The sequence below is a fragment of the Mus musculus genome, chromosome 7 (assembly GCF_000001635.26).
Source record: "Mus musculus strain C57BL/6J chromosome 7, GRCm38.p6 C57BL/6J".
NCBI lineage: Eukaryota > Metazoa > Chordata > Mammalia > Rodentia > Muridae > Mus > Mus musculus.
The window spans coordinates 89,052,012-89,124,100 of NC_000073.6; positions in this window are offsets into that span (position 1 = coordinate 89,052,012).

Sequence of the window (72,089 nt, forward strand, 5' to 3'; positions counted from 1 at the left end):
ATCTGTACCTGTCTCACTCTTTATCTAAAATGACTTGTGTCTCTTTCTGCTGAAGCATCTAATAAGTCTTTTTAATCTCAAACTGAATTAACACTAAAACATTTAATAAGATTAGCATTGGATAAAAGCACAGTTCTGTAGCTTTGTTCCCTACCTTATCACCTATGGGTTCTATTGTGTGACATTTCCTGGGAAGACGGGAACAAACCTGTATTCATCCCAGGCAGGTCATCAGTGACAGAGCAAAGAAATACTTCCACCCAACTCGAGATAAGTGAGCAAGTAAGTTTACCAAAACTACTTACAAGACTTAAATGAGGAGTCTCTTACAGAAGTATGGGTGAGTCAAAGGTTATCTACCCCAGTGTGGATAACAGCTAACAAAGGCTGCATCCCTGGAGTGTGATGCCCGTTTCCCAGGCAGCTCCAACAGAGTATCTGTCCCCTCAGAAGCAAATGTCTGTTTTATATAGCCTTGTGAGATTTTTAATTGTCTAATCTTCCTAGAGTCTTATGAGCATCCCTCCTCCCTTAAGTAGGGGAATGTTTTATCTTAGAGCAAATATATACACAACAGTCTTGTGTGTGTGAACTTTAGTGGGTATATAAAATTCTTGTTACCCTCAGTCTTTTAAATCGATATACTAATAGTACCCAATCTTATATGTTGCTGCTGGAATACCAAGTTGTATGTAAAATATTTAGTATATGTACCACAGAATCAGCACTCAAATAAATATTAGTAATTTTAAGTGGGTTTTAGAAAATGTACTAGGCAGTGAATAAGATATTAACCTTACTAATTAACTTTAATAAGTGGTCTTCGTTCTTCTTGAGTTTCATGCGTTTAGCAAATTGGATCTTACATCTTGGGTATTCTAAATTTCTGGGCTAATATCCACTTATCAGTGAGTACACATTGTGTGCGTTCTTTTGTGATTGGGTTACCTCACTCAGGATGATGCCCTCCAGGTCCATCCATTTGCCTAGTAATTTCATAAATTCATTCTTTTAAATGCCCCTTCTTAGAATTGGGAACAAAACACCCATGGAAGGAGTTAAAGAAACAAAGTTTGGAGCTGAGCTGAAAGGATGGACCATCTAGAGACTGCCATATACAGGAATCCATCCCATAATCAACCTCCAAATGCTGACACCATTGCATACACTAGCAAGATTTTCCTGAAAGGACCCAGATATAGCTGTCTCTTGTGAGGCTATTCTTGGGCCTAGCAAACACAAAAGTGGATGCTCGCAGTCAGCTATTGGATGGATCACAGGGCCCCCAATGGAGGAGCTAGAGAAAGTACCCAAGGAGCTGAAGGGATCTGCAACCCTATAGATGGAACAACAATATGAACTAACAAATACTACCCCCGCCCCCCGGAGCTTGTGTCTCTAGCTGCATATAAATCAGAAGATGGCCTAGTCGGCCATCCGTGGAAAGAGAGGCCGATTGGTCATGCAAACTTTATATGCCTCAGTACAGGGGAACGCCAGGGCCAAGAAGTGGGAGTGGGTGGGTAGGGGAGTGGGTGGGGGAGCGTGTGGGGGACTTTTGGGATAGCATTGGAAATGTAAATGAAATAAATACCCAATAAAAAAATTTTTTAAAAACTTTAATAGGTGAATTGGCCTTAACCCTTAGTGTTTATAGTGCAGTGGAAGATGCAGATAAGAAAATTCTAACTGTAAAATCACAAGATAAATGTAGGTCACATTGTGATGTATTCTTTCTGTATTAAAGAATAATATGAATTATCATCAGGAGACAATCTCACTATAAAAGAGACATGATTTAGATGTTGCCTAAAAGATAGAGGAAAGGTAAGGCCACCATAACCCATTTCCCACTTAGCAATAAAGGACATCTCTGACTCTGTTGAATAAAACAAGACCATAGTTCACTGCTTTGGTTGAATATTTGTTAAGCTCAAATGTACAAGACTCTTTTGTGATAACAGTGTTTTTACAGCCTAGACAGATCTAAACAACATCTAACAAAAGAACTACAAGTGTGCTGACCTTCAGACAGTGAAAATGTTAACGTACAAAAGTAAACTTCCTCAAGGATGTAAAACAAAGGAGAATATAGCTCAGAAAAGGAAGTGAGGAGCCTCAAACCATAATCCTCAAAACAGAGAGGCCTGCATGAAATATTGTAATCTTCTATTACCTTTAAAATCATGATGCGGAAATTGATTTAGAATTCTATAAAATGCAGGCTGGAGTTCAAATTATAATCCATTCTTATAAATAAAAGAAAACTTTACCAGTAAAAGTAGCAGGTGAAATATAGTGATTAGACATTTTGTTTTTAATCTTTAGTGTTCATAACTAAAATATTAATTTACTGAGCATGAAACAATTACAGTTGGGTGTAATTTGAATCATTCATAAGAATACAAAGTGTACATGCAAACACATACACCCACCATACTTTGGCTCCTTCCCTCCTTTCCCTAGAGGCTCTTCTGTTTTTGACAATGAGCACCCTCAGTATGAATTATCACATTACATCACTGAATATTCACTGTATACACTGAATGAAGAAACTTAATAAAGAAGCCAGTTTGCTTTTCCTCCTGTCCTGAGCGACACACTGAAATTTAATTCCAGTCATGTCCTTCTCAGTTTCTTTTACTGTCTCTTAAGAATTGTAGTCTGTGGCAGTCGCATCCTCCCTCAGAACCTGGGAGATTAATGGACCCATCACAGGATGGGTCAGAAGCAGTCTAGTGAGGCAGCATTCATGGTTCCTGAGTTACTTAGAAAGGATGTAAAGAACCTAATATTAAGATAATGAATAAATTCTAATAGAGAAAATGGAAGCTGGATACTTATAGGTGCCCTCACCCTTAATTCTGTAAGGATAGGATGACAACATTCCCAGAAGAATACTGTCATGTAGGAATGTCAAAGCCACAAGCAGATCCTTAAACCACACATCAGTGGAAATAATCAGTTAGCAGAGGTTTAGAATCAGATGTTACTAAAACTAACTTGAAGCCCAGATTTGCCCATGCATCCTGACATGGGCCATTTAGTATCTCTGAGCCTGGATTTTCTTCATCTAAAAAAACAAAAACAAACAAACAAACAAAAATGGAACAGTACTTTATAGGATAGTGTTACAGATCTCAAAGCCCTACCCCTCTTTATGCAGATTCAACTTAGCTCTTTCCTACTAACCCTTTAAGTGTTCTCCTCTAGCCTTCTCCATTCCTTTGTGTCAGCAGCAAATCCAAGGAAACACTTTCTACCAGGGACAACCAGTGGCCAACTGGGCTGGGATACCAGCAAACAATTTTCACTATTCCTCCTGTCCCCAGTTTGAAAATAAGGAACAGACAAAGGCAGAGAGTATCAAAAGATGAAACAAATGGCTGAAAAAGATACTTAAAGAAATGCTTAGCCACCAGGGAAATGCAAATTAGAACTACTTTGAGATTTCATCTTGCACCAGTCAGAATAGCCAAGATCAATAAAACAAATGACAGCTCATGCAGGCAAGGATGTGAGGAAAGGAAAACCTAGTAGGAGTACAAGCCTCTTCAGCCACTGCAGTAATCAGTGTGGCAATTTCTCAGGAAGCTAGGAATTGATCTACTTCAAAATCTGGCTATACTACTCTTGGGCATATATCCAAAGAGGTCTACATCCTACTACAGAGATACTGGCTCAACCATGGTCTTTGCTGCTCTGTTTATAAAAGCCAGAAATTAGAAATATTGTAGATGTCCATCAACTGATGAATAGCTGTAAAAAATATAGTATATTTATATAATTGAATATTCATCTCTTGCAAATTTTTCTGGTAAACTGATGGAGCTAGAAAAAATAAAAGTATCTTAAGTGACCCAAATTCCAAATAACAAATATTGTGTGTTTTCTTTTATTTGTGGATGTTAGCTTTTAATCCTTTAATATGTGCACTACAATCTGAACAACCACAGAGATTGGGACCAGGTAAGAGAAGAGTATGTCAGAAGGAAGAAGAAATAGAATATATTGATATGGAGACAAAAGAAGGAAACTATAATAGGAGAATTAAATGGATCAAAGAATGGGAAAGAGAGGTAAAGAAACGTGGGGAGGGACAAATAACACTAAAGGCTACTTGAAAAAAACATATGGAAACCTACTACTATAGAAAGTTCATATGATATATCATATATATGAAACAATCTAAATGTAGTCACCATATAATGGGACAGGCAATGCCCCCAACCAGACATCTTATGCCACAAAGTAAAACATCCAGTACCAGGAATGGACTGCATCTTGTTGAGTCTCTGGCCAAAGAGATTCTTTAGACACCCCCTCCCAAAAGAAAACCCACAGGCTATTATAAAGAATATTGCTTATTCCACAATCTAATGGTAGGACTCTTTTGATGAAGATAGTACTTCTTTATGTCATTGAACACAAAGATTTTGAGCCAGTGCCCAACTGACTAGGGTTCATGGTCCTGGGAGGTCCTTTCTACTATACTGGGGGAGAAAATAATAAGTAATATCATCAAATGTTGTGACCTACAACAGACACCTGCTAGCAAGATGTATTGGATCAATCCAGGAAGAAATATTACAAAGGTAAACAATCTCTTTTTGATTGGATTTAAAAACCCACTCCATAAAATGAAACCCATTCCTGACATGGCTAAAGTGGCCAAGAACGTGAAAATAGATAGTTAATGTATCTGGAGGAAAACCTACTACTATTGGTCGACTAGAAGAACAGGCAATGAGTGATTCCTAATGATATACTGCTTTATCAGTAAATCAGTGACTCACTTAACCCACATCAGAAAAGCTCCTGGAAAACTAACACAGAGACAGACAACTTGCCAATGTGAAGAGGGAGAGACGTTGGAGCACTTAGTCCTATTAGATTCATCAAACCCTTCCCTTCAAATTGCAGAGATCTATGTAGAAGAGAAAGTGGAAACAGTGGAAGAGCCTGTTGATGACTCCAAGGAAGCTGTGTCTTCCACACACAAAAGGACTGATGCATATATGAACTCACAGAAACTGTGGCAGCATAGAGGAGACTGAAGAGATTCAAGACAGATGACATCCCAGCACTCAGAGGGGGAAAAGTAGACACCGGGGCCCCATCCTTATCCAAGAATTTATCTCTAATTGTTACTGGTTATCAAAGAAAAACTGGTTTTCTATAATGGAATCTCACTGAGTATATCAACTCTATGTCAGGGCAGACCCCATACTGAGGAGTAGTTGACAAATATAAAGTGAATTTAGTGGAAACTTTGCGGACTTTTTCTTTCTTTTAGCTTTGTTTAACCATTTCTCTTTTTTTTTCTTTTTGTTTCTTTTGTTTTTTTATTTTATTGGTCTCTTGCTTGTTTTGATTTTTGTTTGTATTTTTTATGGTATTTTTTGTTTCTTTCTTTTGTTTCTGTGTTTGTTTTTTGCCTCTTGGTTTTGTTTGTTTGTCCGTTTTGAAAGAATAAACAAAGCTGTGAGGATAGTGAAATGTGAAGGATCTGAGAGGAACTGGAGGAGAAAAACAGTGATCAAAATATATGGGACACAAACTTTCAAAAATAAAATGACCAAATACGTAAGACATTCATTCAATTCAATGAACACTCAATTTTTACAATGTATCAATACCCTAAAGAAGGAGATCAAGAGAAGCATCAGGAACTCAGATGTGGTGCTGTGTTGGCCCACTTCCAGGGTACAAAAGGAAGAGAAGAACGGCTGTGAGCCAGAAAATCATCTCCCAATCTAGATGTAGACCTTCTACAACCAAGCCTCCACACACAAGGCTCCCAAGTAGAACTCTGCTTGGTTCACTGAGGCACTACACTCACTCTAGCAAGAGTCACTGTGGTCAAAAGTTAGGGATTCTTGAATGAGCTCATCACAGCTCAGACATACCCTGAGATGAGGGCTAGGTTTCCTGCATTCCAACTAGCACAATTCATGAGTCCCCTAACTCTTTATCTTTTTTTTTTAAAGTCATCTGTAAGAACTGTATTTACACCATTTATACCCTTCCCTCCTCCCCTTGCAACTCCTTTCATGCCTCCCCACTTCCTCTCAAACTTGTGAGTCTTCTTTAGTTATTATTACATATATAAGCATATCTCTATGTATAAACAAAACCATCTGAGTCTTCTTAGTGTTGTTTATATGTTTATGTGTTTAGGGATGGACACTTAATGTTGGATAACGTATCTGGGGAATCATCCCTGGAGAAGACTGATTCCCCCTTTCTCAACAGTCATTATTTACCAGTAGTTCTTCATCTAGGAGTTGGATCGAATGTGAGTCCCTCATCCATATTGGCATGTCAACTAGAATTGTCATTGTTCAGGTGACCATTTTGTTGAAATTTCCTGGGTGTAGCTTCCCTGTTGTATACAGAAGACACAATCTCACAACAGACATCCTGATGCTCTGGCTCTTAAAATCTATCTATCCTCTTTCCACAATGTTCCCTGAGCCTTAGGCATAGATATGGTAGTGCAGATATATCAAAGTGGTTGGACATCTCACAGCCAGTTGTTCTTAGCATTTATAACCAGCTGTGGCTTTCTGTAATGGTTCCTTTTTGCTTCAAAAAGGTGCTTCTTTAATGAGGGTGAGAGCTACACTTGTCTGTGACTATGAGAAATAAGGACAAGTATTTAGAATGAAGTTAGAAATTATATTGATTTAGGAAAATGGTATTAGTTGGTTCTGCTCTAGGGTCTATGGCATCACCAGCCACAGGTAGTTGTCATGGTTTATATATCAGGTGTGATTTCTTCTTATTGAGTAAGCCTTAAGTACAATTAGATAGCTGTTGGTGAGTTCCCAATATATAAGTGTCACCATTGTACATTTGAGAATATCTTACCATGCTGGCTATTGTTGCAGTTCATAGGTTTTACATCTGGACAGGACTATTAATTGCTTTTCCTTCTGTGCATGTTGTGGGGCAACTTTATTTACCATGAAAGACAGTCCTCAAGGGGGAGACTTCCAAGCCAGTCCCAGCTCAATTCCTCCAAGCCATGTTCAAAGTATGTGCTGTCTTCAAAAATAGAATCTTCCTTCCAAGTTCTTGGAGGCAATCAAGAACAACAACTACAGCCTATTTTAGAAGTCTCTTGGACTTCTCTGACCTACCCTTGAAGGGAAGTGTCACATGCCTGGCACTGGGGGATTTGTTAGATAGTCTATGGCTCTTAGAGAGAGCACTATCTCATTACCATCCTAAGTGGTATAACTTCATTCAAACTACCAAGATTTATTGGTCCAAGCAAGGCCTCTCCTTCAACTCCTCTCCTATAACTGGTACACACAGAATGGCAAATTAACTCATCAGATCTTTGACCACATGGGAAAGGGTGTTTTAAAGGAGAGGGGCTAGTGCCAGCATTCCGAGGGAAGGAAAATAGAGATAAGCATTGGAAAGTCCTGGCAGTCTTTGCTTCTCATCCCTAACGTGATTCATTAATGCTACCTTTTTGTTTTTATCAATTATAGAAGCCAGTAAATTGAGCTGAAAGAAATAAAAAAGAAATACAAACTGATATATAGAGAGTGACAGACAGACAAGCAATGCTTATGTGTATCCCTATTTCCTGACTGATTCCTCATTATCATGAGAGTGAGATGTAAGTTTGTGAGCCTGAAAGTGTTAGACTTTGACATTGTGCCTTCCTTCTGGCTTCTGGCTTGTTTCACCGTACTCCCTTACTACATTCAAAATTCAACACAGCATACACATTGAAGTGTATGTGCCTGTCATTCCTAAGGCCTCTCTAGGTGTTGTTACTGCTGCAATGACTTCACCATGCTCTGCTTAGTGCGGTAAGGTTGCTATGCACTGCACAGGCCTCTAACCCTCTTCTCTGTGCATATTTAGCCTCTAAATACAGTTCAAGAGGAGCAAATAAACATGCTGCTTTGTAATTCACTTTGACTTTCTGCCTTCCACCACACAGTGAGGGCGAGGAAGAGCCACTCCAGTCTTCTGGCTGTAATAAGCACGGGAACTCAGAACACTCAGCAGGAAGCTACAAACATTTGTTAAATGAACAAGAATATTTCAATACATATTTCAAGACATGGCAGTTTGTAGATCTTGGAAATTAGACTCTATGACCTTGTTTGAAAATATTCCCAATGCATACTGAACGGGACAATGTGTACAGTCTTCCTTTAGCATGGGAGACTGTAATATAAAGACACTCAATATACAGATTAAATTTTCTTATGATTGAGCTGATCCACTCCAAGAGTTTAATATTAGATTTTAATTGCATTCCCATTCAACTAGTGCTTTAATAAATTCAAGGGAATAAACCCTCTTTGCATATAAACAAAGGTGAATATTTTTATTTAATTAAGCATTGTGTGCTCTAATAGTCAAGTCGCTGGAGATGACATTTTCATGAGCTTGCAAACTAAAGTAAAGCAGTTTACATGAAGAACTTTTCAGAGCTTCCTGCCCCAAGTGAAGACAGTTTCCTGATACCTTCCTAACAGTCTCCACAGTGCACATCAATCTTCTCCAAGGCAGTGGCCCAGAGGTGCACATTTTTATCATATTTGTCCCATCCCCTCACCTCTCATGTAGAAAGAGAAGGTCTCCTCCTTTCCGAGCTCATAGCAGAAGCCTTGGCTTCCGTCAAGCCCACTCAGAATCAGGAAATATTCATCTGAATTTACCAAATTATGTTCATAGTCATACCCCAAGGCATGAGAGTTATGTTAAGTCAGTCCACCTCCTGACCTTAGCAAATGAGTGGACATCCTAATTGACTTTGCTGAAAGTGAAAGGCCTTGGTCTTAGACTCAGGGAAACCGGTGAGGAACCATTAGACTTGCTGAATAGCATGAAAATGCCATAGTTTTCTGGGTTTTATCTTCCGTGTTTGTAGAATAGAGAATGGCTAGACTCTGGTCAAATCACTGTTTGGTGATACTTTGAACTAGAACATCACCACACAGTCATACTAAAAGGTTATCTTATAGACACACTTGGTCTTTGGGACATGTGTGGTCAACAGCTAGAATATTTACACAAACCAGAGGAAAAAGGATTTTAAAATTCAGATTCTGGGTGCTGCCAAATTAGGTTCTCCCAAGTCAGATTTGGACTATATTAGCAGCTTACCCATTAATGTCAATAAGCAACCAGTATTGAGAACCTACAAACAGTGAAAGTGAAGGCAGACACACACAAACACACACACACACACACACACACACACACACACACACACACACACACACACCAGCTAATCAGATGGCCAGACATGGAGAATTTTATGGATACAAACTCCAAGGACACATACATTAGGAGACAATTAGGAGAGCAGATAGTGGGAAAGGGTGCACTGGCCAAATTGCAAGCAGCTGGCAATGCAATTCTGTCAGAAGTAACCCAGAAAAGTTGCCTTTCTGTCATTCTAGTTGTACACAAGAGTCCTACCTCAAAAGTGATGAAAACGGTTAATGTATTTAAGGGATGCAGCCAATGACTTGTATATTAGCAACTTTTTTTTATCTCTGTGATAAAATATCATGAAAAAGGAAACTTATAAAATAAGTTTAATTGGGTTTGTGGTTTCAACAGGCTAGAGTCCATAATGCTAACACAAAGGCAGGGTAGAAGTAATGACTGGGACTTCACATCTCAATCTATAAGTAGGAGGCAGACAGCACACTGGAAGTGGTGGGTATGGTTAAAAGCCTCAAAACCTGCGTCTGTGGCACACCTCCTTCAGCAAGGCCACACTTTCTAATAGTTCCCAACTAGTTCTATCAACTAGGGACCAAGTATTAAAACATATGGACTTGTGGGCATGATTCTCAAACATCCACAACTAGTCTACAAGAACCCATAGCAACCAAAAACAAAAGGGAAAAAAAAAGCTATGGAGGAGAAGATCAGACTATGTTGGTCTTGCTTTTCTTCACCTGCAGTACTGTGAGGTAATGGTTACTATATCCACTTTGCAGAGAAAGAACTGATGCATACAAGTTTCAGTGAATTTGCTAATATTCGTTAAAGTTGAATGTGAGCAGAGGGCTGCCTGACTCTAAGCTCTGTCCTCAAAGCATGTGGAATACATGATATTTTATACTTCCAGCTTCCATTTCCTCATTTAGAACAAAAGAAAAGTCACTATTGGAGATTGAAAAGAGCATAACCATGAATATATGGTAGTTGGTATTGTGCTTTAATATTGCCAGAAGATCTCTCTGAAATTGTAATAGAATGAGTAGGCATTCTCAGACATTTGAAAGCCAATTGTAAACCTTAACATGATGGCCTGCTTAAGAGAGAATGGCACCAGGGATTGGTTATCTTTTTGACAATACACTTTGATTTTTCCCTCTCCCTCTCTTCATTTTTACCCTTTTTAATAATAATTCTAGAAATATGTTTTCTAGGTCTAAAAAAATCAGAGATATCTAATCTATGCAATGTTGTAAATATAAGAGGTATAATGTACATGCAGAGAAAGTGACATCTCTCAACGAAAAGCAAACCCTGAGCATTTGCTTCCAGAGTCAGCTGACCACTCTCCCTGTAGAGTCTTCTTCTCTGTGGAGACACAATTTAGAAAGCATCTAGTGAGGGAGAGGCATACCCCAAATGGCCATCAGCTGGCAAAGCTGTTAGTTCAATCAGGTCCATTCGAATCAAATAAGAAAACTCACCTCTGCTTGAAAGCAATCACCTTAGCTAGGATATGATCAAAACCACAAATCATTGTGGTACCCAGGCTAGTTGTGGTCAAATGTCTGAGCAGTGGTGTGCTGCACTATTAATGCTCTCCTGTTTACCCTCTGCCTTCACCATGAAGACTTCCATGTGGTTATCAGCAACTCTGCATAATGCAGAGAACACATTCCACATTGGCTCATCCCTCAAGAAAGCAAACTGCCGTACCGAGGCAGAAGGATCACAAGTTTAAGAGCAGCCCGGGCTTCATAACGAGGCCCTGTCTTGATTTATTTTCCTTTGAAGCAAACAGCAATTTGGAAAAGAGACTGCCTGATTTCTGTGAAAATTCCTGTCTTGGGGTCATTCTAGAATTCTAGAAATGGTTGCAGAGCTCAATAAATGGAAGGAAAACTGGATCTGGTGCAGAGTCTACCTTAAATTAAAAATGGAGGGAAAGGAGATTGTAGAAATAAATGTAGTCACTCATTAATTATTGATTCAGTACCCTCCTCGTACCAGACAGAGTTTCAGGCACCAAAGATACCAAATCAGAATCCTACAAGTGCAGTCGAAAGCTTGTAGGGGAGAAAGACAGAGATAGAGATAGGTGATAGAATGGAAATCACACTGTCAGAAAAAAATGAAACAGAGCTCGTAGTGTGCTCCTTCACTGTGAAAACAGACAAGAGTTTGCCCTGAAGATCAAAGCATGCATAAGGCAGGGGTGAGACTAGTGTGTCAGGGAGAGTTCAGGTCAATCAGAGAGACACCCACGAAGATTTGAGAGGCGTTGGGTAAGAATAATGGGTGAGATTTTGTTTTCAGATGAGTACTGAATCCGTCCTGCTGTCCTGGATCATTTTGTTTCTTCCCACACATTTATTAAAGGCAACATTTCTTCCAGCATCAGTTCTGAGACTTCAGTAACTTCTGCCCCTGAGTGGTGATTAATGTAGCTCAATCCCACAGCTCCAATTACACGGCAAAGCGTGATGACGAGAGCTCTGAAGGAATTTTTCTGAACAAGACAACTTCCAAGGAACTTGGCAGAACATCTTTTATCATCTTGTGTTATTTGCAGAGAGAGGAAGCCTGGTCTCCACTCTCTGGGCCCTTTCGTCCAGTTCTACTGAGCCATTTGCAATCAATCAAATGGATCGTGTTTGGTCCTGGATGGGCACTCTCTGTCTGGTTTCCTCCCTACTCGAATGAAAAAAGAGTCTGTGCGTGACGGGGCTATTTATTAAGAGTGTGACTTTAGTACCCTTTTTATAACAAAGCATCCAGAGTCCACCCCGGGCCCGTTTTGAGATTATGATATCTTACCTTCTCAAAGCTCAACACAGAGACCTACATCAACAAAGCTATTTATCTAAGAAACAGGATCTTCATCAAAGTCCTTCCTTTGGGTTAACTTTATTTTTTCATCCCTGCTTTCTTCTTTGTCCCCTTAATTTGAAGTCAGTTTTCCTAGTTCACAAACATTACTATTTCTATTGCCAACATTGAATTTACTGCTAGAAATCAATGATGATTTAGGATAATGTCTTACCATTAGCAGACACTTTTTATATGCAAAAGGACATGCATGGTATGTACTCACCTATAAGTGGAGATTGGCCATAAAATACATGTACCATGCTACATTTCATAGACCCCCCCCCCCAAAAAAAAGCTAAACAAGAAGGAAGGCACAAGTGAGGATGGTTGAATCTCACTTAGAAGGAGGAATAAAATAGTCATAAGAGGCAGATGGATGGAGGAAACTGGAAAGGAGGAAGGATGGGGAGGAGAATTGCAGGGGTGGATGTTCACGATCGGGTGTGTGGAAGGTCAGAGATATGGCTAGGTGGCTATGAAAATAAATGGAAACCTGCAACTGACAGGAGTGAGGAGGTGGGGGCAGGCATCTCCAGGATGAAACTGAGACCTGGGATAAGGGAGGTGCCCAAGAATCAGTGGGGGTGACCTTAGCTGTGATTCACTACTTTGGGAATGTGGAACCTGAGGAGGTCACCTCCTGTAGCGTGGCAGGAACCCCAATGGAGCAACAAAGACAACAACCCACCCACAAAAGTTTCAACCCAAAATTTATTCTGTCTACAAGAAATGCAGGGGGATGGAGCAGAGACTGAGGGAATGGCTAATCAATAACTGGCCCATTTTCGAGACCCATCCCATGGCTAAACACCAATTCCTGACACTACTGCTGATACTCTGTTATTCTTGCAGACAGAAGTCTAGCATGGCTGTCCTCTGAGAGGCTCCACCCAGCAGCTGACTCAGACAGATACAGACACCCACAGCTCAACAGTGGGTAGAGCTTGGGGACTCTTACGAAAGAATAGAAGGAAGGATTGTGGGGCTTTTAAGGGGATATGAACTCCACAGGAAAACCAACAGACACAACTATCCTGGACCTTTGAGGCTTTCAGAGTCTGAACTACAAACCAAAAAGAAAAAAAAAAAAAAAAAGCTGGACCTAGGTGAATATGTAACAGATGTGTAGTTTGGTCTTCATTTGGATATGGAACAACTGAAGCTGAGACTAACCCTAAAGCTGTTGCCTGAATGTGGCATATTTTCTTCCACCTGGGGTGCCTTTTCTATCCTCAGCAGGACAGACAGAGAGGAAGCACCTAACTGCCCAGGGACTTTAAATGCCAAGGTATGGGGGCCCCCACCCACTCAGAAGAAAGGGGAGTGGAAATGGGGGAAGGATTGTGGGAAAGGGCAGGCAGTGAGCAGGATGTAAACTGAATAAGTAAAATAATTAAATTTTAAAAATAAAGCTAAGAGTAACTGGAAACAGTGACACAATCTCCTAAGCATAGCTCATCGTCTAGCATTCGCTGCCAGGAAGTCCACCATGTTCTTCAAAGATAATATTCTATTTTGTTTGGTGTGCTGATTTGAGCAGGGAATGTGTTCCATAGGCTTTGGTTGTTTGAACATGTGTTCCCGGGTTGATGATGTTGTTTGGAGAGGACATGGACTCTGTAAAGGGATAGCCTTGCTGGAAGAAGTGCATCTCTGAGGACAGGGTTTGAGAATGCATCAATGTACCATTCTGCTCTCTACGTCCTCTTGTGGTTAGATATATGATGCCTCAGCTTCCTGCTTCAATCACCTACCATATCTTGCTGGCTATTCTAGACTCCCTGCCTGAAATTGAGAGCCAAAATAAACTCACTCTTTCATAAGTCCCATTTGATCATGATGTTCATCAGAGCAAAAGAAAAACAGCTAATACATTTGTTTTGTTTTATAATTTCTTGTACGTACGTGTTCAGCACTGTAAACTATATCTTCTTCCCTATGTCTTTGTCTCATGAAATCCAAGGGTGATCTACAGACAGAATTGATAATCACTGTAAGCTGCAAGGGTTGTAGAAACACTAATAAATGACAGAATAACATATTATTGGATTAGATAAACAGGATAAGATTTTTTTAGAATTTTTCGATTATAGGGATTTCTTTTTCTTTTTTCTTTTTCTTTCTTTCTTTCTTTCTTTCTTTCTTTTTTTAAATCTAGATGTTATTTCTAAACTGAAAAAGAATAACCTTGAATCCAAGAGGGTACATGCATTCAGTCCTCAGAATGTTACAAAATGGTAAAGCAAACACAAAATTTCATATTTAAAAAATGTTAAGATATTTGCATGACAGAGAGCAAGTGTTACCTTCATCTCTCAGAATGTGTTGTAAATAATGATAACATGTAATGCAGTCACATCATACCTCCCTAGAATAACCTGTTCCGCTGAGTGCTGATTAATGCATCTATGTGCTTCTTAAAAATCTCCTGGACTGCACTCCCTAGGTCTTTGTTTTATGTAACAAATGGTTTTTATTAACTGTTATGCATAAAGATTACACTGTGATTTTCCTTGGCACAGTTCATGACTACATGATAGAATTACAATTTCTAACCTCCATGTAGTTGGCAAGGACATAAAATTATTCTAGCTAAGGAGGAAAAAGTATGTTAAGCCCTTTTTCGATTCCTGAATAAATTATCACGACCAAAAGGAAGCTAGAGAAGAGTGTGCACTTTGGTCCCAGAAGGCTGGAGTCCATAGTAGTGGGGTCAATATGGTAGAATGAACAGGAATATTGACTGACCAATCACATTTTACATAAGAAGCAGAGAGTAAACTAGAAGTGGGGGGGGGGGCAAGCTTATCACCTCTCAAAGCCTATCCCAGGGAGTACTTGCTTCAGCAATGATTCCATAAGCTAAAAGTTCCATAAATTCCTGAGACAGTGCCACCAACTGGGGACCAGGTGTTAAGTGCAAGAGTCTAGAGAGGATATTTATCGTTTAAAACACAACATTCTACCCAACACCCTTAGGCTAACGTGTTATGTTTTACTTTTAATTACTGATTTTAAAACCTCCCAGAATAATTTTTCCTTCTTCCATGTTAATTGACCTCATTGGAAGTGAAGGTTTTACCCATCCTGACTCCCAAGGAAGCAAGAAATAGAGACCTAGCCAATTGTCAATGGACATGGAGCCCAAGTACAAAAAAAAAAAAAAAATCCTTTTGATTCTATAAGCTTCTTTGATAAAGACATTGTTTCTTCTTCAATATATCTGGTCCCATCTTAAATATCAGACTTACAAAACCTACTAATATAGAACAATAAGAGGCATAATCAATGTAAAGGATGATTGATTTGTGGCAGAACATATTAAAATAGCTTGGGACTGGGCGATGAACATGTCTAACAAGGTAGGTCCTACAAGTGTAAATGTTAATTTCCTATGCTTGTGGTTCAGAAATCAATAGCAATTCACAAAAGGAAAGGGTTGTGGTTTATACATGCAACAAACATCACAATTATACATTGGTTGTCACGAGAACCAAACATAGTGACAGTTTATACTCATACAAGAAAAGTTTTTGTAGATATAAGATATTAATAGGCCTGTATTATGGGAAGAAATAAAAAGTACCCAAACCTCCAGGCTTCAATTCATGAGATCAAAATCAGTGCAGATAAGATATTGAGGGGTTCTGAAACTTTGCAGAATACAGAGAGGTAAAGGGATAGAAGAGAGGCAGCTTAGGAAACAGAGACTGAGAAGGGATATGGCCTATTTCTTTGACTGTCTGGAGAGCTCTCTTCTATTTCCCATCAAGGCCCACAGTAAGAAAATCTGTAAGGAGGAAAGCAGGCCTGGGGAAGCTTCCCTGCTCCTCCAAACATCACACTTGGGCCCAGAAATAAGCTTGCCCTCTCTCAAACTAGAGATCAAACTGAATTTGTCTGTATGAAAATATCAGAAAGCTGTAAAGCTCTTTGAGGAAAGGGGAATACATTATTTATCTATAGTACATCATTCACGATGCATTCAGCATCCATAGAGTGAAGTCTGATCAGAAGGAATTTGAAAACAAGCAGGATTGCACATGCATAGGAGAAGCACACATTGCCACTCAGAGAATTTGTAGAGGAAGGAAGCAGCCTAGAGAAATGAACCTCTAACAGTTGTTCTCACTCTTCTTCTAGTCTTCTGCAACTTAGAAAAGGCCACCCTGGGCTCTGGCATTTAAAACCTCCCTCTAACTCACATGTTCTTGACGCACAGGTAGTACAGCTACACTTTTGAAAAGATAGTAAAAGACAGAGACAGAACTTCAGAGGGCAGACCACATTGTGTGCCTTGGTTTTTTTGTTTTTGTTTTTGCTTGTTTGTTTTGCCTATTTGATGTAATATAGCTTGTACATAAGGTAAATGCTGCCCTTCTCAAAAAAATTTTTAAGAGAGACAGAGAAACAAGTCTTACTCTATTTTGTTACTATTCAATCTATTTGGTATAGTAACAACTAGGAACTCTAATGGGGTAACTATAAAAAATGCATTCCTTTAATCAAGAAATAAGTGTTACATACCTACTAGGTTCCTTACACTCTACCAAACTGTAGGAAGACAAAGATTAGACAGATGGCTTCTTCTTGACAAGGGAACGATGGTTTAGAAAGATATAAGTAATTATTCGTTTCAGAGATAGTAATTGAGATAAAAAGCATAGGAGAGGAGCCTTACGCTGTGGGCAAGCAGAAGTTGGAGACTGTCTTAATTTTTAACAATGCGTATCACAGCTGGAATGACTTCTTACAAACCAGGGGAAGAATGGACTTGTGGGGTTTTCCCGGAAGAGCTATCCTGAGGTGGAACTGTTACTAAAGCATTCTGTATGAGCAGTTGCTGGGAACCACGTGGGGCCAGGGTGTTTCTCCAATACAGGCAGTTGCAGCTAGAGTTAACCCCAAAGCTCCTGAAGTGGACTACTGCCAACAGTGAACGAACCTTCACTGATAACAAGCCTGCGGGGATCCAACAGGGGTCTTGTGGGAGAACTTATCAAGTATTTAGAACAAAAAGGATTCCACCTTTTTGGTTTGAAAGTTTTAGGCCTGGGGGCCATCTGGTTCTCTCTCTCTCTCTCTCTCTCTCTCTCTCTCTCTCTCTCTCTCTCTCTCTCTCTCTCTCTCTCTCTCTCTCTTTCTTTTTATAGGTTCTGTGAACCTGAGTGATACACAGAGCTAACTTATGTTCGTAGCACCAAGTAGGTTTGTATCACTTGGGTGCCCTGTACTCTGTCTATTCACCTACTAGAGGATGTCTTGAGAGTTGTTATAAAAAACTGTGGATTTTCTATGCAGGTAAGTTTTGGTGATTCAAATCATTTTCATAACTAGCAAGGATCAGATGTCAAGAGTATCTTCACTTAGCTACACTATCAAATTGTCTTCCAAAACAGCTATCGTATTTTATGCTCTCACCAGGAATGAATAAGAAACGCTATTGTTCTCATCCTCGCCAGCATTGACTGCTCTTGTCCCTGTTTTGGACTGTATGTGTCCTAGCAGTACTGCTTTGAGTTTCTTCTCCATTTTCAGACCACTGCCACACATTTCTCTCTGTACACTGTTTTTACAACACTTTGACATTCTGATAAGTTGCATTTTCAAGATATGTTTAAAATATTTTTCTGGAGACATCTTTGATTTGCATGTTTTGTGGTTTTTAATATCCCATTAACTGTTCGGGGGAGGGGGGTTGCATGTACCTTTTTGCTACTGATTTCTAATGCAAGTTCCCTGTGGTCTGAGGCCTGTTGTCTTTGCCTTTCCCTGTTCCTTCCTTCTTAAGCTAGAGGCTGACTCTTGAAGGCAGCTCTGCTTCATTTATTTTCTTGGATTCTGTTACTATGACACTAAAATATTAGAATCTAGAAGTCTCCTATGACAGTGCAGTTAAGTGTCAGGGTTTAGTGGGTCTCATCACTGGTCCATGACCTCTGGAGGGATTTGTTGGATTTGTAGAAGTGTTTGTTTCTAGGCAAAAAGGATGTATTTCTCCCCCAAAGCAAACTCTGGTAAAAAAAAAAAAAATAGACTCCCTGGGAATGCAGGCCTTGTCTCTGAGTATTTCCTACCTCTCCCCTTTTCCTTGTAATTTGAGATAGGCATCCCCCCCATCCCCTGTCCCCCATCCCTACCCCTCACCCCACCTCCCCACAGTGTGCACAGAAAGAAACCAGTGGTGTTCCTGAAGTTTAAAAGTAAAAAACAACTGTTAAATTTTGGGGTCCCAAAGCTCCTGAGTCTTTAGAAGTTTTGAACTTTCCAGGTAGTCTACACTTAACCTCCAAGAATCTGTTTTTACTACCTTTTAAATGTTCTTACCAGACATTTCACTCGCAGCTCTGGCTCTGCTGAACTCAATGCAAGGAAGACTCTTTATATTCCCAATCTCTTCACGTTTGAAACTTCAATTCTCAGCTGAGCCTAAGAAACACTGTTGGTTTTTCCTATTTGTTTAGAGTTTCTCTTTTTTGTGAGGGGTAAAAAGGAAAGGACCACCAAGCTCTTTATATATCCTTGCCAAACAGAACATTATAGTTTAAAAAAAAAAAATAGACAAGGTCAACGCAGTAGTGGTGCCTACCTTTATTCCCAGCAAAGGTAGGCAGACTTCTGTGAGTCCAAGGCCGGCCTGCTCTACAGATCGAGTTCCAGAAAAAACAAAGCTACACAGAGAAAGTCTATCTTAAAAAGCAAAATAAAACAAAACAACAAAAGAATTCAACAAATATAAATTTTTATCTTCAATTAAAAGCACTTTGGCAATCCGATCCATTTTACAAGCATAAATAAATGTCATTCCTGACTACTGGCACCTCACTCTCTCATTTTCCTTTCATTACTGTTTCTCTCTGCCCATTACAAGTCCTTTCTCACATCCATATCTTTTGCTTTGTTTTGTGACTCAATGAGTTTAACCAGGGCCAGCTATTTAAAACTACATATTTGTTAACCTCAGGATTGAATGCTCAGCCGTAAATATGACTAATCCATTTTTTTTTTTTTTTGTCCCAGCACTCGGGGGTCAGAGGCAGGAGGATTTCTGAGTTTGAGGCCCGCCTGGCCTACAAAGTGAGTTCCAGGACAGCCAGGGCTATACAGAGAAACCCTGTCTTGAAAAACAAAACAAGACAAAAATTTCATGACAAGAAGATGTTTAATGCAGTGACTTAGAGAAATCGCTCAGTGATTAAAAGTGTCTCCTGCTCTTCCAGACAACCTGAGTTCAGAGCCAAGCATCCATATTGGTTGATTTGCAGTCACCCAGGACTCCAGTGCCTCCAGACTCAGTGCCCTCTTCGGGTCTCTATGGGAACCGACAAACAGGTGGAAACCCCATACACAGACAAGCAAACATATGTATAAATAAAAAAATAAACTTGTTTCTAGAGAAAATGTCTAACACAATATCAAATAGAATGAAAATGGGATGTCACAAATACTATACCAATAAATTGCTGATTTAGAAAATAGATAAGCATTGGTGTGCTTGTATGTGTACAGGAAAAAAGGAGCCATTTCATAGTTATGTAACATCTAGGTACTTTTCACAGTATTCTTGTCATTTAAAAAAAAGGTTGTTATTATTATAATAAAAACAATAAATGCCATCTTTACAAGAAAAAAAGAAATTTTTAAAAGGGAAGAATATCAAATGGTTAAATGTAGGGTTTTTCAGGTCCTGAGGGATGGAGCTACTCTATGCTCAGATCAGGAAGGAAATTTCAGAAGCGCCCTCACCTTGTGATATTAGAAAGCTCTCTCCAGCCAGGCAGTGGTGGCGCACGCCTTTAATCCCAGCACTTGGGAGGCAGAGGCAGGAGGATTTCTGAGTTCAAGGCCAGCCTGCTCTACAGAGTGAGTTCCAGGACAGCCAGGGCTACATAGAGAAACTCTGTTAAAAAAAAAAGAAAGAAAGAAAGAAAGAAAGAATAAAAGAAAGAACGAAAGAAAGAAAGAAAGAAAGAAAGAAAGAAAGAAAGAAAGAAAGAAAGAAAGAAAGAAAGAAAGAGAAAGGAAGGAAGGAAGGAAGGAAGGAAGGAAGGAAGGAAGGAAGGAAGGAAGGAAGGAAGGAAGGAAGGAAGGAAGAAAGGAAGAAAGGAAGAAAGGAAGAAAGGAAGAAAGCAAGCAAACTCTTACCAGAAGAGAGGCACAATGGAGGCCAGTTGGGTCAAAGCAAATAGAAAGAATCTTGGATATAAACCCTCTTCCTCTTACTACCTCAAGACCCTCCTCTTCTAGGAATCCACCTTTATAGCCATAGCCACATTTCACTCAGCACCATCTTCACTGTGCTTCTGTGTCTCCAATTTGTGTAGCCATGTCCCTAGCAAGGAACTGACAGCTAGCTAGCTGACAATTCTCTAAGGGAGTTTTCGTCTAAAGAACAGAAAGGAGCAAAGCCAGAACAGAAGTATCCCAGCCTATTTCCACACATGATAGACTGAATAGGAACTGTATTTATACAGCTCCCCAGGAGACTCGACTGTCCAACTAAGATAGGGAATCGTCACCCTGCCTCATTCCTCAGAACAGCCCACATAAAGTTCTGTTTATTTTCTGAGGAGATATTAATACTATTTTTTTTCTTACTTCACAATCCATTTTACCTTGAAACTGTCAGCAATTTCCTGTCACATTCACTGTCAGCTATGACTCTGATATAGTGCTGTTCTGAAATAGGAATTCAATACATATTTTAAGTCAAAGAATAATAAATATGCATACAGATCAGAAAGAATAGAAAAAGATATATTCCCCTAGAGACTATAATGCATGCCATGCCATTGAATAATTCTGATATGTGACATTTATTTTAGGGTTTTCTTTTGAGATTAAAATTACAAGTTTACTTCCTTTCCTTTAGTCCTTTCAAACCCTCCCCTTACTCCTTCCCACTCTCCTTCAAGTTCATGGACATGTGACATTTACATATGCCTTACAATTTACAAACTGATTTCTCAGTTGTTACTGAAGTTGGTACAAATACACAACCAAATTATTATTTTTATTATTATTATTATTATTATTATTATTATTATTATTATTGTGATGATGATGATGATTTAAATTGGCAAGCCTAATTAGTTAGACTAATTACCAAACCCAGACTCTTTGTCTTGTCCAAGTGCATGAGCTCAAAGCCAAGTCTTAAAAGCTAGAAAAAAAAATAAGAAAGAAAAGAAGACAAACTCTCATTTCTTTCTCACCAGTTTTCCAAAGATTTTGTTATTGTTGTTGTTGTTGTTGTTGTTTCTTTTTGTGTAGAGGAAAATGTTGTTCTCTTAGTTTAGACTAAGGGCAAAAATACTAGGGGCAGAAATAAATTTCATGTGAATAATACACTGTCACTGAGCTGGCCAGTGATAAATCTTTAAAGACTAGAGAAGCATTCCAGTCTGGTCACACAAGATAAATGTTTGCATTTAGCGGGGGAAGAAAAGGATGTTGATAGCAGCTGAAGACCCAGGAGTGTCCAGAAGATGTTGTCATTGCCTTTGGTGACTCGATTTCTGTGGTGATTAATTGAAACTCTTTGCATGGGGATATTTAATCTCTGAGTTTGGAAAGTAAAATTTAAGCATACAAGCAATAGATGAAATTTCTTATCAAAGACAAGATCTGTGTCAGTGACTCCAACCCACAGAGTATGTGTGAATGGAAAGGATTTGGATAGCACAGAAAAACATGGACAGCCGCCACTCAGCTTACCCCCAAGCACTAATTTCAGAAAGGATGAGTCCAACAGTCAGTAGAATTCTTCCCAGAAAGGTGATGTAATCAGAGATTAGACAGAGTTTAATTATGGTGCCATTGGGAAATGCATACTGGAAAGGAAGGGGTTCTTTCCATAGCATTTTGGGGTTCTCCCATCACTTCCTATGACACCATTTGATAACTGTGATTTTATCAGGGTATAGGAGATGCAACACTTCAGCCAAGTTAATTACATAGCATCTCATTGACAGAACAGGGACTCAGCACTGGGCCTCCTCAGTCCCACCCTTATCCTACTCAGCATCAGTTGAACAGTGAACTTTGTCAACCAATCATTTTGCTTATTTCCTGTGCTATGGCCTTTGTTTTCATTTCAAACTTCTTTTGAACTAAAGTGGGTATGAGTTGAGAACGGAAACTCACGTAAATCTAACAATGGTTTCTTCCTTTCGTTTTTATCCCCACTTCTTCCTGTACCTAGTTCGAAGAAGATGTAACCAAACTGGTCCCCAGATGAAGTCCCTACTGAAATTTCCTGTTATTTTGAAAATGTAAAAGTGAATGCCAAGTTGCTTCCATGCCGCTAAAACCCTTTAAACTGAGCCCAACCTGCCTGTCACATCTTACCACGTCTTGCAACCTCTGCTCTATGACTCTTGAGTCCTGTTGGCTTTTTGCCCTCTTCTCTCCTCCTCCTGTTTACAACACTCTACTGCATTCTCCAGGTCATTGTTCGAAGTGCATAGCCCCAAGCTTCAGAGATTTCCTTTGAATGGACTACAGCTGAATCAAATCTCCCAGGCTTTTCCTCAACTGGAAGACTGAAAAAATAAAATTTCTTCTTAATCCTTTGACTGTGAAACTCAAGATTTAATAAAGTTAATTATATAAGTTTATATACAAAGAAAAATATTTTAAGCGATGCATTTCTGCTCACTTGAAGTTTTCAAATAAATAGTTCAGGTTGGTTTTCTTATGAAACAATGATTATGTCTGCTCCATCATTATGAGACTGGGCCACATATAAAGCCATTTTGGGATTATGTATCACCTTTAAAAACCTCTATCAAAATCTGTTCTGTGTCAGACACTGACTTTGGTATTAGAAATACAACTTGATGATGACACTGGTCTTGCCATCTGGGGTACTCAAATATCACTGGAAGAAATAAAGATGTAAACCTCTCAATGAAACAGAAATTGTGTACTTTCCAAACAAGTAGGCATGTCTTAGCCAGAGTTCTCTAGGTAAACAAAAACAGTAGATGGAATATGCAGTTCTAGTTTACTTTCTATTCATATGATTAAGAAAATACCTACCGGAATTACTTGGAAAGAAAAGGACTCCAGCCCATGCAATGGTATTACCCACATTCAGGGTGCATCTTCACATCTCAATTAACCTAAATAATCAGACACACGCATGATCACAAGCGTCTAACTTAGGTGATTCTAGCTCCTGTCCTGTTGATAATCCATTTTAACCATCACAACCTTATGATACTCCTCTAGGGCACATTAGATTGTATGTCCAATTTAATAGAACAGCAGGATTCCACGGATTAATGGCCCGGATTGGCTGGTCTCTAAACCCAGGCTTACCAGCTTCAAGTCCTACTGTTTCTTTGTCCTGTTGTCACAATGTTGGCCTGTAAAGGATGGCTTTGTTCAGTTATATAAATCTCTGTTCTTTTTGGTTTTTGTGTTGCCAAAACTAAGCCCTGCAGCTTACCAAATTGTCCAAAGTGCCTTTTCTTCACTTTCCATCTTTCCTCTACCATCTAGCACTCACTACCTGACATCTAGCAAGGGAACCTAACAGATCTTTCAAACATGGAGCAATTCTGTGGTAGTCTGGTAGGATACCCGGTCCAAATAAGATTAGGTTAATATCACCTATCCTGACAACTCAGGCTTCTTATTGTTGACATGGCAGCATCTCAGTGCGCCCTTCAGTCTGAAGCAGTTACGCCACATTCAGTAAGGGGAACCCTCCTATCTTGAGGACATAGAAACTTCATGGTCCAACCATGGCATTTACATCACAGAGATCTGGTATTCTGACAGCCAGAGATCATGCTAGAATCACCCAGAACCCTGAAACCATAGTCTGTGCCCACCCCCAGGAACCAATCTGTCTGGAAGGAATTTAAGGCCAGTGTCATAGTTATTATCCTATTGCTGTGAAATGACACCAGGGCCACAGAAACTCATATATAGGAAACCATTTCATTGGGGGCTGGCTTATAGTTTTGGAGATTTATTCCATTATTGTCAGTGTTCAGAGAAACATGGTGTTGTAGACGGAGCCAAGAGTTCTACATCCAGATCCACAGGCAGCCAGAAGGGAGGAGGAAGAGGAGGAGGAGGATAAGGAAGAGGAGGAAGAAGAAGAGGGGAGGAGGAGGAGGAATAGGAGAAGAAGGAAGGAGTAGGGGAAGGAGAAAGAAGAAGTAGGAGACAAAAGAAGAGAAGGAGGAGGAAGAGGAAGAAGAGGAAGAGGGGGAGGGGAGGGAGGAGGGAAGGGGAGGAGGGAAGGGGAGGAGGGGGAGGGAGGGGGAGGAGAGAGAGAGAGAGAGAGAGAGAGAGAGAGAGAGAGAGAGACAGAGACAGAGAGAGAGAGAGAGAGAGATTGGGCCTGGTTTGGGCATTTGAAATCTCAAAGGCCAAAGGCTATCCCCGGTGACACACTTCCTCCAACAAGCCCAAACCTATTCTAACAAAGCCACATGCCCCAGTCTTTTCAAATAATGTGACTGCCTATGACCAGCCCAAAAGAAACATAAAATAGTATCACAGATGGTAAAAGCCTGGGGGTATCAACTATCAACTCTGACCATGTTATTTACCTGCTAGAAGGTTCTACTTGATGAAAATCTAACATTCTGTGTTAAGTATAGGCATTGTTTCTTCTAAAGTATTTATTCAGAAAGTCTTCTACAAGACTCATCCAATCAGGATGGGATCTTCCCATGTGCGTGCTCATTGTCTCTATGTCTTCCCTGACACACCTCTGCCTTTCTGTCCACATACCAACTTACTTTACACACTTGAATCTCCTTGCTAGTTCTGTCGCACAGTTTGTAGTTTTATCACCAAGGAAACATCTGGCTTTGAAAGGCAACCCATAGTCACTAGCTGAGAGATTGGGTGGCAACCTGTGCATCATGTCTGAGGGAGCAGGCTCATGAGACTCAGTAGATGAAACTGTATCTATCTTCTTCTTGCTCAACCTTGGGGATCCTAAAAAAATCCTCCGCAAACCAATGTCCTCACAGGACTCTATGCCTGCTTAGAGACCCAACATCTACACACACAGTCAGTCAGTCCTGAAGTTTCCCATTCCTTTCTCCAGCCCAGTGGCATCCCAGGGCCAGTGATGACACTAAGAATGAATCACCCAAATGTTCTAAAGCTGGTAGCAAGGGGACTGTGGTTCTCTGGGACCATTATCATGAAAGAAGCCATTTTAGAGCTCTGGCATGTTGTTTCCATCAATCTCTTTACTTCCCTCGGTGTTTCAGCCTTTGATTTCATTCAGGACTTTTACTTTTTAAAAATTATTTCATTGGCTCCCTCAATTCACATTTGTCTAATATTTCTTCGTGATTGTATTTGGTACATACATCCTTTTCTGTTGCTGTTGTTTCAGAAATACCACAGAAACAATATTTCTCTTCCCAGATAATTCTGAGAGTTACAGAACACTGGTGGATGTATTGTATGTGCCTCTCAAGGTATGTTTTCATATCTCTCCATTCCAGGCAGGCTGACAGGTTTTATGCTGAGTGACACTGCCAAGGCACTATGAGGCACAATGATAAACAAGGTCAGTAGCTTGTCAATATTTAGTGAGAAAGAGGCTAGGAACATCTGCTTTGAGCACAGGTCACTGAAAAATGAAACCCAGATGATGAATGCTCTGTCTTTATTTGAATTTATTCAGAAACCTCACAGGGCAGGTAAACAGAGCAGGAATCCATCACAACCCTTCAGATACTTTAACTAAAGTAGGCAAGAGCAGAGGTCTCAGACTGCATACATAGAGGTGGGGAAGGAACAGTAAATAGTCTATGCACTGGACAACGTATTCATTTGTGGGCAAGGGAAATTGCTTTTTAACTTCAGCCTCACCAATGCCAGTTTTCAGGGGTGCGTTTCTTAACCAACGAAAAGCAACCTTTATTTCTTTGGTATAAAAATGCTTCTAAGGAAATTTATGATTTTAGTTAAAATCACAACTTTAAGTGACTTGACACTTAAATTAGAAAGAAGACCCTAGCTATGCCCTTTGGGAGCTTATACCAACAACAACTAGTAGGAGATGGGTTTTCTTGGAAACAATTTCTAGGCATTCTTAAGTACCAATGCCAAGAAAGAACAAGGTCTTAATAAATGCACATGAGGATAGCAAAAGAATTGCTGGCTGAGGAAACAGAGTGTGAAGGTGGGATACATCTATGAAAGGGAGAGTCTAATAATGTCTTCCCTATGTGTTTTCTGGTTTTGTTCAATTTCCTTACATAAAAGTAGCATAGGATCACGGGGAAAGAATTCAAATAGTCAAGAAGAAAAATCAAGTTAGAAGTAGATTTGCCCCTTTCCTCTCCTAATCTTTTACTTTTCTTTTTTTTTTTCTCTTCACAATCAACCATGAGTTACTACAAAAAGCCTTCTAGATTGGCATGATAGTGGCCATATCTTTATTTTACATAAATAAAACACACTCTATTGCCAGACTTACTACACATTTCTCATGATCTCTTATATATCATTCAGTGTCAAAGCAGTGAGATGAAGTTTGCTGTCTGCAGTATGAACAATCTAAGCTTATCCCTGACTAGCTTACAAATAACTGCGACTTGGACTCTGGTTACTTTAATTGGCTTTGACAATTACTGGGGGTCACCCCTAACCTACTCTTCTATCTGGCTACCTCCCCAGCTGTGTACCCCAGATACTTGCTGTTTCTCCAGGCCATATGCTCACAGTTCGTCTCCCCTCATGGCAGCTTCTCCTCCCCCTTCTCCTCCTACTCCTCCTCCCCCTCCTCCTCCTTCCTCCTTTTGGTCTTTCCTCCTCCAACCAGCTGACTCCTAACCCACCTACTCCCTCCAGTCACTGCCTGTAGAAAATAGTAAAAACTCAGGGTTATCAATATAAAAGGAGATTCTAATAACATAAAGGGTAGGCAACTGCCCAGCTATTGTGCTGCTTAAGACATAGTGTAAATATAACGGCTGTAAGTGTAGTTCCTTCCAGGGATTCAATAACCAAAGGTAAGGTGGAAGCCCCAAGCAAGGATCATTCATTTCTACTACAACTGTCCTTGACACCTACATTCCCCATTGGACATAATCTGACAGAACTTTTTGTTGATTGATGTATATTAGCCGTATGTAATAATGGATAGCATTATGAAAGACAGTGTCCTTGACCCATGTTCTAAAATGCCTTGCATCACTTTCATTCCTTCACTTACAGAAACAATACTGCTGTGAACATCCCTGTGCATATCCTTGTAAACTTGTGCTCCATATTTAGGAAAAACTTCCAAAAATAAAATTGCCAAGTCAAATTGCACATGTGTATTTTTATCATCGTTGCCAAAATAACTCTCTAAATACATTTCACTACTTGATTATGCCACTAACAACATAGAGGGATTTCTATTTTGAACCCTTCTTCATGTCCCCAAGAAACACTGGGCACCATGACATCTAAAAGTCTTCATGAATCTGATAAAGTATCTCACTTTTTACTCTTTGCATTTCCTTCCCTTCAAAATGCAACTTTGCTTAATGTATACAATTCATTCCTCTTTCAACATATTTTCTATTTATGGCCTTTGCCCACTTTTCTACTTAGTTGCCATTTACTTAGTAACACCTAAACGTTCTTTACATACTAAGGAAATTAGTGCGTTATATTTACAGATATATCCTTGCTTAGAAATGCTACTCATGTCGTCTACCCAGGATTCCTATAATTCTTGATCAAATGGTATATATGAAAATATTTTTATTGCTACAAAATTATAATTTATATATTTTCTATGATGTTTTAATATTCCCAATATAAAATAATCTGGTAAAAGAGAAGCACACTTCGTATCTAAAATTTTCAGCTCAAATCTTTGCAGTCACTACTGATCAAAGAGGCGAAATGTTATAATGGCTTTAAATACTAGCCCGTAGAGCCTTTGATCACTGCCCACTCTGTCTCTAGTATTAACATGCGGCTTACTATGGCCAATCAGACAACCTGATATTTTTGATCCTTCTAAGGTTGCTACAAGACTATGTTCTAGATACAATAAGAAGGCCACATAGGACAAAGCTGGATTATCTCTGCCAATTCTCCAAACGTGTGTAAAAACCCAGACAACACCAATAAAGCTACTCAGCTGCCTGACAACTTAAGAGCAGTAGTAAGTCACTGAATGGAGAGATGGGTTGTTACTGCATCCTGTTATACTATCTATATGGTTGATCTTATTACATCCAAGTTTTCAAAGATAAATGTTGAGAATGTGTGCTGGATAGTTTTATGTCAACTTGACACAAGCTAAAATCATCATCACTTAAGAAAATGCCTGGAGGGACTTGAGAAAAAGAGATGAAGGGGGGAGGGGGCAGAATCAGGTATGAAAGGAGACATGGATGATATACAGAGGGTCAGGAATTTGAACAGAGGTGTGTAGCAATGGGGAATGGGGAACTGAGGATAGCCACCAGCAAGTCCCAGATGCCAGGAAAGCAAGAGGCTCCCAATAGGGATTAGGACCCAATAGGGATGAGATTAACTGAAATGCCCAGCAAAGGAGAGGGAGAACATATGGAGACCATATCCAGATATTGGGCAAGGCCTCAGGTTGGGGGATGGAATGGCTCCTGCCTAAAATAAATATGGAGACAAAGTGTGGAGTAAAGACTGAAGGAAAGGCCATCCAGAAATTGTGCCACCTTGGGATCCATCCCATATGCAGATACCAAGCCCAGACACTATTACAGGTGCCAAGAAGCCTTGCTGACAGGAGCCTGTTATAGCTGTCTCCTGAGAGGTTCTGCCAGAGCCTGACAAATACAGAGGCAGATGCTCACAGTCAACCACTGGACTGAGCACAGGGACGCCAATGGAGGAGCTAAAGAAAGGACTGAAGGAGCTGAAGGGGTTTGCAACCCCATAGGAAGAAAAATAGCAACCAACCAGACCCCCAAAGCTCCCAGGTACTAAACCACCAACCAAAGAGTACACATGGAAGGACCCATGGCTCCAGCTGCATATGGAGCAGAGGATGGCATTGTCCAGCATTGATGAGAGGAGAGGCCCTTGGTCCTGTGAGGGCTCGATTCCCCAGTGTAGGGGAATGCCAGGACAGTGAGGTGGGAATGGGTGGGTGGGTAGGAGAAAAACTTAATAGAAGCAAGGGAAGAGGGGATGAAATAGGGGGTTCTGGAGGGTAAACTTGGAAAGGGGATAACATTTGAAATGTAAATACATAAAATATCCAATAAAAAATATCTGGCAGTCAACAATCCTGTAGGGCATTTTCTTAATTAGTGATTGATGGGAGAGGGCCCAGTCCAGTGTGGGTGGAACTTTCCCTATGCTGATTCCCCTGAGTTCTATTAGAAAGCAGGCTGAGCAAGCCATGGAGAGCAAGCCAGGAAATAGCATCTCTCCATGACCTCTGCATCACCTCCTGACTCCAGTCTTCTGCTCTCTTTCAGTTCCTGTCCTAACTTCCTTCAATGAAGAACAATGCTGTGGAAGTGTCAGCCAAATAAACCCCTTTCTCCCCAAGTTTCATTGGTCATAATCACTGCAATAGAAATCCTAATTAAAACAGGATTGCCTCAATGGGATTACCTAAAACAGGTTTGGGCTCATTACAAGAGGTAAAAATAATACTTATCCTAGTAATAGGGACGGCACTGTTCCTGCCATCAGTGAGAAAAATCTCTATCATGAGTGATGTTTGGAAATCTCATCAGTTGGTTCTGCAACCCCAGGACATAAAGCAGTTGCTACTAGACACCATTATCTTCACAATCATCTGCCCCGGTTCCTAGGTATCCCTAGAGGCTCCATGCATCCTTAAGCAGCTTGCTTAGGCTTTCTGGCTTCCCTCTGGTTCTCTGCAGCTACATTTCCACCTGACATTTTCACTCAGCTCTTGAACTTACTAGGGCTTCAGAAATTTTGTTTTAAGAAGCCTAAACCATCCCAGGTCCTGCCTCTGTACCCCAATGCATCCCTCATTCTTAGAGTCATATTTCTAAATCCCAGATTTGCTAAACAATAAACCACCAAGATTCCAGTGCCTCATCCTAGACTTGTGGAAGAAGTCCAGGATCTGGTAGCCATCCACAATTTATTCAACTTCTCTGGCCTCCTCCCATCCCACTTATATGAGGTTTCATGCACAGCTCATCAGATATGGCTGCTATTCTCTCTAGTCTTTTAGATTTGCTGATTTCTCTGCTCTGAGTTAAGTTTCCCATCACCAATTCCCTGCTTTGCCTGGTCAGTGTCAAACCCTAGGACGTTCTTTCTAACATAGGATTTCAGACTGTAATCTTTATGTTCATTTGGGTCAAATGGTAGGGTGCTTGCTCTATGCTAAAGGATGTTTAGCAGGACACATCTCTGGCTTCTACCCACCGCATTGTACAAAGATTCCTCCCAACATGGGACAAATAAAAATATCTATAGATATTACTAAATATATTGGAGTCAAAATTGCTTCCATTGAAACCCAATCCCAACCCAGTCTAAAAGCAGATTCAATGCCGTCAGACCTCCTAGGCCTAATTCTGTACAAATGATTATGACATTTTACAGTAAGAATCTGTTATCAGTTTGGTTTTCCAATAAAAATAGACTTCTGAGAACAAAAGGCATGTCTTTGACGTATGTGTGCTTCATGTTTGCTCATTTTCTGGAACAGGGAAAATGTTCAATAAATATTAGTCAATGGTGTGTCTTATGTAATATAATGTAAATGTAATATAACATTTTATATATTATATATTTGTAATGTTATATAATATCAATGTAGACATATGGGTCCATGTTATAATTACAGAAGGATATTTTTAAATATAAGTTTGTGTGTGTGTGTGTGTGTGTATATATATATATATATATATATATATATATATATATATATATCAAACACATGCTGAATAATTATATAGGGGTTAGATCCCAGGGATGTTTCCTGATTAAACCACAAAGTGATTATGAGTTCACTAGCCAAAGGGAACATAGCACAGACTAGCAGTGGACAACTGATAACTCCTTTGCAGATCATCTGGCAATACCTATCTTCATGGTTGTAAAAAGATACTCATTCCTCCAGAGCTATGCTTCTAACCCAAATGTGAAGTGTTTTATTATAAGATGACTGAGACAGTTCCAAAGACACATCCAGAAAAGCTTATAAATCCATACATGCAGCCATTCTAAGTTAGTCAGCATTCATGAAATATTTCTTTCCCAGCCAGGGCATTTGAATCTGCCTTTTTCCTATTCTATGGCCTCCCATAGCTACCCATGCATGGCCATCATAGCCTTTTCCTCCACTCAACACAGATGGTTTCTTCCACAGGCATCCTGATGATTGACAATAGCCTTTGCTTCCACCAAAACTCAGAGGAATTCTATATAGAATATGTATACTGCCCATTTGCCCCTAAAAGAAGTAGATGGTGGCTTAAGCTAAGGTAGTGTTATTTATATACTCAAAAACATACTCCAACACAAAGCAAAGTATGCATTGAATATTAGTGAAGGTGCGTCTGACAAGGTGCGTCTTTCTATGAGGGCTAGACAGATCAGGTCAGAAAGAATGGCCTACAACCAGGCAAGCAGAAAGCAGAAAAGTAAGGATGTACCTGGCCTAGAAATGTGACAGACTTACAAAGAAAACTTGGCTCTTCCTGCCCTGAGTCATTGGTGAGTATATATCAAAGGTGGAGCCTCAGTCTAGGCAGAAGAAGATCCTCTCACTCCCGAAAGGTCATCCTTAATGACACTGTCATATCCATGGCTCTGTCAGAGTACTTTTATTCTAGAACATTTGTATTTGCTTTCTAGATCTGCAGTTGGGTGGCTTGAACAACATATTTAATATTGTCTCATAATTTTGTAGGCTGAAGCTCCAAGACTCAGGTGTAAGCAGAGTTGGTTCTTCTGAAGGTAGTGATGGATTGGAAGGCCCCAGGCTCTCGCTTTGGCTACAGAAATACCTTCTGAGATGCTAGGAGTTAAGACTTCAACATATAAGTCAGGGTAGGAGCATATACTTCAACCCAAAAGGGTGTCTAACAACAATCCCTAACTCTGTTAGTTCATACGCACTTCTGCACACACCAGTGTGTGACTGAATCTCATTCTCCCTTCATGTGGCTCCATCAATTCTCTATGACAACATACTTAATATTTTCTCATAATTTTTGTAGGCTAAAGCTCCAAGACTCAGGTGTAAGCAGAGTTGGTTCTTCTGAAGGTAGTGATGGATTGGAAGGATTACAGTGGATCTTGCAAAACCTTGGAAATGAGACCCATCAAACTAACTGTGGTCGTGTAAAGATCATGAACTCTTGGAGGAAGCAGACCTGGTTTTAAATGTATCCAAACCTGTTATGTGTGTCTTAAACTCTTTCTGACCCAGTTCCACACATTTATGATAAAGATCTACCTATTGAGCCATATATTTTAAATGTTACTCCTTATTTCTATATTCATAAGCAAAGGCAAGAAATTACCAAGGAGCAAATTGTATTATTGTTGGGGAAAATAATTACTGTGTGACCTGAGTTTGCAATTAGAGAGCAAGGCCTCTGGCAAGAGTGTCTGAGTCATCCTGTAGCCTGCCAAAGTCAGGTGACTGCGGCAGCCTTCACAATATCTCAAGATATGGTCCCTAAGGGAAAGATGTGCACATTTTCCTAGGCTCTGTAAGATCCTTAGCATAAAACTCTAGAAATCATCCACTCTCAGAGATAATCAAGACTATACATAATGGTTGATCAATACTTTTAAAGTTTCTATTTACAAGCTCATATTTAAGGGAAAATAAATTGAAACAAATTTTTAGATTTAAAACACATTAAAATACTGTAAAATATTTTTTGATGCTTTTAGAGATTTAATATCAATTTTTAATTTATATTTTTGTAGGCTAATAAAAAAGCCTGTGGCTCATCTCCTGTCCACGCATGACAGTTTAGTGTGGCACTTTAAAAGTACTTAGAAAAGTACAAAACTCAAAAGGCTCAGAAAATATTCTCTCCCTAAGTACTTGCAATTGTTGTTAAAATATAAATATAAACATAAATATAAATAATAATATACATGTGTTTGTTAATTACAATGAATAACAAACGATTTTGCATTTTATCTCTTTCTTTGTGCCTTCGTTTGCATTTGAAATGATTACCTTTTGGGAAACACTTCTTAAAGGTACTATATAAAATTAAGAATTTTAAAACTATAAAATAAATACCCAAAAAAATTGCAGAAGAGGATGCTAGACAGAGAACAAGATCATATCTCTGGAGCACCTTTGTCCCAGAACCACTTTGGATGACAGTAAACTGTCTCCACTCTCAGGAGGCAGAAGACAGCTGCTTCCTACCTGTTCCAGCCACAGGAGAGCTTCAACCTGTCTGCTGGGAAGCTGAAGCTGGGAAATTTGCTTCAGAAGAAATCAACAGAAAAACCAGTAATCAAAACAGCTATGCTGAGAAGAAGAATACATTTGGAAACCTAGAATCAAAGAGAAAAGCCACTTGGGCTTTTCAAGAGGTCCCCAATCTCCATACCATGTAGGTCATAGGTGCATGAGACTATTCTTTTTGAACATTTCTGGATGGTGCCCCACCATGGAAAGAGACTAACACAAACGTCTAATCTCTTGGTAGATGCTCTGGGGAATCTCCCACCAGGCTTCTCTCTTTGTACCAGGTCCCAATTCCTTCCTAGTACAGCTAATATTTATTGTCAAGCTGAGTAGGTTAGGAAGGAACTATGAGATTAGGAAAGCACATGGCTAAGTGTTTCTGTGGAGACTTGTCATGAAGAGGATGGATAAAGTGGGAGAACACTGAAGTCACCATCCCTTAGGCTGGGGATGATGCAGATGGAATATTTTTTCAAGGGAGCAGGAGTAGTTCAAAAATACAAACACTCTCTCTCTCTCTCTCTCTCTCTCTCTCTCTCTCTCTCTCTGTGTGTGTGTGTGTGTGTGTGTGTGTGTGTGTGTGTGTGTGTGTGTGTGTGTTTCATATTGACTTCAAAGTGAGTAGCTTCTGCCATTTGTCATGCCAACATGATGTTCTTTCTCAACACAAGACTCAAAACTAATGGAATAAAAATAAACATTCCCTCCCTTCAGCTACTTTTGCAGGAAATGTCTTCTTCTTCCTCTTTCTTCATCTCCTTGTCCTCCTTCTCATCCTCATCCTTCTCCTACTTCTTGTTCAATATGTAATATAGTTGTATGAAGAGCATAACGAATTCCCCAGCCAACCAACAGCTAAGTGTATTGTTAGCAAATACATAATAGTTATGTTTTCCAAGTACTCACCATCCATCCTGAAAACTACCAAGGTCCAATGGCAGCCAGCAGCAGCACACACTCTGCTACAGATGTCAGCTGGTGACATCAGAGTCATAAAACCCTAAGGATGATCCATCTTGGGGTGGGTAGGATGGAACTGGATCTTCTACCACTAGGTGTCACTGTCCTACCCTAAATACCCTCAAATCCATCACTAGATTAAAAGGGATGGATTCTTTGTCCTTCATCTAGTTTGCATGCACCTATCTACTGTCCAAAGATATAATACTACATTTAAAGATATATGCTCCCTCACATCTCTTCTTTCTTTCCGGGTCTCTAGAAATTACCAGTGATGTCAAAAGTGAAGGGTACCCTTGTTGCCTGTAATTTCTGCAGCTACTTACAACTACAACAACATGCACCTTCTGTGGACCAAGATCTCTGCTGAAATCTTCAGACTCTTAGGATAAAGTGCTTTCCAAGTCCCCAAGGACCCACAAAAGCCATGTCAATATAATCCACTGAGAAAGTGTTTAATTGAGGGAACCTATCTGATGAATGGAGAAAAGCAGCCCTGTGGCCTGCCTTGAGTAGATAGGGAAGCTTTACAAAAAGAGGCAGAATTTGAACTTCATATCAAGTCAAAGGGCAAACTGCTGGCACATGGTATCCCAGAACAATGGGACACAATTAAGCCCTGCATTTGTAGCCAGTATAGTGGAACTTTGGCCTACCTTTCCAGGTTTGTTTCTTATTGCTTTTTCTGCTTGTGTCTCACCCTGGAAGAATGGGCCAGCACTCTTGTCAGAAGAGCTCACTGTCATTCATTTACTAGGGACTGTCACCATAAACATGCCTTACCGCATATTTACATCTCTAATGGTAGATGGAACATAATAATATGATCTCACAGACTATGTTATATGTTTAATGGTTGCGCCTGTTTAACCTTTAGACAACACTGGAAGTCTTCCATGACCATTCCCATATCTTAGCTAGAAAACCATTATCCCACACACTCTATAACTCAGTCATAATAGCTTTTATTATTGGCTTAGCGGGTAATGTCTTATGTGCCTCTGTACTGTGCGACAGCCTCTGAAGAGCAGGTACAAGGTTTCTCATCTGTTAGCGCGCCAGCTCCAGAAGAAAGTTGAACGCATACTAGATGCATAACTAGATACTTAGACAACATTCTTAAGCCCAGAGTCCAAACGTTAGTCATCTTTATGTGACTAATCCCTTGACTATCATGACATGGAAAAACACTTCAACACATACTTGTTGAATAAATCCATAGAAAGATAGCGGCATAAAATTTCTTGGTTGGATTAATGCACAAGTTTTACCATAATTATATATTTATTTTTCTCATTCTGAGTTGTTAGTTGAAAAGACTACTCACTTTCTACATTTACTCTTTTGAACACCCAGCTACTGGCAAACAGTGAAACACTCATTGCACTTAATTACACCCCCTTACCAAGTTTACCAACACAGCACTACTCTTTTTCAAAAGAGGTATTAAGATAATTCAAAAGGCATTTAGTATCTACTCCATATGAGTCATTATTACATTACCATCAGCAGTATAACAGTAAAGTAAACAATTCCAGTCTTTGCCTTTTAAAACATACATTCTAGAGAACATGGGTAGAAGATTAACAAAAAATCTCCTCCATCTTTCCAACAGACAACTAAGTGCATTGATGCACAAAAGGCCCAATAGCTAAGTTTTCAAGCTTTTACCACCTATCCTGAAGACCAGCATAATGCTGGTAAGTACAGGAATGGAGTGTGTGTCAAGGGAAAAACAAGAATGCCAGAGCCTCATCTAGTCTTGAGGGATGCAGGGAGATAAAACTATAATCCAGGACGAAATAAGTAGGCATTAGAAAGGCTTAGAGAAGAGGAAAATAAGAAGCTTTAAGCAGCTAGAACTGTGGCCCCACCCCCCATGGTCCCACAGCAGCTGTGGTTGTTTGTGTAAGAGCTGCACAAGATCAAGACAGTGAACATTCTAGCATGAACACAAGAGGAGCTTGTGCACCCCCACTCCCAGCTAGTGAGCTACTGACAGTTGATGGTTTCTGAAGCAAGAAGTGTAGTTTTCTTTAAGGGTGGGAACCCTGATAAGATGACCACATTTTGCTCCAGGGGTAGCCCCATCCCTGGGAGTATGTGGCCAGAACAAAAAGGATTCAGTGGGGTATTAAAAAATCAGTAGGGATGGGTAAGAAGGTAAGAAGGTGGAGATGGCTTAAACTTTGGAGGAGTTGGGGGGATTTATGAGAATTAATATGCTTAGCATATATCATGCATATGTGTTTAATTTTCAAAGAATTAATACAAGTATTTTAAGAAGTTAAACAGGCAGAATATGGTGACACATGCCTATCACCCAGGGGTTCACCTGTATTTCAGCCCTTTCAAGGCTGAGGCAAGAGGATCACAAATTCAAGAAGAGGAGAAGAAGAGAAGAAGGGGAGAGAAAAGAAAAAACAGAGAAAAATCACCCAGAGGCACTAAGCTGAGTGAATTCCTTTTCTACGGCCATCCTGCAACTTGAACTGAATAAAAATGTCCTAACTGAAAAGTTGATAGGGGATTTCATGGAGAGGAAACCTCACAGTTTGCATTGAAGTCATGGACCTGCCTCTAGACTTGAAAGTGGTGGCTTCAGCAACTGATTTATTCATAAAATATATACTGATAAGAATCACACACACACACACACACACACACACACACACACACACACATACATTTTATCTCTGCTCTTTGGAGACAGGCAGGTGGGCCTGTGGGAGTTCAAGCCCAGCCTGACCTACATGGTGAGTTTCAAGACAGGGAGAGCTACATAGTGAGATCCTATCAGAGACAGGGTAGCTATTAATTTCTCTGTAGAATTTTATTTGCAGAGTTGGTGAATCCTCCAGGTAAAGATGAACACTTTGTAAATTGCAAAGTGCAGGGCTAATGGCATTATCTGTTTCACAGGTTTGTGAGCTCCATCAGTCCCATTAGCTCCATTACAATTTTTTACATCCTTCTGAGCATTCTCTACAGTCTTCCTTCTAAATATTTGGGAGGGGTGGAGGATATAATCCCTAGGAATGCTTTGTATTCTTCAGATTCTTTGAGGCAGCCAGTGTGACCCCAGATCCTGACTATTCCACAGAGGATCCATTACATTGAATCAGTGTCCACAATGCCTCAGCCTGTATGGAACAGAACCAACTGCTCCTAGAGTCTGGACAGAAACAGTGCTTTCCATGTTAGGCTTAGCTATCAAGAAGGGTCGTTACAGAACAAATGCATACGTTAAAAGCATACTAATCAGTAGTGACCTAAGGCCTGCCTTCTGGGATTCATTCAAGCCTTCAGGGAGGTCCAGAGAGGAAAGCCCCTAACCTAAACATTGTCTCCTTGCATCCAGCACTAGATCTAGTATCTAAGCCTGCCTTGGAAGCTCCTTGCCACTTCTCCTGGGGCAGTCATTTTCTATTGTAGTACTCTCTAGTACACTCCTGCACATTAGGCCATATCTGGGGATATTTTTGATTGTCTCAGCTGGAAGTGTGCTACTGGTATCTAATTGCTAGCAGCCAGGATTCAGTGTATAAAAAAGCTCCTGCACTGAATCAATGCCAAATGAAAATGTCAATAGCACTGGTATTCTGACACCCAAGATGACCTCTTTATTAGGCATCTTAGTTTTGCTTTTTGTTTTCATTTTTGTTTTTCTCGTTTCTGATTTGGAGTCTGTTGAATCTATTCTTGTGAATCAGCCAAGTATGCTGTATTACGTGTAAATTCCACCAGGGATAGAACTCATCTAAAGACCAATCCTTGGCCCTTATATAATTCAGCAGATTTAAAAAAAAAGTTACATTGGCTTTCTCCTAATTCTCTTACATGGCATGGCATATCTAAGCCCTCACTTTAGCCCATTTACTTCATTACATCAAAGATAAATGGTTGTAGTTTCTTTCACTGAACAAATATTTGGTCAATATTTAGTATAGAGTTGCCAAGGTGCTGCCTAAATATACAGTTGATTGACAGTGTCCCTGTTTTTACAGAGCTTAGAGTATGGAAGAAGAATAAATAGTAAATCAACAAATGCCTATAATTACAGATGTTAATACATGCCCTGGAGGAAAAACATAGTGTACCCTGAGAGAAAAAAGTAGAAAGAGGACATTCAGGAGCAAAAAGCAAAGATTAACCATCTGAAGAAAGTATATCCAGACTGATGTCTGTCAAAACCTAGGTATCAGTACAGCAAAGAAAGAAATTGAGAAAGGTTGTGTGCCATCATTCTTGTGTGGAAAAAAGAGAGAGAAATTGGCATCCAGCTGCAGAACCGGAAGGATGCGTGACTACACACAATGTGATGCCGTTGGTGTTTTTAAAGAACTCGCTGCTTCTGTGTGGGTGGCAAGTTGGAGAGCCACTGAAGTGAGAGATGCTTGGGAAGTCACATGACAGGGTCCAGGAACACAGTGGCAGTGGGGAAAGTTGTACAAGGTAAGAGTAGAGATAGAGCCAAAAGCAATGAGACTTTCTGCTGTCTGAAGGTCCAGTACATAGTCAGTGATTGGCAGCTGCTGAGGCACTTTGGGAAAATCACCAACAGTCTGTATAACTTCTCAGAATAGGAGATTATCAAAAAAGCAATCAATACTCAACTTTCCTGCTCAGCATTCCTATTGGGGAGAAAATATACACATTGTGGGTGGGGATCCACCAGCAATTGTAGTTGGGATCTTCTACTGTTTCATCAACTGGTAGAAGTATTGACTGATATTTATTTGTTTATATGTTTATTTATTTATTTACTTACTTACTTATAACCAAAGATGTACAGAGTAGGAATAAGAAATGACTTTTTTCTGAAGCTTAAATGTCCTGTTTTCTAAACCCATTCTTCGCTGTCTCAGATTAGCACCATTTCTTCTTGAAATCAGGCTGACCAACAGCAGGCCATGCCAAAGTCTTAAGATCATTTCTTAAACAAACATTATCCTTGGGCCTGGGAAAGTATTTTCAGAGAGTTAGTTAAATCCATACCCACCAAAGCCCCCCCCCCTTTTTTTGAAGATGCTGAGAACATGAGAGCAGTGTTAGGGATGGGTTTGGTCTCCTGGGGTGGGCATTAAATCCAATGAGATACTGGTTACTCCTACAATTTTATGCCACTATTGCACTAGAACAGGTGCAATTAGTAGGTAGGTCATCATTATAGATCAAAGAGTTTATAGCTGGGCTGGTGTTTACCTTTCTCCTTTGGTCATATGCAGAGTTTCTTCCTGTACCATGACCTCTACTCCATAGAGATGAGGGGACTAGGTAGGCACCAGTTCACTTCTTCAGGTTCAATGAGTTGGATAGGTATTGTCTTCAGCAATAAGTCCTTACCATTAGGGGACAGGCTAGGCCCCAACAGTCTGAACTCACAGGAAAGTCAGCTCATATGCTATCATCCTCCTGGGTGTCAACTGTCATATATTCAGATGATGTCTTCACATGTCAAGACCATTGCCATCCAGGCAAGAAGGCTTAGAAGGCATAGGACTAGATTTGTAAAATTAGAGAGATTGAACGTCAGTCAGGTATGATCTAACTAGGAATATCTGTGCCTACCCAAACAATCAATGCTCTACCATGTTCAACAAACAGGAATACTCTCTCCAAAGGACTGAATAGGTTAGCAAGAATTTGCTGAAAGGACCCTAATATAGCTGTCTCTTGTGAGACAATGCCGGGGCCTAGCAAACACAGAAGTGGATGCTCACAGTCAGCTATTGGATGGATCACAGGGCCCCCAATGGAGGAGCTAGAGAAAGTATCCAAGGAGCTAAAGAGATCTGCAACCCTGTAGGTGCAACAACATTATGAACTAACAAGTACCCTGGAGCTCTTGACTCTAACTGCATATGTATCAAAAGATGGCCTAGTCGGCCATCACTGGAAAGAGAGGCCCATTGGACACGCAAACTTTATATGCCCCAGTACAGGGGAATGCCAAGGCCAAAAAATGGGAATGGGTGGGTAGGGATGTGGGGGGGGAGGGTATGGGGGACTTTTGGGATAGCATTCTAAATGTAATTGAGGAAAATACGTTATAATAAAAATATTTTAAAAAAAAAGAAAAAAAGAAAGAAATAGAGAAAGAAAATCCCAGTTAATTTAATAGGTCCTAGGAGGAACACACCTATGTCTAAAAATTTCTCTATGGAAAAAAAAAAAAAAAAAGGACTGAATAGGAAGCAAAGACAAGTGAATGATAAGAACTATGGTCCCTGTCCTCAAGAAATGCACTTTTAATATTAGAAACAGAAAAGGTTGACAGTAACAATATCCCAGGCATGAACATGTTGTACAGTGACAGGTGGCAGGGTATAGAGGAGGAAACAAGCTTTGTCTAGAGACAGAGGAGACTGAAGGATCCATCATAACAATCTATGCCACAAAATCCTCCCTGGAGTCACCAGAGTTGATGAACTGCACTTAGGCAAACAACCAGAAATGCTAACAATTCATTTTTAAAATGTTACCTGCTATATCAACTATTTAAAAAGAATAATCAAGTGACATAAATGTTTCTTGCAGAATTTCTTTTTTTATTAAAGTTATCCCTGAAGAGTGAGCTTTCAAAAGGAAGGTGCTTCTTTAACATTATATAGCCTGAGTCTTGGCATTCCTAGTCAAGCTGAAGAAGCAATAGTGAAAGCCTGTCCTTAAGATGTCCTTGAAGAGAATCTAGGCGTCAATGCACCTTGATTGGATGAAGCAACATATAAAACATGGGATGAGGTCCACTTCCACAGTCTGGCAACTCCTTTCATTCATAAACACAGACCAGGATTGGAAAGCAGTAGAAGCCTCGGGTTCATTATTAAGGTCCTCCCTCCAATAATACACACTAAACCTTAAAAGACTTGGCCAAAACATCCCTTTACTTTATGAAATTCTATAAATGTGATTTCCAATAGCTAATTTGAACTGTGTTATAATCCCCACAGACCCATTCTATTGTACCACTACTCTGTCCCACTTGTGAGCCCTCCTGCTGCTGTGCTCCCAGCCCCAACTTGGGAGGGCTTCCATTGCATGGAGCACACCAAACCAATCAGAAAAACAGGTGAGTGACCTGCCTGCCTGTGAACCCTCCTCTATTCCCTAGATCCTAGATTTGATTTCCAAAGACCCATTCCATTGCCCTCCCATCCTGCCCCACTGCCATACCCTTGCCCCAATTCCTGCAGAATTCAGCTGCCCGGGTGCAGGTCATGCTACTCAGAAGAACTGGTTTAGGCCAGGACAGTTTGCAGAACAGGTGCAGGCCAAGCAAGTCAGAAAAACAAATAGGCAAACTTAGGCAGAGACTCCCTGCTTGACCAAATATCACATCAATGGTCACAATCGCAGCCCAATGGCAGTCTTCCTCCACTCACTCAGTGTCCCCAATCCCTGTGTCTTTATACCATTCTCTAACTCAGGCAGAGATCCCCTGCTGTACCAAATAACAAACTTTGTGGGAAGCCACATGTGCCGTTGCTGAGTGGCACTGACTACTGCTGGCCACCACGCATAAGATTGGACAAACAACCAATGTGTACATATGCAGTAAAGTTTTTTGCAAAGACACTGCCTGGCCGAGGCATGATAATGAGGTTCTGTAAGGTACTGAGAGTATAACCAATCAGATGTGAGACATGCAAATGAGGTATGATAATGAGGTTCTGTAAGGTACTGAGAGAGAGTAGCCAATCAGATGAGGAACATGCAAATGAGGCTTAGTGCATAACCAATCCGGGTGTGAGACACGCCCCTCCTAGGCCTATAAAAGCAGCACCAGTTCTGGGCTCGAAGTCTTTTCGCCTCTACAATCAAGCTCTCCCAATAAACGTGTGCAGAAGGATCCTGTTGCAGCATCGTTCTTCCTGGCCAGTCGAGCGCGCGCAAGAAAACTTCAGAATTTTTCTCCAGAAATCCAGTCCCCAACTTGAACATAGATCGCTAGTAGATCAGAGGTCATACAAGCTACCAGAAATCCAGGCAACAAAGACCAGAAGACCAAAATAGGAACAAAACACCCACAAACAAAGACAGAACACCAAATAGATTAGATGGACCAGAAAAAAAAGTATCTGTGCCACATAATAATCAAAGTCCTAAACATACAGATCAACGAAAAATATTAAAAGCTACAAGAGAAATGGACCAAGTAGCAGCCCTTTATAGACAAACCTATTAGAATTACACCTGACTTCTCAATGAAGACTCTAAATGCCAGAAGGGTCTGGACAGATATGCTGTGGATTCTAAGAGATCACAGATCCCAGTCCAGACTACTATACCCAGCAAAACTCTCAATCAGCATGAGTGGAGAAAACATGATATATCATGACAAGGCCAAATTTAAACAATATCTATCCACAAAACCATCCTAGCTGAAGTTACTAGAAGAAAAACTCCAACCCGAAGAGGTTAACTACACCCACAAAAACACAGGCAATAAATAACTCACACTAGCAAAACCTAAAGAAGAAAAACACATCTGCACCCACATTCTGGCACACATACACACACACAGAGAGAGAGAGAGAGAGAGAGAGAGAGAGAGAGAATTTTTTGCTTTTTAATTTTTATTCTTCACTCATATATTACATTCCAACTGCAGTTTTCCTTCCCTCCACTCCCCCCAGCCTCCCCCGCCTCCCCTCTCCCCCATATCACACAGACACACACACACACAGACACACACACACACACACACACACACACGCCCTTGCCTAACCTCAAAAAAAAAAAAGCAGGTCTCCTAAGGACACCAAGCAAACATGGCCTAAAAAGCTATAATAAGATCAGGCACATATCACATCAAGGCTGGATGAAGAAACCCCGTAGTAGGAACAGCATGCCCAAAACAGGTAAAAAAGAGTCAGTCATAGCACATGCTCCCATTGTTAGAAATCCTACAAGAGCACATGCTACTCAGTCATAACATATATACAGAGGACCTAGGTCAAACCCATATAGGCTCCCTGATATCAACTCTCCTACTCAAGTTGATTCTGTGAGTTGTGTTCTCATGGTGTCCCTGACTTCCCTCATTCCTCCAATCCTTTCTCCCCCTCTTGTGCAAGACTCCCAAGCTCTGCCTAATGTTTTGGTGTGGGTCTCTGCATCTGCACCCATCAGGTGCTGGATGAAGTCTCTCTGGTCTCTCTGATAACAATTACGCTAAGGCTCTGGTCTCAGAACACTATGAAGGCAAGACAAACTGTAGGTTAAAGGTTTTGTGGCTGGGTTGGTATCCCAACCCCTCCACTTGAGGCCTAGCCTTGTTACAGATGATGGCAGTTCAAGCTTACTGTCTCCCATTACTAAGAGTCTTAAGGACTATCATGGCAAGGAGGCTCTATTAAGAAGAACCATTGATAGCTATCAGCCTAACTTTATCCACTGGCATAAGAGCTCTGCTAAAATGCTCTCACCAGCATAGAAGAGGGCAGGACCAGTCAGGCTGGCAAAATATTAAAAGCTACAAGAGAAATGGATTTGCTCAATCTTGAAGGAGCTCTCCATATAAAGACCTGAAATCATCACCAGCACCCGTGTAAAAGGCAAGAGCAAGGGTGTAATTTCTGTAATCCCAATACTGGTAAATAGAGAGAGGTGGATTCCAGGAGATTGCTTGATAACTCCTCTAGCCTAATCAGCGGGCTCTAAGTTCACCGAGAACCCTGTCTCAACAAAATATGGTGGAGAGTAGCTGTGGAAAACACCCAACATTGACCACATACAAAATCCTCCTCCATATCCCTTTCTACCACAAGAGAAGATGAAATGCAGAGCTAAGAAGGAGCAAGCTAGAAAGTCTCCTAATGATACTATCCTGGACATTCTTACTCTCTGCACACCCTCTCCAGGTAAACAGATCCCCACAGAAGCTCCAATCCCAGCTCATACGACTCCCAGAAGCACAAGGTCCGAGTAGTATCTCAAAATTAAATGACTAACAGGCACCTCAACCTCAACAGATCCAAAAAAGCCACCTAGTCCATCCCAGTCTGCATCTATTTGGGAATTCTCTACTACTAAGAATGGCTTCTCTCTCCACTCAGATTGCCCCTACCAGAAGTAAGTGTCATCTTGTTACTCTTGTCATTGTCTCTCATGTCTACTCTACTACCAAATTCCACCACTCTTAACTCATCCTCATCTTTCTAAGCCAAACCTACCCACGGTCTCCATTCTCCAGTTTATCTTTGCTCATATCTTTTGAATGTTTCCTGTTATCTCCACTCCTGCTTTATCTTTAATTCCTTTGCTGTCACCCTGGCTATGGAACTTCACAAAACTCTACTTCTCCAAGCAAAACATTAAGCATATTTCTCAATACACAATACTGTCATAATCATTTGCTTCATGATGCTACAGGAACAGGCCCTTATTCAGTGTGTGTCCCTGGCTACTTAGGTTGCCACCAGTTTCATCTTGGGTATCACAAAAGAAAATGGAAAGTCATTTACATTTTCAATAATTCTTTATGAGTTAATAAAGCAAAGGAATGAGAATATTGTCTGTTGTCCACCCTCCATACCAATTGCTAGGGCATGGAACATTTGTGTCTTTGTCAACACTCTGACACATTAATGACAGCAACAGGGCAGTGATTCAGTTCTGTGACATGGTCCTGAGTGGTACTTATTTTTTATGTCCCTCATAACCAATTGCCACATACTCTAGTCACATTTTGTGCTATTGTTGCTGTTGTTATTCTTTGCTCTTTGAAACAAGGTCTCACTGGCTCCTCTCAACTATCCTAGAATGCACTATGCAGCTTACATTGGCCTAAATTCATTGTGACCTTCTGCCTTAGATTTCTGAGTGTTCTAATTATAGGAATGGGTCACCATACCCAACACAACCCCATTTTCTGTTTGACTGATTTTTTTCAAGCATCTTCTTCCCCTTCCCTTTAGCCACATTGCCCATGCTGAAGAGAAGGCCCCAACTTCACCTTCCTCTTTGGTGCCAAGTTGGAAACTTGAGTTACTCCTTTATCTCACACTTGCAAACATTGTAAACTCTGCTCTTCAGGCACTGGAGATCTGAGTGGCTTAAACACACTTCTTCTGCTCTGACCAGTCTAAGGTATATTTGTTTACATCTGTTTGTAATAAATTTTCTATTAAATTCTTTTAGTGTGTGAGCCAGGATAGTGGCACTTGGTTACAATCCTAGAACTCAGAAATCTAAGAGGCAAGAAGGTCTCCATGAATTTGATGCTGACCTGAGCTACATAGCCAGACCCTGTCTCAAAGGAATTTTCTAAGAGACTGAGGGAGGAGAATCCTGAGTTTGAGGCTAATCTACACTATACCTCAAGGTCTTGCTTCAAGGAGAATAGCATTGTTATGTATATCATGTCAATAGCTGTGATTTTCTAACCAAATTTTGTCAGGGACACTCTCCTGGTTTCTGAGGAAAGTATATTACCCCCAAGGCCTACAATGAGCATGTTTACTCAAAGAAGCACAGTAGAGAGTGCTTGTTGTCTCGACAGCTTACTGTTATATTCAAATCATTTGGTTTTCAGCACATTCACATTTGCTGTCCTTGTAAAGCCAAGAGTAGATTTGATTAATTCAATTTCAAACAATATAAAAATTGTGACAAAGAATAACTAGGGCAAGTCTATAGAGAGTGTCCCAGAGATTAGAACCAAATTTCACAGGCTTTTTGCTTTTGCCCTTTAACATCTGTAGTAGCTGGTATTATGCCAGCTACATTTCAAAATGTGAGCATTAGAGAGATTTGAAAAATTGTTCAAGATTATGGAAGCTATTAGTCAGAAAAGAGCAAATCTACAACTCAAACTCTGACCAGCTTCAATGCCTGGGCTGGTACCCAGTGTGTTTGCTGCACCCCTCAAGAGATTCATGGAAGCCAGGCCTGCAGGCACAAGTCTTCATCAAATATCAGTGACTCTGATGGGAAGCCACAACATTCATAGATTGAAGTCCTTCTCCTTTCAAGAAGTCAAAGTCAGCCTCTGAGGATCTTGCATACTGTCACTTGGGTAATATACAGATGATGTTCAATGGTGGCCTCCTGCCTAAAAGCAGGCCTCTACTTCAGAATTCATCAAATGGAACATATGAATCACATGTAAACATCTACAACAACATTAGAAATCACTAGTTCTGGGCTGGTGAGATGGCTCAGTGGGTAAGAGCACCTGACTGCTCTTCCGAAGGTCCAGAGTTCAAATACCAGCAACCACATGGTGGCTCACAACCATCTGTAAGAAGATCTGACTCCCTCTTCTGGAGTGTCTGAAGACAGCTACAGTGTACTTACATATAATAAATAAATAAATCTTAAAAAAAAAAGAAATCATTAGTTCTGGGTTGTGTTCTCAGAAGCTCAACGAATAAAGCAAGTTATTTAGCCATTAATGCTAAATGATTTTACTTCCTTAAAGTAAAACAGGGTAAGGAATAAATGTATTAAGAGCTATGAAGTAATAGACATGAATTATTGACTACAGCCAGAGAAGAAAAATACCAGACATCATGGAACTCAGTCTTCATAAGTCCTGCACCATAGTTCATTTTTAACCTTTACTTTAGTTAAGCACACAGAAATATATGCACCAAGCTAGTATGTGGTAAACCGGTTCATATGTATGTCTTTTTGGCTCACACAATTTCCAATCTATTGTTTTCCTACTCCAGTGGGCATGAAAAAAATGTAGTATCAATAACATACACACTAGGTACAAAAGAGTTGGCAAACCATTTATTATTGACAAAAGTCCCACACGAAGGTTCAGGTAAATTCAGTGGATATGGCTATCAAAGTGTTGCAGGAGACAGTGTGAGAATCTTTACCAGGAGCCATCCTATGCCAGCAGAATCACCTGATCTGTAGCCAAAAGTAATCCACTAATCAGTGTCTGAGAAGCTATATGAACGTTCAAGTTCAAATGCAAACGGAGGCACCCTGAGATGGGATTCAGAACAAATTGGCAAGTGAACAACTAAGTCCACTTTCAAAGAGTCAGCAGCCAGCCAATGCTTACAAGTTTAGGGGAAGATCAGAAATGTAAAGCTCATGTTTCCATGGAAAATGGGAAAAGGGCGATGTTTTATCTCAGGCTCAATCATAGGAAACACCATCACGAAGGCTGTAGCTCAGTTCTGTACTCGCCATAACTCATTAAAGGTAGACACAGGGAAGGTCGTGCCAGGACAACACTGTGGACCATCTCTGCAGAGTCCCACAGCTAGAATCAACATTTGATGCTCAATGCTTTATAAAATTTGACAGCAACTGTACGGTCATTTTCATTTGTTTTTGTCCAGTGCTTAGACATGTTCCTATGGTGTTGATGATGCAAATCCCACCGGACACCATGGCCTTCGTAACACTCCTGGACTGACTTGAACCTAATGAAACTATTTGCAAAGTTGAAGTTAGAGACATTTGGGAGACAAGGGATGGTGACTTCCAAGAGCCTTATTTGACACACAGCCCTTGGAGTCTAGACAAGAAAAGCCTACAGGGAGGTTTTGCTCTGTAGGGGAAATGGAGAAATGCCTGGGACCAGCTCCAAGCGCAAGGGAACTTGGATAGATCCAGAAGATGATGAAAGATTGTTCCATTGCAGCCCCTGCTCAAGTCCCAGGACAAGATAGACGGTGGAAGCCAAGGTCAGCAATTTAAGGGCTTGTCCCCATGACAAAGTCAGGCAGGAGAGGCTGCTTATATTCGATAGATTTTTTTTTCTGATTCTTAGCCATGAAGTCAGGATGATATTCTGTTTTCTTTCTTTGTAGTTTTGTAAAGCAAAGGTCCTCTGGCCATGAATTATTTGAAGGAGAAAGGAAAAAAAGTATCACGTGGCCCATCCATGTTAAGGACATGAGATACTACCATGGGAGGCTCCCCAGACATGTGGAATGTTTTCCCCCACACTCACTGAAATCTTGTGACTTTGTACTTTGCATATTTTCTGTTATTCAGAGAAACTATAACAATACAGGTGATTGCTGTTTCTCCAGTTTATAATGAAAACAATGACAGAAAATAGTGCCAAAGAAGTACAACACTGAAGCTGATGAAAGAGAAAATTCTAAAGGCCAAAGTGTGGTGTGGGTAAGAACTAACTAAAGAATTACAGTGTTAGCAAAGCATAAAACTGCCAAGGAAATCAGATGTGAGAAAAGTTTGATTAGAAACATTCAGGGGTAGCTATATTCCCCATGACTAGGTCATGCTTGGTTCCTAGCACCAGAAAACTTAAGATTTTCTTTTTAAAGAAATAACCAGTCACAACAAAACTGTCAATGGTTAAGAACTACACTCAGAAAAACTAACAAACAGATGAAATATTAAAAGTTTATCCCTAAAATACATTATCTCAAAAATTTGACATTAATAACTACAACAAAGGGGTGATAGAAGAAGAATTGGTCAAGGAAACTTGACAGGAATGAAAAGAGGACAGTAAACAGCACACTTTCATATCTAATGCTCTACATGCAGCGCAAAAAAATAATTATCCCAGTCCAATATTAATAAAATAGAGGAAAACTAGAGCTAATTTTTAATCTAGAATTGTACTGGATTAAACATTGGTCAATAAGTTATGGTAGATTCATATAGAACCCTATAGAAGAAAAAGTGCTTTTTTGATGGACATTTCCTCACTAAGGTATAAGTGTGGTTTTTATACTTGTTGATTAAATTATGGACAGCTCAAAATCAAAGGGCCGTATCAGAACATCCATGAGCTATCAGCAAGAGTCAGTATTACAGAATCAAAATGAACTGTCCTCAACTCTAAGTCCTGATTCCCAGAAGAGACACCTGGCTTTGACATCAGTGAACTTTGCAGTCTCCTGGTCTGTGAAATGACCATTGTATAATATTTTACTTTCATGTTTAGACTGCACAAGCCAACGTTGAAAAGCCTTGTACACATCTTTCTCCTGAGAACTGCACTACAGTTATGTGTCCATACCTTCTATTATAGAACCTCAGACTCTCACCAGCCCCTCTGGAACTATAAGTGAGTACCTAATCCAAAGAAGGTTATGTTTAGATAGGTGATCAACCTGTCAAAAGCTATTTAAAAAAATTAAAAATTAAAAATAAAAATAAAAAAGGTATGTTGAGGTTACTGGCTAAGCCTACTCAGGGAAATTTTAAATCCAATGAGCAAGTGAGCCATAGAGTGGAGAGAGAATGTAATTGGCAGAAAAAAAGAGAGCAACAGTGAAAGAACAATAGAAAAACAAAACAAAACAGAACAAAACCATTAGGCATTGAACGTTTGAGTTAGTAAATATCCATGAATAAGCCAAAGGCAGAGGATCAAGAAGAGAATGCCATGCTTATCTACTGGAGGTGGGCTCTTGAAGTTCCCTCTCCCCGGTGTTGGGCATTTTGACTAAGGCCACCGCCATTAAGTCCTTAGAGTCTCTCACCTCCTGGGTCTCTGGTAATTTCTAGAGGGAGCCACCACTTCCTCCTCCCCCATGCTGCTTTTCTCCATTCATTCTCTTAGCCCTGTGGGCTTCTCTCCTGTCTCCCTCCCCCTTTCCCCTTTCACACTCAGGTCCCTCCATTCTTCTGCCTCCCTTGATTATTTCCTTCCCTCTTCTAAGTGAAATCGAAACATTCTTACTTGGGCTTTTCTACACTTATGTTTTGTGGGTTGTATCCTACCACAGTCAAATTTCTGACCCAGAACTGTTCTTGTCTAAAAGTATTAATTGCAGGGACAAAAATGGAGAATAGATTGAAGGGAAGGCGGTCCAATGACTGGCCCAACTTGGAATCCATCTCTGGAGAACCAAGGCCTGACACTATTACTGATACTATGATGTGCTTACAGACAAGAGCCTGGCATGGCTGTCTTCTGAGAGTCCTTACCAGCAGCTGACCAAAACAGAAGCAGATACTTACACCCAACCATTGAACTTAGGTCAGGGACCCCTATGGTTGAATTAGGGGAAGGATTGAAGGAGCTGAAGGGAAGAGCAACCCCATGTGAAGACCAGCAGTCTCAACTTACCCAGATCCCAGGGAGCTCCCAGCGACTGATCCACAACCAGGACCATTCATGGGCCAGTATAAGGCCCCTGGCACAAATATAGCAGAGGTCTGCCTGGTCAGGCCTCATTGGGAGACTGATAGGCTTAATCCTAAGAGACTTGAGGCCCCGGGGAAGGGGGAGGTCTGGTATGGGGACACCCTTTCAGAGGCAAAGGAGAGGATGAATGGGATGTGGAACTGTGGGAGGAAGGCCAGGGAAAGGACCAATGGCTGGAATGTAAATAAATAAAAAAATTAAAATTGAAAAAAAGAGAGAATACATCTAGAATATCACAGAAGTGGGTAGAAAAAGAAACAGAATTAGTCAGGATTCTCTAGGGGAAAAAAAGCCAGCAGAAGCTATGTAGATATGTAAAAGAAAGCATGTTATAGAAATCTCTCATGTGATAAAGGAGAGTGAGAAGTCCTATGATATGTCTTCTTCACACCAGAAAATAAAGAAAGTCAATGGTATAACTTGGTCTGTGTCAGAAGGCTTAAAAACCAAGAGCTCCATAGAAGAAAAAGAACTCCCCAGATCAGACAGAGAGGAGGAATTCACTATCTGCTCCTTTGTCCTATGTGGACAGAACTCTACATACTGCCCACACACATGGGCAAAGGTGGAACTGCCTTCCCCATTCTGAGGATTCTAGTGCCAACATCATTTAGAAGTACTTTCATAGAACATCCAAAAGTAAGGGTTGACCAGTTTTATGAGTATTTCTTGAAAAACATCCTGTTGATGTATATAAGAGTAACTGTCACAGTTGTGAGCTCAGGAGATTTCAAATTATTTCTGGAGCTAGAAGTATGGATAGACTTATGCAAAGTGGTCTTGAAACACAAAAATACACTTATCTTCTTTCATAAAAGAAAAGTTTAAAACTAGACTGAGATTTCATCTCCCACCTATCATACTGTCAAACAGTCAAAAGTTTGATATGAAATCTTTTCATTTGTGGAAAATGGAAGAAGAAAATAGAACAAGCCCTGGGTAGAAGAACTTAGCAATATACAACAAAATAATAATTATAGTTTGAAGTAGTAGTACTACTTGCAGAAAAACTCAAGTACACACTGACAAAATATTAAAAATGTATCTGTATACACAGGATATAAATGTTTGTGTATGTATTTGCATATGTGTGTATGCGATTTGAAGTTAAATAGATTATAACTTAAAATTAAATTTGTACTAAGGAGATCAACTGAACAACTGGTGCACCCACATAACTGTGTACAGGTGGTTAAAGGACAAGGGCTATTTCTTAAGCTGGCTGTGAAATGATTTCTAAGTTCGAATATTAACTGAAATAAAAAAGCCAAGACAAAGAAGAATATGTTCAACGCACTATTGCTAACCTGAGGAGGGGGCATTGAGCACACACCCGTGCACACATACACCTGGCAGGCACTTATGATTCTCCTTACTTGTAATACTATTGCTATTATAAAATAACTGTGAGAACCAAGTTAGCAAATGCCACACAGTCACCCAATAGCCAGCTGAAGAACTAAAACCAGCAGTCTCAACTTACCCAGGCCCCTGAGATCTGTCAGACACTGAGCCACCAACCAGGCAACAACATATAGGAGCTGGTACCCAACAGAGAACTTCTCGGTGGGAGAAGACACACCTAACCAACCAGTGACTTGAGGTTCCAGGGGAGGCCTGGCGGAGAGGGTAACGTCCTCTTGGAACAGGACAGAGGAAGAATGGGATAAGGAACTGTAGGAGTGGGACTGGGAGGGGGGCAATGGCTTGACTGTCATAAAATAAAAGTAATTTTTTAAAAAAAGAAAAAAACGTGGTGTGGTTTTTCTCCAGACAGCTTTTGCAAACCCAAATCCTATTATCGCCAAGGGGGAGACCAGGTGCTATTACTTTCAAGTGAAAGTAAAGTCTGCCAATAAAGTAACTTTATTTTAATAACTATGACTCTGAATCACTTATCAAGATTTAGTTCTTCCTACTGAACAAACTCAAGGGCAGAGACAGGGACCAGGTCTCAGGATACTGTGGGAATGCAAGCCCCTAAGGTCATTTGATTCCACAAGACAAATGACTTGATCTCTTCAGTAAACAATTTTTCTTTCTATTATTTTTATTCATTATTATTGCATATTATGTATGCATGTGGGAGGGTACAGGTGCACATGTGTGGGATTCTATTCTCTCCTTTCTTTCCACGCTGGAATCAGGACAACCAAACCAGGTTGTCAGGTTTGAGCAGCAAGTGCTTTTACAAGCTGCACCATGTTGATGGTCCCAATAAATAAATCTTCAAGAAATAAAGGAAACCCATAGATTGAAAGACACTCAAAAGATATACAAACTCAATGCAATTCATGAACCTTCCTCATATGCTTATTCGACCAAACCATGTATGTGTTCACATGCACATGTGTGTGCATCTACTAAGAGAGTGATACTAACAGAGAAATTTGAAAGGCAATTGGATAGTATAAGTTTCCTGAGATTCACTACAATTACACAGTAAGAAGAATGCCAAGGGCAGCTGTCAAATGCTCTAGGATTATCGAGTTGTGATAGGGCTTTATTGTTCTGGGATTTTTTAAGTCTAATATAAGTTTGACATATTTCAGACTAAAATTCTAATTTAAATTCCAATTTAATAGGAAACTGAATATATTCCTCTTTCTCATATTTTAAAAGAATTCAGTCAACATAGACTTATTTTCAAAGTTATATTAAGCAAGATCTGAAAAAAACAGTGTCCAGTTACTGACAAATAAACAAAAGGGCCCCCAAAAAAATGTGTTTAGACTATGTTTCAGGGGTTAGCCAGTCCCAAGTTATTCTGTTACAATTCAATGAAGTCCTAGGTTTATTCTTTTTAAATAACACACACGAAGGAATTCTTACACATCTTGTCAATATTTAGAAGCAGAAGCTCACATACTATATCTTTGGTTCCTTGTAATATTTGTTTTCCTACCTGGTGTCTTTTCCAAAATTGCTTCTTAAACTCTGTTTTAGCCAGTGTATATCTCATATTCCAACATTGAAAAACTCCAAGAAGCCTTTGAAATTGCCGACTTTATTGCTTCTTTTCGTAGACATCAAACACCTACACATTGATTTTCTCAGTACTAATTCTCTCAGTTGCACTTCCCAACAATAATCTTGTCTCTTTTCAGAGAAAATTTGCCTAACTAGGTTTGTCTCCTCAGACCAGTGCTTCCAACTCTTAAGACACAGGCAGCTCTAACTCTATGTTCATCTGGACTTCCCGCCTCACAATTGAATCCACCTCCAACACACCTCCCAGATGTCTGGCCTCCCCACTAATGCCATCTTACTAGCCAGCTTAGGTAGGGTGGGGAATCTCTAACCTGCCCTTCAGCATCTCTCAAGGCCTCTTTGCTGACAGTTTGTTTCCATTTTACAATATATGTTGCCCCTATTCTAATTAGTAAGGGTTTCGGGACAAGTATAACAGCCTCATGCAGCCCCTGAGAGATTGACATGATGCTATTGCGGATCCGGTTATTAATTCATACCAGAAACCAACCCATTAGACAATTTGGGAAGTATCTTGTTTATTTTTAAGTATTTTTCTCTCAATTGGAAAATTTGCACAATTCAAATGGTTATTCCCCAAAGTATGCCTAAGAGTTGGCAATCTTAACATTTATGTAATTTCCAAGAAGTCAGGATTACATATTCCCTTAAAAGCTTCCACCAATATCTGTTCAAATTGAGTCAAAGTATTTGAAATGATTTAGTGCCAAAAATGGATGGTTGTTCAATGGGAAAATAAAAGAGATGAACACACTCCTTTTCATAGGCCTCAGTCCCATCACCATAAAGAGATTTATAAAGTTATTTTTATACTCTAAAAGTATAAATGATTCTAATACACAAGAGAGTCTGACAGTCAGTGAAGTGGTGACTTCTGCAGAAAAATGCAAGATCTCTGACACCATTATTAACTCTATAATGACAATGATTTATGGGGGACAAGAAGATATTGGGCATATTGGAAGCCATCCCCACTTCTGAGCCATTATGCTGGAGAGGTGATGAGGAACCACGGAGAGCATGCCAGAGACTGTTTCAAGTCAACCACTAGTTGATCTGCACTATGCTGTACAAGCCACCAGACAGGAAACCACACATTTCAGGTTCAGACGATTTGAACATAGACTACATTCTATCACTTTCCCATTCTTCAACTCTTTGAGTGTGAAGAGCAGTACTTATGTTAGTAACTGAAAGCAACACACTTGTTTTCCTGGTTTCATTGCTTTTATGGTATATCAGTAAGACAATCAAGGCAGATGATGCAGACAGGGCCCACGAAAACCTAATGTTTGGAGAGCTGGATAAACCCTATCTAAACCAGACTACAGACCAACACTGGGTTCTCTCTCTTTGTGGAAGCACAAGATCTTTCATTCTTCCATCCATAGAAACTTTTCATTCAGTTTTAAAACAGGCTAGGTGTAGCCATATTCAGGGAAAAAAATAAATAAACCTTCATGAGCTGCCAAAAACATATAAATAACAGAGAAAATAAAATGGCATTCTTAAAATTTCACAGTTGTGAAAACCAAAGAAAATGGACTCATGGGATTTCTATTAGAACACTAAAAGTCAGGCGATGCTTCCGCCCATACTGGCTGTTGCAGCACAACACTGCGGAGTGATTTGTGGAGATCGGAGCTTTATTTCTTAGTTTTAAAACACAAGACCAAAGTGCTGATGAAGTGTCTGGTGAGGTTATTTCCTGGTTTGAATGGTTATCTTGTCACTGTGGTCTTACAAAACAGAAAAGGTAAAGGCGTTCCCAGAAGCTATTTTTTAAATACAAACATGCCACTCATAATGGCTCTGTCCTTAGGGTCAACCAAACTGCCTCCCAGAGCCCCTGCCTACAAATACTCTTAAAATAGCAAATAAGCTTCTGCCTATGGATTGGGTGTACTCAGTAGAGGTTGCACCCAAATATACACACTCGCTCTTTTCTTTTCTTTAGCCATATTATACTGGGATGGAGAAAATAGGAAGTAAGGGAAATCGCTTTTCTAAGAACCTTGAAAATGAAGTGTAGAGCACAAGAAAGTACAAGATAAAGTAGAGTGAGTGACAGTATGTGTGTGTGTGTGTGTGTGTGTGTGTGTGTGTGTGTGTGTGTGTGTGATGTTGAAGATGTGATATGAATATCCCTTTTAATAAAACAGAATTATCTACAAAGCATTTTTAAAGATCCCAGAGACTGTAGGCTCTGCAGGAGGGAAGACAGTGGAGTTTCCAGGTTTGCATATCCTCTCTCTCCACCATTACTCCATATCCTCCTTCTGGTCTCCTACTCTCTGGAATGATGCTACCCTTTGTTATAACTTCACAGGTTTCCATATATTGTTCTTTCTGAATGTCGTACTGATTGTCCACTTGTCTTCATGGCCTCAGGTTAGCATTTTCTTCTTTACTGGTAGGTTTACTTGATTATCAACTTCAAGTGTTGTAAATGCTTTTGCTCTTATGCTTGTAGAACTGTCAAGTACATACTCATGGGTATCCTTCTAATTCCCCACTAAAGAAGGAGTGCCTTGAAGTGTGTTGACTATCCCCGGGTCACAGTATCTTACAGATAAGCATCCTAGTAATATTTAAATAAGTAATACAACAGAAAGAATGTTTTGGTGGTTTAGGAGCTTAGAAGTGGGGAAGAAGAAAAACATGAGTCCTTTATGTATTGAGATGGGTGAAAGGGATGAAGTCTGAGGAGAACATGGAACTTTCTAGAACAACTCATGCTGAGAAATAAGTTAAAGTTGATGGGAGGATTTAGAGGTCGAGTAAGAAATTATCTTCTCACTGTAGTGAAGAATGGCATGCAGCTTGCATGCCAATGGCATCAATTAGTAAACAGAAATCCACAAAACTGGAGCTCATGACTTCCCCGTGAAGTTAAAAGGAACCCTTCCCACTCTCAGAGTCAATAGCTTTGTCCGGGAAGTAAATTAAAAGTGATCAAATCAGATTTGAGAGACCTCTGGGGGAGAATGCCTAAGACAGCTGAGGCTTTCCTGAGGGCATGAAAATACTAATACTCTGCCCAAGTCCATGATCAAAGGCTTGCCAGACTCAGTCATGAAGAAGAAAATGCACTTAACAGGATTAGAGAAACCTTTGATTCTTAATCTGTTGCTGTGAGAAGACAGGAATTTTGTCAACCAAATAGAATCTAGCATCAACTATCATGTTTTTGAAAAATCTTTATTGTAATCACTATTAAGCAGTAACTGGTATATGTATTCAAACAAGAAATAATCAGATATAAATCTAATATAGAATTGAGCACCTTGTCTCCCTTTACTGAATCTTTTCCTAGACTTCTGCAATCAAAACATCCCAGACATAGTGTTAGAGCTGTGAGGGACCTTGAAGAACATCTGTCAAAATACCATGTTTTCTTAGACAGCAGAGTAGAAGCTCAAACTTCTCAGGGTTCCTACTTCATTACTGGTAGAACTGAGGTTGAAAAAAAATGATTTTTTTTCTCATCTTCCTATGGAATGATTTCCCCCCAGTGGCATGTTATAAAAATCAGGCTTAATTGCATTTAATACTCTCTTTTTAATTATTTGTTGAATTATTCAATATATTTCTAAGGCGTTTTGTCCTAGAAAATTAAGCTAAATAACATTTCCATCTTAAAAATTGTTACCCCATAGACTGCCAGAAAATATTGTTTTCTGGAACACTTCCTTTCTTAAGAGTTTCAGAAAGTAGAGATTTTCCTGAAGAGGCACTAAACATTCTAAGAGCTGTGGAGGGAAAGACAGTGATTGATGAAAGAAATGGTGGGTTGCTTATAGGAGATAGCAATAGGAAGACTGAAGGAGTGGGCAAAATGCATGGGGTATAGGAAAAGGAATAGCTCTGCTGACTAGAATAAAGAAATCTATTAAAGGACAGCAAATATTTCAAGTGAACCAGATTGTCAAATCTGGACTGAAATTAATTTCTATAGAGAAATGCCTCAGAGCATATTCCATCGCACACCAATTCCCAAATATGCTGTATAAAAATAAAGAAAATGGGAATTCTATTCTAACAAGAATGAGAAATACTCTATGCCCTCTTAGAGATTATCAGAGCATGCTAGCATGCTAAATGTGCCAAGTCTTCATGTAAATGAAAAATGTTCACAGTATTTTTAGGCTTCTGATTAAATATGATACACATAACAGTGCTGCCTAATTGCCTGTCACAACTGCATCCACCCAGCATCTGGACCATGGACTAGCATTTCAGATATACTTGGCCTTGTTCAACACGTGCTGAGATTCACTTGACCTTAAAGAAGAGAATGCCAAAGTTACCCTGTATAAGGAAAAACATGATAAATATTTTATGCTTTGCTAGCTATGTACGGGCTCCTTTGCTAATTTGTCTATTTTTCCAGATAACTTTTAAAATGTAAGTCTTAGGCTGTGGGGAATACAGAAAGAGACCACTGAAAAATGTTAGCTGTGTGCCTCCTATCTACTATAGACCCTTTTTTCATCTCTCTCTCTCTCTCTGTCTCTCTGTCTCTCTGTCTCTCTGTCTCTCTGTCTCTCTCTGTCTCTCTCTCTCTCTCTCTCTCCCTCTCTCTCTGTCTCTCTCTCTCTCTCTCTCTCTCTCTCTCTCTCTTTCTCTCTCTCTCTCTCTCTCTGTCTGTCTCACTTTAGAGAAAAACTCAGAAATCTTGAATCTAATCATCAGCCTCAAGGCTGGCTAAATGCCTTTGTGAGTTTCCACATATTCATGGAGTTGACATCTCACTTTCCTCAAAGACCCCAGATAATTTGCACACAGGCAGCATCACACACAGAAGGGAAATCTGATAATAATGGAAAACAAAAGTGATGATAATGTAGGGATTAAGGAAGGAGCTGGGGGAAGAGGATGGTGATAGGGTTAATTATCTCAGAGATATTTTCAAAGCGTCTTAGGGAAAACCTTCTAACTCCCTTCGGTTATCAGAGGTAACAGTGGAAAAGGCTTTTGGAGATAGGAGGGACAGCCCTTGGTCCTTCATGGATTCTGTGCTTCTAGACATGACCCATTACTATTGATGATTTCATCATTAGACTGCTGGTGGTGTCTGTGGGGAGGATTTCTGCCTTACCTGAATTCCTCTGGGTTATAAAAGGGATTCACTCAAAGCTGCAGTAAAGACTTGGAGAAGGAAAAGGAACGAAAAGGAGGATTGACATCTGACAAACAATTAAGGTTTATCTAGCTCAATAATCCAGTGCTTTCAGCATCTACCCCATAGAAGCATCTGACTTGTTTCTATTGTATGGGTGACTATGTGCTAAAGGGGACATGGCAACCAGCTCATAGCCTCAGTTTCATGCCCCCTAACCTCCTTGTTGAGTTAAATGCTTTGATGTTAGTAACTTGAAGTTGGCCATGGTGAAAGTACTTGCATCCTTACACCATAGAAAGTGGTAGGAAGCAAAATTTATCTGTTTACTTACTTATTGAGAACTAGTAGTGAAACTGTTTATAGCAATCACGGTGTCACTCCTAGGACCCAGAATACCTGAATACAAGTTTGAACTGTGTCTCCCCCCGCCCAACATAGTATTCTTATTGGTTTTTTGGGAATGTCACACTTGCTTCCCATTCCTCTTAGGTCCATCCTCTCACCCTGGCCCCCCACCCCAATTCTTTTTAATTAAAAAAAGAAAACATCAAGTACAATTTGTATTGCCAATTTACTCATTAGAGTATGGTCAAACTCCCAGTGACCAGATCCTTAAAGATAACTGAGTCCTTTCCCACTCCTCACCCTCCCATTCCCTTGTTATACCAGGAGCCATCAACTGTGAAGAGCTATACTTTTTATGTGTTAAAGCAAGCCTTGATAGGAACTCTATAGCCCCTTGCTTTTTTGTCGCTTAGAATTACTAAAAGGAGCACACTAAGAATAACTAGCACAGGCTAAGTATGTGCAGGCAAACTAGTCCGTTTAACATCCTAGAAGTAAATCAAGAGAACTCCTAAGAAAGATCGAGGTTAACCACCCTCTTACCTAAAGCCTTCCATGATCTTATTTCCTGCTCAAGAAACACTACCTCTGCACTACACCTTCGGAATGCTGGCTGAGCATACAGAACTTTTCTTTTTTGGGGGAAAAATATTCCTCTTGCATTTCCTTTGCTGGAAATTGATCCAATGAATCCCAGTAGGCATAAAAGAAACATGTATGTAGCAACAGGTAGGTTATACTGTATTACAATATCTCCAAATCCACAGCTATTCCTAGTTCTAGAACCTTTCTAGCCTAGGGCTGGGACAGATGTCGTCTGGTTCCTGTGTTAATGTCATTCTTGCAAGACACACTTATATATAGCAAGTGACTTGGAAATTAGTGAGAGAAGCATGTAAAACCACCATGAACATAGATTTACTTTCCTGCTTGACTACGCAATTCACTTAACCAAGCCATTTCTTGATGTCAGATGACATGAGCCCTCTAGGTACTTATCAGTTCAGCTCTCTGACCTAAGGACAGAACTGGAACAGAAGAAAGCTGCATGCAGAATTCCTTCAGCATGTGCCAGCTGTGAGAGGCCGATGGCTTAGACTAAATCCCTGGTATCTGTGTGCTTGGTTTCTTTTCTTTCATTAGGACTAAGAGCCACAGCAGACTGTGGGCTGCAATTCCACAGTGTTGTTAAGGTGGCAAAGCCTCTACCTGGCTCCTATGACTGTCCACCAGCGATGAGTGGGGAAGACAGCCCTGCAGAGACTTTCAGGCTCCCTCCCATCTCTCTGCAAGAGTCCATCTCTCTCCCATAATTCTTCAAGCATTTCTCTTACATCTGCTCTCAAGGAGTGGAGAAGTTTCCCCAATGAAGGTTAAATGATTTATACTGAAAATCAGTGTACAATAGGTATGTATGGATATATGAGCAGTTAGAATGAATGGCTATGTTTGACTATAATTTAATTACAAACAAAAAGTCTCTTTTTAATATGTAGTGTAGGCTGACAACTTCATCAGGATAAGGGAAAGTTCAAAAATAGCTAGAAATGAAATACAGATGAAGTAGATCCCTGTAGGAAAGCGCTTCAAGGCATGCATTATCAATACTGTTCTTGCTTGATCATTTCTTCAGCACCTTTATTAAAGAATATTTATATTTATATTCTATATTTCAAATGCACACTATTTAAGTGTATACTATCTTGATTGTGAATCATCTTTATTTTGAGAGAAATATAATATTACTTTAGTTCATCATTTATTCACATTTTCTTCATAAAAGCTATTAAATAATTTTGAGGTAAATGGATGATGGGCTATATTGTTACATCCATCCATCCATCCATCCATTCATTCATTTGCATCCAGATCACAGCCCCCCTCCTCCCAAACCCCCTTCCCTTCTTTGAGAAGGAATAGGTCCCCCATGGGTATCAACACACCCTGGCACATGAAGTCACTGAAGACGTAGGCACATCCTTTCCCACTAGGGCCAGACAAGGAAACCCAATTATGGGAACAGGATTCACAGGCAGGCAACAGAGTCAGAGTGAGCCCTGACTCCAGTTACTGGGGGATGTACATGAAGACCAAGCAACTCTTCTACTACATACTATGTCCAGCAATTGTATGCTCTTTGGTTAATGAATGGTTCAGTCTCTGGAATGCCCCAAGGGTCCAGGTTAGTTGACTCTATTGGTTTTCTTGTGGCATCCCTATGCCCTCCTCAATTCAAATATTTTTAATTGTTGTTGTTTTGAGGCAGGGTCTTGTGTAGCCCAGGCTAATCCCAAACTTAGCATGTGCTCAAGGCTTAACTTCATGATCCTCTTCCTTTTACCTTTCATTTATGAATATATGCTACCACACTTGGTTGTTTTTAATATTTATTTACATTTATTAGCTGGATAAAATAGTGTCATTGTAGCATTTCATATGTACATGAAATGTCTGTTAATAATATTCACCTCTCCATTATCTTCTCTTATGACCCCACCACCCTCCTGATATCCTTTCTCTTCTCTAACAGATCCTCTTTTTCTTTTTTAGATTTATTTATTTATTTATTTATTTTACATATATGAGTATACTGCAGCTATACAGATGGTTGTGAGCCTTTATGTGGTTATTGGGTATTGAATTTAGGATTTCTGCTTGCTCCTGTCAACCCTGCTCACTCAGTTCCTGCTCACTCCGGCCCAAAGATTTATTTATTATTATACATAAGTACACTGTAGCTGTCTTCAGACACACCAGAAGAGGGCATCAGGTCTCATTATGGGTGGTTCTGAGCCACCATGTGGTTGCTGGGGTTTGAACCCAGGACCTTCAGAAGAGCAGTCAGTGCTCTTAACCACTGAGCCATCTCACCAGCCCCAGATCCTCATTTGTTTGTTTGTTTGTTTATCACATCTTACTTTTATCTAGGTCTCACATAGAAGAGAAAAACATACAGTATTTGTCTGATTATGTCTTACTTCACTTAACATGACAGTCTCCAGTTATATCCATTTCCTGTAAACCATATTATTCTGTTCTTTTTGCAGATAAATAATACTCCATTGTATATATCTGCCATGTTTTCCTTATTCATCAATTAATGTGCACATGAATTAATTCCATAACTTGGCTATTATGTGAATAACATCAGAATATATGTGAACATATAGATATCTGTCATGTGTACTGACTTTGATTCTCTTGAGTTTGTATGTAGGGGTGAGACAACTATATCACCAATAGTTCTATTTTTAAGCTTATTTTCAGGAGCCTTCAATATGTTTTCCATATTGACTGCACTAATTTACATTTTTCTTGAATAGTTTACAGGACTTCCCTTCCCCTTAGTTTAAGCCTGCCTAAATATCCTCATCCTTTGAAAACCTAGGGATAAAATATTCTACCTGTATATTAGGGGTAGATTCTAGTCAACAATAGCTTCAAAAGCTACTGGGAAGAACCTGGGCTGAGGGCTCCCTGACAGAGATTTCAGAAGAGTGAGGCAGTGTTCACAGAATCTTCTTTCTAGGGCTTGGGTAACAAGTGAAAGCTGTCTCAAGTTATTTCTATTGGAGCATCAGTACATCATGATAGCTTGTACACAATTGGGACTTTGGGTGAGTGAAGGAACACCAAGCTGTGGAATAAGAAGTGTGACTATAATTAAGTCCTATGCTAGTCCTATGACCTCATGGCATACACCCTGTGTCCCTGTTTCTTCATCGTAGTACTAATATTCTGCCACATTGGGTTTTTTAAGGGTAAATTTAAATATGTACTAATAATATTTATGCTGGTTAGTTTTAACCAAGCAGAATTTTGACCCAAGTCAGAATCACCTGAAAAGAAAACCCAAACTGGGAACTTGTCTAAGTCAGGATAGTCTGTGGACATGTCTGTGGGAGATTGTCTTGACAGTTAATTGATGTAGAAAGTAGTGTTTCCTGGCATGAACCCTGACTTGAAGAAAGTTAGCTGAGTATAGGCAGGAAGCAAGTGGGCAGTGGGGGGTCTATTTGTTCCACTCTGCTCTTGATAGTGGATGCAATGTAACAAGTTGCTTATATTCTCAATCTGACCTTCCTTCAATGATGGACTGGAACCTGGAACCTGGAACCTGGAACCTGGAACCTGGATCCTGGATCCTGGAACCTGGAACCTGAAGTATAAGCCAAAATGAGTCCCCCTTCTCACGTAAATTGCCTTATATTAGGGTATTTGGTATAGCAACAGAAACAGGAGTAATATATAAAACAGTATTTATCAAAGAACCTAGCCTGAAAAACCAGTGTTGTGAACTAACAAGGAATCAGAACAGACTCATGTTTGAACCTCACGTTTTCTTTTATTCCTTATAACATGTATTCATTTGTTCTTCGGCAGCTTAATAAATTTCTTGAGCTGTTTTCTTTGTTCAAATGTGGATAAAATTTGCCTGAAAAGACAACCAAGGAGGATCTTTTTGTTTCTACATCCTCTTCCACACAGGGAGGTGTGCCAGGAAATGTCTTGGTTTAAAGTCAGCTACAAGGGCAGAGAGAGTTGGAGTGTAAGGACTCTGAATGAGGAAAATCCTCAGAGAACATCAGAGAAATTCAGGTAAAACTCATTACAGAGCCAACAGAGAGATCCCTCAGAATGGAGCTGGATTCTTCTGTCAGATAGCCCAAAGGAAAAGCTCTTATTAACAGTTCAAGAGATGCTAGCAATAGGTATCGCTGATAAGGCAAAACCCTGGAACCCTGCACTCAACATGTGCATCCTGTGCTGCCAGGAAGAGAAAGGAAATATCTGCAAGTTACTTTCCTGTTTTTCAATCAAGGAAGGTGAACTTGTGCTTACTCTGCCAACTCCAGACTTATCAGTGAGGAGCAAGCGTGCTCTTGGCAGTGCACTCTCATTTGCTTCTTCCACTAACATGGAGCACCTACCATGTGCTATAGATGGGTGGCACACAATATGTGCCAAAGGGAATTCAGGAGATCAGCGAGCATAAAACAGAATGGTAAAACCTTTGCTTAAACTTAGCATACAGAGCTATAGCAGCCCTTTCATAGGAGAAGCGCGTATAACAATGCCATAGTTACATGTTATAATAGGAAGGAGTCAAAATAGCACCAGGAGGGGATATCATCAACGTAAACATTTGACAACACAAACATCATCTCAGAGTTGAAAAGAACAGCATTGCATGAGGAGAAAGTAGAAATGACACAGGTCTAGGCAGGGAGGTGTAGAAAAAGAGGACCACACTGAGCTGAGTCACTAACCACTTGCAGGAAGAGTCAGGAGGGAGAGGCATGTGAAGAAGCAGAGCTGGAGACAGCCAAAGAATGAGAGAAAGCAGAGCTCAAGGAGCTGAGGTCACATTCTCCTTGTCTCATGGAGCTAAATGGCAGAGCAAAGGCTGGAAACCCAGCTTCCTCTTGTCACCCAGGCTTGGATTCTCTTCTCTGCACTAAAGCAAAAACATGCCAGGCTGGAGCAAACATTTCCAGCCTGACACAAAAGCAGAGAGTGGTTTTGTGTACTAACAATACTCACCAGACCTCTTGCCCGTATCAAGGTTAGGAAGAGGGAAAAACCCCAAACATCCTCAAAAGCCAGGCTAACAGCCAACTTTCAAAGGAAAAAGAACAATTAAACAGTAACAAATACCAGAAACAATCTAAACATCCACTGCTAAAACAGTGATTAAATAATAATGAATCCATTCCTGTATTCCTCAACTATTACAAATTTATAAATTTAATTGCATTCAAATATCCATAAAATATCAAGAAAAGTAACATAAAGATAATACTATAAAAATATAAAATAAAAAGTAACAGTAAAAATAAATCAAAATATTTGTAAGTTGTTTTATCAAAACAATGGTAAAAATAAGCCATTCTAATACTAAAGAATATATAGCATATACATACATATCTACCAGCATAGACAAAGATATATGTTGTATTTTTCTCTTCATTTTTTTTTTCACTGAAAACAGCAGGCAAGGTATACCAGTTGTGGTAACAGGAACTCAAGGTATATCTACCTATGTGTTCAGAATAGTGGTACAAGTGGTAGAATACAGAAAAGACCTATATTAAAAGTTGTAGAAGACTGGGACAACTGAAGACTCAGGTACAAAGCTGCATCTCAGTAATTGTTGATGAGTCGATGAGTGGATGAATGGATGGATAGATGGATGGATGGACAGATAGATGGATGGATGGATGGACAAATAGATGGATACATGAATGGATAGATGGATGAATGAACTAGATCTATGTGCAAAATTATCTGTGATCAACTCATCAGGATCTTCATCTTGTCCAGAAAGAGGAATATTCTGGAACCCCTTTTCCAGGACACCTTTCTAGCATGGGTCTTCACGAGTTCTGTTGAAGAAAGACTCTTGAGTGAGTTTTGAAAGAAATTTTTGTTTTACCATCATGTATAGGCACGTGAGCATAAGAAAACCCTATAGTAAAATGCAAGACAGAGGAGTCCCTGAGATACTGTTCAAGTTAGACTCATTGTACCCTGCCTAAGTCATATGTGCCAACTAGGCATACAATTTGTAAGTGAACAGATACCTCTTATTTCACTCAAATAGCTCTTCAGTTTTTTCTTCATTCATCCAAGTTTTTCTTTCTTCTTTATCATCAGAACAGATGTGATTTTTTTCCTCTTTAAACATTGTAAATCAATATTGGCCTTCATCGGGAGGATCTCATTTAGAAAATTAATGGTTCAGTTTTCTGACAGGAATGGCCAATTCTGCTGACATAAGTTTAAAGAAATCTTCACAAAGTTATTGAGAAATCTCCTGCCAAGGCCACCCAGTTCCCCAAAAAATGACTTCCAGATGAATCTAGCCCTATGTTCATAGAAGCCATAGAGGACTGAGTAGCCTTTGAACCACTCAGTGCAATAGCAGTTTGGGCTAATTCATTCATAGCAAGATGTGGTCCCTTCATAAGAAATTGAAGATAGTCATGGGTAGCAGCAAATATTAAAACTGTAATCCTAGAAAGATGCTTCTTTTATAGTCAAACAAGCAATGTGTTAACCTAAGTGCTGTTACACAAATAAAAATAAAAACCAAGAGACAAAAGGTTGATCAACTGCTGAGTGGAAATAATTTTTCTCCCAGGCAGGAATATGTAAACAGGCTGCTGAGAGTCCAGAAAGAAGGGAAGCTTGGATGAGGAGAAATGGAGCCAGTCCTTTAAACCCAAGGAGTTCTACGGAGCACTGTGGTGCAAGGCATTTGGAAAATGGATGCAGGAGGGTTATGGGTTCAAGTTCATCCTCGTTTACACAGTGAGTTTGAGATCAATCTGGACTACATGAAATCCTGTATAAATCAACGAATAAACAAGCAAGCACCCAAGCAAATAAACAAACATAGAATAGTACCACAATTCTCTCTCCCATTTGCCAAGCAAAACCTCTGCCTGCCATTGGTGGCGTGTGACATTTTGGAATTGCCTCTAGATGTAAATACATGCAAAACTAACTATAATGGTTGTTGCTAAATGTACCTACCTTGGATGATGGCTTTCAGGGTCCCAAGAAGGCTTTTCTCATCTGCTTGTGTTGTCCAATTTGGAAATAAAGTCCCCAGCTGTCATTTTACCAGAAGTCAGGTCTATACTGTTGGCAGTAATCTAGATGGCACAACAGGGCACATTAATAGAGTAACAGTGTAATTTATCATCCCAATCAGGATGCCAATTTGGATAAAAGGGTGCAGTGGGGATAATTGCAATTGGAAACCACAACAACTTTAACCAGTACTGAACTGAGTTGAATCATAGCTTACCTAAAGTGGAAATAAGGGGCCATGACATTTGTTGAGCTTCTGTGTAATATTCTGCCAGCTGTTTTCATTGGCTTTCTCTCACGTTAATCTTCACAACAAATTTATGAAGTAAATATTACTTACTCCCATTTTACAAATAAGGACCCAAGGCTCAGATAATTAAAGAAGTTGTTTAGGGTTGAAATAAATGTTGATAAGTAAGTCTAATGTCTGAACTCAGAACACTGTAACGCTAGTATCTATTCTCAAGACAGCTGTGGCATGGGCTCTGAAGTAGGAATTTTTGTCTTAGGTGACCCTGGCTGAGACTAAACATACAGATATTTATTCACAAGTGCAATGTGGCTGTTTACTGTGTGTTTCAATACTTGGTTGAAATCCAACCACAGAGTCAAGTCAATTTAGCATCCATTTTTGCTAAACTAGGTGCTGTGGATGCATAATTGGAGAGGTGATGCTGGCTGTGAAAGATCGTACAAAACAGAGGAAAGATGCTTAAAAGTGGAATCAGTGACTACATAAGCACAGCAAACTTCAGGACAGAGGGACTTCCAAGATCACAATCATCACAAGGAGGGTCTCATTCAACAGGACAGGAAACAAAAAAATTATAAGAAGGACCTAGGAAAAGAATCAGAACATAGCCTAAGAAATGTCATATGCAATTAGCACATAAAGCAATATAAAAGGTCCTTCAAGGAAAAGGCAGGAATCTGTTCAGATGGGGGAAGAGGTAGCAACCCTCATCTGGACAAAAGGAGCAACAGTACCACTCTTCTTCATTTCCTCATCCGAAGACTCTGAAATAATGTGAGGTAACTGCTATCCAGGGATTAAGGTTCAATCAGAGTGAATAGCCATGTCTGTTTCCACCCTTCCTGATCTTAACCTTCTCTTCTCATACTGATGAGTCCCGTTTTGACAATCTCTTGTCTCCATTTTAGTGTGACCTCTCTATCCTCTGAGATCTCACTTCTACCTTTTCCATCTTAGTAGTTAAAAAAAAAAAAAGCTACTTTAAAGTTTAAAGCAGTTTCTTTTAGTGACTTCTAGTAATCTAGTGATTTCTAGCTATCACAGGTTGAATATGCTGCAATGTACCACCACGGGCTCACGTATTGGGATCCAGTCACCAGATGACGTGCTTCATGGACATGAGTTCCTGACATCTCCATCATTAGGAATGGATCAATCCAGTGCTGGATTTACATTTTGAGTACCCTTCTGTGAGATTATAGAACTCTGGAATGTAGATCCTGAATGGAGGAAAGAGGTCCCTGGAGTCCTTGGAGTACATTTTGTCATCTCCTCCTCCTCCTCCTCCTCCTCCTCCTCCTCCTCCTCTTCCTCCCCATCCCTTCCTTCTTCCATCCTTCCCTCCCTCCTTTTCTCCTTCCCTCCAGTGAGACTCCCCATGAGTTGACTGGCCTCTACCACATACTCCTACTGCTAGATATCCTGTACTGCCTCAGTACAGACTCAGAAATACAGAGCCAAGTGATCATAAAATAGAACTTCTAAAACCAAAAGGAAAAATTCATTTTTCTTGCTTTAAACAAAACGTATTTTGTTACAGCAATGGTAATATTAACATACTCGTTAACCCCTTTGATTTCTTTGGATTCCTAGGCTCACCTCTTACTATATAGTACTCGTGGGCCAACCTATACATATACTGGCTCTCTGGTGGCACGATCCCTCCTATATCATTGAGTGCCATGAAATTGCACCTACCAGATGAGAGCCACTGAAGCTGTTCAGTCCAAGGGTTATGAACAGAGAACTCCCCAGAAAGGGAATAATTAGTTACAAGGGCACCTATAGATGTGCACTGTATGAGTTCAAACACCCAACTGAGGAGCAAATGAGAGCTGAAATTAAGCCTCTATTGCGCTGCATGAATACATCATTTCCTATTGAATGGGATAGCACTGGCTCCTTGCCATCAAGGCTGCAACCACTAGAGGACACGTTCAACTAATTTATATAAAAATGAACTGCAGAACAATAGTAGCCCTGTTAACCTGAGAAACAATGAATGGAGGACGTCCCTCCAGTGAGCAGAACGGGAAGAATGGAAGAACTAAGGAATTTACTCCTCTACCATGGTAGGAAGTCTTCACATATTCTGTCCATGAAGACTGATGATCGTTTCAGACCAGTAGCCATGTCAACACCGCACCGGTCCTAGAGATGCCTTAACCCAAGCAAGTAGACTACTAAGACCAAACATCACAGGTATACCTCACTCTGACTTTACAAAGAAAAGACAGGAATTTAACTTAATGCAGGCCATCCAGTAAACATCTGATGGAAAACTCATTAATGGTGGGAAGAAGTCACCACAGATGTTGGTGACCAGTGGTGGAGTGTTTAAATAACCAAGGCTTTGACAGCTATATTTGAATATAAGACCATTCTAGGCAGGAAACTACATATTAAAATGCTGGGCCAGAAACATGTTCCTTGGTTCCTAAAACAGTACACGGATTCAATGCAATATCCTTTAATGTTAAGCCCAATAAATTTTCATCCTGTTTAAGCCAGTGTTTCTTCCCGTTTTTAATCCTAGTAATTAAATATAAGTCCTAACAATAAACTATAATCATGCAGCAACTTTTCCAAATTGTAATTGATAGTTGAGATTTCTCCCATTACCTCCACAGGTACCCTCTAGCTTGATATACTCTGTCATAAACTCAACATGTTTAAAATCAGCTTTATCATCACTTTGCTTACCTCAGTTCCCACTGAGTCTGTTCTTCATCTAGGAGGCAAGTGTGTTGGGAACTGAAGGTGCTGTCTATGGTGGTTTGTAGGGAGTGAGAGTATTTATGAAGGATATACATGGAGGGTGTGTGGGGGTGTGTGCATGCAGGGGGATGGTGGTATGAAATAAGAATGAACGTGGGTAGAGTGCGGTGATGGGGGAAGATGTAGACAGGGCAGAGAGAATTGAGCAGGGTAATTGTTACGAGAGGGTGAGTGGAGGAGGATGAGTGTGGGAAGGGCAGAAGAGTGTGGAGAAGTATGCACTGGGGGCATGGAATATGAGGACGGGTTTCTGGAGAAGAAGAGCATAGAAGGAGAGAGACTGTGTGTGACGAAAGGAAGGTGTCAGGTGAGGGAGAATGTGAAAGAAGGCAAGTATGAGGGGAGATGTGAATCGGATGGGAAATGTATGGAGGGGGAGATAGAAAAGGAGCTATGTTGAACAGTGGAGAGTGTCAGACAGTGGGAAGGAGAGAGGAAGAGGGCTATTCTGAGTGTCAGAGAGTGGAGAGGAGTACAGAAGTGAAGCAGGCGGTGGATGCTTTCCCCTCTTCCCACAGTGGAGTTCCTATGTATCAAGGCCCTGGCTTTCATAAAGCACCTATGTGTCTATGTGTCCTTTAGAGCCTCATACTTTGTAAGAAGGCCAGGGTCTTGAATGTCCTAGGCAAGGACTCTCGCATGGAAATAGACCTTGCCCCTGGTTTCCAGGTGAAAACCCTGCTGAATTATACAAAGCAAACCCAACCTTCTGCCTTTCCAGGCCCAGCTGTGTGAATATCATCACGACTGAAGAGAAGGTTGACCAGTAGAACCCATTTGTCTGTTAGATCTCTAACTCCCAACTATGCTCCTATCCATCCATGTGTTAAGTCTTCATTTGTTCAGTATCAAACTTGAACTCAAATGCTTCTATATGTCAGGCTCACTGATTTCTCCATGTGAAGGAGAAAAAAGTGGCAAAAATCATTATGTCCACAGTGGCAATAAGAAGGCCAACATGAAAACAGTGGGAAGCGAGAGAAGAAAGGACTATTAAGTATGAGAGGGTAGTAAATATTTCAACTGTGACAATTCCAAGGTTCCTTTTCTTTACATTCAGGTTCTTTGTGGTTGAACTCAAAACTGTAATCTATAAAGTCAAGATTCTAAAATTAGCAAGCATAGCCCTATAGTCTCTCATCATCAACTGCACCTGCCCTTCTTAGGCACTACCACTACTGCCAAATTCTCTCTCTTTCCTCTCTCTCTCTCTCTCTCTCTCTCTCTCTCTCTCTCTCTCTCTCTCTCTCTCTCTCTTTCTCTCTCTCTCTTTCTCTGTCAGCTGAGAGGTAGCAGGATGGGGTGTTGCAGTGGGGGCTACCATGCCCCTTTCTATAATAACCTCAACTTTGTGGGGAGATGACTGGGTGGAAGAGACTCACTCTGTGCTTCCCCATTTATGGTAAGTAAACTTAGCAGAGACATGAAGCTGTTGTTTTTGGCATTTGGGAGAAATCATAAAGACCACATTGAGTAGGGTGTCCAGAACTATATACAGGTTGGTACCAGGCCTATGAACCTCTGAGCAGACTCTGGCTTCCTATCCTGTTCTTTCCATCAGCCTTCTGGTTTGTTTTGTTTCATTAAGTCTTTATACTTCCCTTTAAGATGGGTATCTATTCCTATTCCATTAAGAAAATGAAGTTTTAGAGAGGGTTCAGGCTTGCCAGAGTTTGAGATCCAGTCAATGGAGACTCAATCATTGCTTCTTTTCTTCCTTCTGTCTGCAATGATTACATCTCTTATGTGTCTCCAGATTCTAGCTGCTCCACCATACTTGTTGTTTGCTTATTGTAGCTTTTCCTGGGAAGAGGTGAACAAATATCTATTCGCCCCAAATAAGGTACTAAAGAGATGCTTCTATGTTTAGTTTGGTGAGCCAATGGGTTCATGGGAACTACTTACAGAAGCACTGGTAAACAATTACTATAGAAGCTGGCACAAAAGAAAGGACATCACCGAAAAGCCCCATCCCAGCATAAAACCTCTCGAAAGCTTTATGATGGAACACCCTTTGGTAACTTTCCACTTCCTATGTACTCTAGTACTCCCCAAGACTGCTTGCAGCTGGAGAGACTGAATGCAGCTGGTGGAGAGGACAGATGGGAATAGGTGGCTACAATCTCAAGTGAGGGCCAAATAACCTCCACTTTTCCCTCATCTGTGAGAGAATATCAACAGGCCCACTCCAGTGAGGGCCCTGTAACTGCTGGTAGTCAAAACCACTAAAATTTTGAGGTGGCAGTGGTCAGAGGACAGAGTCCTCCGGATCCCTGCACATCAGGGTGAATCCCAACTTCAATCTATATAGGAAACTTTGCTTGTTGATGTTCAGCTACAGAAGACCTTCTGCCACCAGGCCCTGGCTGTAAAGGAAGCTTAGGTGTTAAATAGAGAGTGTATTTGTTTCCCATTTACAGCAAACAGTTAGAAAGAG